Raw genomic sequence first — 72089 nt, forward strand, 5'->3', positions numbered from 1 at the left:
TACACTCCTAGCACACATGATGTTCCCATTCATGGCAATGGACATTATGGTTTGGAGAGGGGACTCTTGCCCTAAGTGAAGACATGCTATGAGTACCCAAGGGAGGAAAACAGGGGGGCAGCATACTCCAGAGTTCCTTGTAAATTATCCTCTGGAAGGGGGCTGGGGGTGAAGTGGCTTGGGAGCAGGGGGAGTGGCTCCTGGCCCTGAAGATTCTTGGGATCTACTGACAAGGGAACCCCCATTCCTGAAAATGGCCCAGCACAGCTCCTCTGGCCCCTTCTCCTATGGCTCACTCCTGTCAGACTCAGACTGCCACTGAGCAGATGGCACTGATGCCAGGGGAGTATAAAGTTTTCTACAAGGGCCAGTCACAGAGCATGAGCTTATGCTGCTGCAAGCAGCATTCACTTAGGCACAGACAGCCATTGCTTAGCAAGGGAAGAGTGCCAGGGGGAGCTGTTTCTTCCACTCCGACCCCAGCCCCATCCCCAAACCCGACAGAGCCAGATCCCCACAGAGATTAAGCAGAGGGGCATCTGCTGGATTGCAAGGAGGTGGAGGTGATGACGCTATAGAAATGCAACCCCTCTTCACCCCATGACCTCGAGGAGATATCCACCCACATGAGAACCTCTGCAATGGCAGAAGTCAAGGGGACAATGCAGGGGAAGGCACTATATTCTCTCCTTGACATAATGTACATGAAGAAGCTACTCTCAGCTAAGTCCAGAGTTTTTCTTTATGGTGCATATGCCTCAGTTCTTATCAAGGTAGCTAAAACCTCCCTGTACAAACACATTTCCTGCGATAAAGGCTGTGGCACATAGAGTGATGGGAAGAGATTAAGCTTTGTGTCATGGGTCAGAGTTCTGTAAGGCAGCGGATAGTGCCTACTGACTCCAGTAGCTATTTTTATACCTCCCATGTTTGTACTTTACACGGTTCTGTCCATTCCTGTTACCCTCTTGATCAGGCAGGCCATAGCGAATTCCTGGTGCCTTGCTTCATTTTATTAGCTTTCTTCTTGATGTAGAGTGGCTCTACCCCACCCATTCTTACTGTCTCTTAACCATCTATTACACACAGCACAGTCCACCTCGCCCCTTTCATTCTCTCTGATTTCTAGATTTCAGTACGGTATACAGTCTCTCCCAGCTCACAGTTATGCTAATAATGTTACAGTTATTCCCAAGGGGTAATATTCAATACTTCTCAGTTACCCAGATTTCCATTGTCTTGCTTCTTGCTCTTGTACTCAGATTAGAAAAGTACTGAGCAACATTCTTATTATTCATGCCTCTTTTCCAATGCTTTTCTGCTTATTTCAATTGCTTCCTGCACACTAATTCTTGGATACACTCCTTCCCTCCATGCCTGCTTGTGAGCCTTGTCCTTGAAGTTCAATTCTCCCACCTCACTGTTCTGTCTGTCCTTCTAGCCCCTACACTGATGCCTTGGTCTTCAGGTGTGAGATATTGCGGTTAGAGCAGGGATCTGCAGTCCTCTCTCCTGCCACCTTCACCATGAGGTACTACCGCTCGCTAGCAGATTCTATCACACTCGCCCCTTCCAGCATCTTACTCTTCCTCTGGCCACAGGGACACCACCTGTGACAGATCAGTTTGAACAGCCCCTAAGGATTGGTCTATGCTTCAAGTTTTACTAATATAAAAGGAGTGATTTTTGCTGATATAGTTATGCCCCTAAAAGCCTGAATGTAGATCCAGTTATACCAGTGTAAAAGTGCCTTAGAGCAGTACAGTTTATTTCAGTTCCTGAACCCAAATAAGCTATATTGCTATAAGTACTTGTAGACCCATATAACTGTAGCTGCTTTGAGGGTAGGGGGTTTGCCACTTCAATGATGCTGCCATAGTGAAAGTGCAAAACTGAAGGGTAGACAAGCCCCCAAGACAGGTTCTGCTTCTGAGAAGGGAACGGAGTCATCTTCCCTAAGCCAGAGCCCAGGTCAGCAGCAATGGAGATGAAGTGCTACTTTGCTGATGTACGTAGCTCAACAATAAGGTCTGGTCTACACATAAAAGTTTTGCAGAGATAGCTATGTTGGTTAGGAGTGGGGAAACCCCCCCTCCCCATCTGCTATAGGTAGGCCAGCAAAATACCCCAGGGTAGTTGCTGTTATGCTGGAATCGCTTATTTTGTGTAGGGAGCTGGTATAAGCTAAATGGCCAAAAGAACTCTTTTGTTGGTATAAGCTGCGTCTCCCTGAGGAAGGTTTGCCAGTACAGCTCTCCTGATACAGCTATAGCAGCAGACCCTTTCTAGTGTAGACAAGGCCTCGCGCTCCCTCTCGTGCCTAGGGTTTGCTCAGTAATACATCGGGGCTGTGCTCCTGGATCCTCTTTTACCAGCTCTCTTGATCCTCCTCAGCTTCTCATAGAACTGTGAATCTCCCTGCTGGTTTCACTGTGAGGGTTTTTTCCCATCCATAACATCAAGGGGAACCCCACTCAGCTATCTGAGGGCAAAATATGGTCTTAAGTGGCCTTATCTTCTTTCTTTTCTCTTTCCTATAGACAGTAATTAAATTCCCCTCTGTTGTCTACAGTTTATTATCCAGGACTTCCTTTCTATTTTCCCGTCACACAGCCATTCTTCTCAAAATGCTGGAAACGCAAACCTTTCGTTCTCTTTCACGCTATGCAACAACTAAGACGCCAGATGAGTAACTTTGCTCAGGAGAAACTGAACCAGCCAGCACAAAGTGCACATTGTGCTGTCCCTGGACGTCGATTCAGGAAGCCCTGAGCTTCCATTGTTTGCAGTTCACAGAGTTCACCTTTGTTTTAGTCTCCTCTTATATTAAAGAAAACAAAGGGAGCAGGGAAAATGAGAAACACGAACATAAAAGAGGCAATAGGTCAGTGAGCCCACACACTCTGTACTCACTCGGTATCAGTTGTGGTCCAATCAATCAGCCTCAACAGCCCACGGGAGACTATGTGCCCTACTTACCCAAATTTATTTTCTTTAATAACAAAAACCTCCTGTGACTCTGCGGTTAGTGCTGGCACAACGAAAGGCCTGAGATCTGGTCTTTTGCTCCCTGAGGTGTGTTGAGCAATGTAACCATCACACTGTTGTTTTCTGCCTACTGTCTGTTTAAATCACTCAGGGACACCACTGTCTGCAGAGGTAGGCAGAATTTGACTCAATGCAGACTGTCAGATGAGCCATACACAGTGTGCTTTCTCCCATGGAGACTCCGACTTCAGTTCTTTCTTGCCTTGCTGTTTTCTGCATTTCGAGAACGTCATAATGACTGGCGTATCTATCTGTTATTTTATTTGAAAACCTATTATAATCCCAGGATTGAGAAAACTGTAGAGGTGACATGATCAGCTCTTAGGAGACGGGATCCGATTGCAGCATAGGAAGAGACCACACCCAAGTCTCTGTAGTTATCCCTTTGGCCAAAGTAGGAGCAGTGGTAATAGCTTAGCATGTTATGACTATCAGGCTACTGCACAGCCCTTAAGGCAAGGCACTGAGACTCAACCGAGGGGAACCTAAACTATGGGCTTTATAAGTCATGTCTCCACTGTAGGAATATTCACCCAACACTGACTAAACTCCCAAAGGCCTCACCCATGTGCTGTGCTCAGTCTAAAATCTGGTCTCTTTTTCGGTTGTGCCTAAGTCACAGAGAGGCATCTGGAGGGTGTGTTACTGGAAGGGAGCTCTACTCACCACTCAAGTGTCAGTGTGATGGGGGTTTTTGAGGGGGAAAGTTGGGGGGATCTCTGTGGAAAACAAAATAAGATATCCTAAGGTTGACAGAAAAGAACACTGCTCTTTAAAAAAAAAAAACTGCCTGAGATTTAAAATCTTATACAGTGAAACTGGATTTTTCCATGGTCACATGGAGCACCCAAAACCTTCAGAAAACTGGAGGAGAGGGCCCAACAGACGTGACAGTCAGCTTTCAGGGTCCACTAGGCCCAGATTTCAAAGCCTACAGAGCCAGTATGCCCCTCTTTAGAGGATGGCAGTTGGCAAATTCTCTCTTCACATTGCTGTGGGCTCAGCAGCTTTGTTAGACCCAGCCAGCTTTGAAGGGATCATGGTCTATCTATCTATGTAGTTATATGGCCCTCCTCACTGGTCCAGAGACATTTATACGGAACACATCACAGGACACCACAGGACACTGTCCATACCACACTGAGTAATTGAGACCGCTGACTAGGGAAAAAATCCACTTCTTTCCCTGACGAACCCAGGGTCGCACCCCACCCATGTACTTATTCACTACACCTATACTGACCTATACTCCTTATACAGTCCATGGGTGGGGTACCCAAGCCCACTTATCCACTGACATTTAAAAACTCTTGCACCCCAATCTGGGTCTATGCTGGTTATGTGATATGTATGTATCTCTTCATCCTTGCAACCGATACCTGTAATGACTCAAGCCTGACCCCGGATGTACAGTACCTTCCCTCTTAACTTGTGTATATTTAATTTTAAACATTAACTTTAATAAAAATTTTAAATCTGAACACCTCCCACTCACTAATGTGTTTGTCCTCACCACATCCCAAGGAGGTAGGGAAGTGCTTTTATCCTTATTTTACAGAGGAGGAACTGAAGCCCAGAAAAACTGTTATTTGCCCCCAGGAAATCTGTGGCAGTTTCAGGACTTGACCACAAATCTCCTGAGCCCTAGACTAGGGCCCTACTCACTAGGCCTGATGGCTTCCTCTTTAAAATGTGCAGGATTACAAAACCATCAGGCAGTAGAGGCGAGCAGGCTTGGGCAATCCAGAGTACAATGAGGGAGCAATGTTGGCTGGTATCAATAAGATTCTCTGTAACCCTATGGAACAAACTTCAGTTACCCAGAAGTTCTGGAGTTTGATAAATCAGGATTGCACTAAATACCAACATCTTCCTCTCAAACCTGGGCCGTAAGGCTGGATGGTGCCAACTGCCTTTTCCCTTCAACAGGAGGAGGACCTGAGCCCCATCATTGCTCGCCTCTCACAAAATGTCCTCTTAGACTCTTTTGACCTTCCCAGTATTAATGTCTCCCCCAGGGGATCAGCCCTTGCACTCTCACTCCACTCCAACATCAGCTGCCTGATTCAGCAGGAGCAGGAAGTGGATACCTGGGCAATGGAAACCAAATGTCCTGGAAGTGGCTCTTTCTCTATAACTTAAAAGCAAGGGGAGGGATAGCTCAGTGGCTTAAGCATTAGTCTGCTAAACCCACAACAGTGAGGGGGCTCAAATCTTGAGGGGGCCATTTAGGGATCAAGGCAAAAATCTGTCTGGGGATTGGTCCTGCTTTGAGCAAGGTGTTGGACTAGATGACTTCTTAAGGTCCCTTCCAACCCCGATATTCTAGCTGCCCCCATTTTTGCTCAGCACAGCATTATTGACAGTTCAGAAAGTGCAAACAGAGGCACTTTACTACAAGTACTAACTGTGAAACAGGGTTGCTTGGTGAGGGTTTTCAGTGTTGCATTTAGCATTCCTGTTCCTGATTCCCAGGATGGCCAACCTGCTGCAAAGGGCATCATTTTCTGTCTCTTCAGGTTCATTTACCACACCCATTTCCCTGGGATCTCACCCCCTTACAAATGCACTGAAGTGAAAAACCTGAAAAAGTACTGCAGTTTGGGAGCCTAGTTTCAAAAACTGTGAGCAAGTTTTGACTCATGATAGGCAAAACCTCAGTTAGTTCAGAGATTCAGATAAAGCATGAAAAACATGGGAGGGAAAATAGCTAGATCAGGGGGGTTGTAAAGAATGGAAGAGAAGCCTTTCACCTCTAGGTCTCTGGTCAGAACAAAACGCCAGTCAATGGTAACTGACTGTTCTAACTATCCAAGGCTGTTCAGTTACCTATGTGAATTGAGATGGCAGCCTCAGTCCAGCTCCCAGTGGGTCAGTATCCACATTGCAGAAACCCCCGTGCCCCACCACAAAGTGCCATTCTTTGTTAGCAGTCTCAGCAGAGGTTAATGAATTGACTGGGAATAGGGACACTGCTGCCATCCCACCTCGCCCTAGCAGTCGTCCCTCTGGTTCAGGGCCAAAGTACATTGTATGGGTAGGGTTAAGTGGCTTGCGCTGCTGCTGCTCACGCAACACCTGCTCTGTGAATAAAGAACTTCCTGGCTCTCTGACTGTTAATTCACCCCACTTTTTAAAACCTTTAAAAATGTGGATGGGTGCTGAGACAAAACTCACCTACAGTCATCAGGATACTTTAAGGTTTGTTTGCTTCAGCTCTGATCCCTGAACACTGTCCTGGCACTGCACCCTTTCCCTCATTCCAGATACCCTCTCATTTTAATCCTGCTCTGTGATTTCCACCAGGTTCCCTGAATCATCCCTCTCTATAGCCTCTCTCTCCCATGTGAGGCAAGCTACCCATCTGAGATTGTAGCCGGCCTTTCAGTGTGTCAACCTGATGGAGGACAATGGAGAGAGACAGAAGGATGGAGGAGGCCTGTTGAAAGTTGAAGGAGGAAATAGGGAAATAAAGGTGGGCAGAGAGGAGGACTTTGGGGCAGAGCTGTGAGAACCCTGCAGTCTGAGGCTTGCTGGTCGTAGCAGGTTAGCTTGGAGGTGTGAATTCTACAAGGCACAAACCTCAAGAAGATGCCCTTTTACCTCCATACACAGACATCACTTCCCCTGCAGATGCCCCCAGATCACAGGGACACCCTCATCACCTCTTTATGTTGTCCATAAGAAGAACTGGTGGCCTGTTGTCCCTCTCATTCCACCATATTGTGGCTGGGTGGCTTCCTCAGCCACCTTCCCAAGGTCTCCAGGTAGCCATTTTCTGCAGTAGGGTCTTTAGGAAGATGCCCAGTATGGGTCATTATTTCCCTCGGTCCATAAAGGGTCTTCAGGATGGTTGGGAGGAAGTCAGAAACAATCACCCCTCATAGGCTGGCAGGGAAAAGGAGCCACTTCCGTTTTCACAAACACCCCATTCACATGTGGGCTCACGGGCAGAGATTCCTGGGGTTTCCTAACCACTCTGCACAAGGAATTATGGGGTATAACAGATAGTTGCTAGAAAACTATATTGTTTACCTTAATATTGGGCTGAGGTTTGTAGTTGTCATCAGGGCCCAAGAATAGGCTTTTCCCTTCTTCCACTGACCTGTGGGGAATAGAATGAGGCAGAATATTCCTGCTACCACCAGAGATCTTTTATTGACTTGAGAAGTTGGTGCCTATAACGGACATTCACATTATATCTGTGGTGTTGTCTAAGGCACCCAGCACTGTGGTATCTAAACACAATTAGATAAAAAGCACTAAAAGCCAAAGAGAAGATGGGGGATGAGGGGTCAGCCACCTGACATCACTGAAAAGCCAGAGGAATTGTCATAGGGAGCAACCAGCCGCAGGAGAATGAAACAAAACAAGGAACAGGCTCTCATCAGTCCCCATAGACAACAAAATGTAAGGAAGAGGGTCCTTCCATTCTGGGGTGAAGTGAGGTCTGTTTGGAATTGGGGAGGAAGCTGAGTGTCGTGGGAAGGACGTAGCAGTGAGAGAAGGGGCTGGAGGCAAGGGGAGCTGTATGAATAGCATCAGAGCAGCTTAGCAAACTTTGGGCCAATCTTTACTAACAGAAGAGAACCCATGCCTAAGCTGATCCTTGCAGGGCCACCCAGAGGATTCAGGGGGCCTGGGGTCTTCCCGCCGCTGAATTGCCGCCAAAGACCTGGCACTTCAGCAGTGGGTCTCAGGGCTGAAGGACCACCCGCCAACGAATTGCCGCCGAAGAGCCAGAGCAGAAGATGCTCTGGGGGCCAAGGCCCCACGAGAGTTTTCTGGGGCCCCCGGAGCGAGTGAAGGACCCCACTCCAGGGGCCCTGAAAAACTCTTGTGGGGGCCACTACGGGGCTCGGGGTCTGGGGCAAATTGCCCCACTTCCTCCCCCCCCCCCGGGGTGGCCCTGGATCCTTAGTGCTTTGAGTTCTGTATGACCTTGCATAACCCTGGTAGTGGATGCAATTGGCTGGAGGGCTCTTCACTTTCTGTCTTAAAACTTTAATAAAAAATAACATAGCCCCACAGCTTTCATCCAAAAGGATCCCCAAGTGCTCATTCCTGGGTGTAAGAATCACTTCATCTGCCTCTATGGTGAGACCGAGTAGGTGTTTCATGACACACAGCAACACTATACAACAGCAATAGTGTTGTGAAGACAGAAAAGTGATCGAATAATAGCGTGCCCTTCTACAACAGTATAGCGAATGTAGGCAGGTAGCATGTAATTACCAACTCCCACAGTCCAGTGCACACTAGCCATGCTGGGCAATTGAGTACTGACTCAGAGAGCTCCCTACCTGATACACAGCATCTCTTCCTGACACACGTGACTAGTCTAGCTGTTGTAATGATAATAGGACCAATTTTTATCCCTAGTGCTCAAAGCTCATTACAAAGGTCTAGTTATCCCCATGGTACAGACATGTAAACTGCGCCACAAACAGGTGCAGTAAGCTGCCCAAAGATGGCCAGCAGCAGAACCGGAAATAGAACAAAGTGTCCCAAGTACCAGTCCAGTGCTCCACCCACTAGGCCATGCTGCCTCCTGTTGCTAGCACAGGGAACTGGGATTTCAGACTCTAGCTGGGGATACATTTCCAAGTCTGACACTTCAGCCATTCACAGCTTAATAAAATGGATATAATATCTACCTACCTCAAAGAGGAGCTGGTCAGTGCATGCTTCCTAACAATAAGTATGACTACTATCAACAGGGGAGAGTTAGGGCCCTGACAACGCTCAGAACTGCGATGCAGAATAGCAGAAGGGCAGTGTCTCCTTTGTAATGTAGATTAGATGTAAAACTTTCTCCCAACTCTTCCCTGTCTGGCAAAGTACATTCATCTAGGTAAAGCTTGAAAAAAACACTTCTATTGTCTCACTCAGTAGAATGAATTTGAATTAAGCAACATCTTATCACAGTAATGCTGCGTATCACTAAAAGAGAATATAGAGGACTCTCATGATGTACCTTTTTGCTGAATTCAGCTTCAAGGTTAGATTGAAGATTAGGCTTCAATATAAACTTCCCTTCAGGAAATGATAGTAATAGGTGAGTGGAAAATACTGGTGCTAAGTGGGCCATTCCTTCGCTATTGTGTCCCATGGGGGCAAGAAGAATTTTTGCCATTGATTTTTGTTATTTGGTGGATACCAGGGAAAGGGTTATATTTTATAGATATGAGAATGGCATAGACTCTAGTCCCAGAGCAGGACTCCACTGTGGTTGCACAGGTGTAATGGCTGGCAAAATTTGGTCCCCAGTAAGAGAGTAAAACAAAAGAGTGGCTCAGGTTAAACACCTGATTGCAATGGGATTTTAAGAAATATTTTATTTGAAAAATAGTCAAAAACAATCAAAAGAAAAGAAACCCCTCACTAATGAAATGTGGAACCCACATTACATGAAAACAACAGTAACTTTGGGAAAGGGCACAGATATGGCAAAACTCAAGAAATGGTCCCAAGCTTCGATGTTTGGATCTGAATCCAAACTCTTCCAAAGTTAAGAGGTGTTTTTAAGACCTAGAGCTTTGGCTGGGGCCCATCCCGACACAATTCACATCTCAAAACAAACAAGTTAAGTAGGAATAGAAGAATGGCGGCAGAGAAGAGGAGTAAAGGAGAGAGGGTTGTGAGAGTGAGTAGGTGCATGATGAGTCTGTAGTGAATGGATTTATATGGCCTCAAGGTTCCCAGGTGAGGCAATATTGTAAGCTTTTTAGGACCTAAGCCTGTCAGGTGGTGAGTCAGCTGGAGCTAAACACCCTCAGTGCTACAGGAGTTGAGGGTCCACCGAATTTAGCAGGACAGGCTGCTAGTTTGTTCTTCTGGAAGGTACATTGCATTTATTCTACAGTTTCTATCTGGTCACAACAGGAAGGTTTTTTTCTTTCCAACAGGAGGAAAAGCTAGAGTGGTTTTCCAAGGAGGTGATGAGTCACCTTTGTCCAATTCCAGAAGGTATAATTTATGAAGAGGGCTTGTTAGTGAATCAGAGTGCTTCACTGATGGTGGCACATAGTGAAGTCTAGAGTGGATGAATCTTTTTGCAGAACCATATGATGTATGTGAGACTAGCACAGGGGTTATTGGCATCTCTAGTACATTTTCTTTGTGGACTCTGGCAGAAGTGCAGTGTGGTGAATGTTCAAATCCCCTGCACACTGACACTTTGAACTAAGAAGCAGACTCATTTACATTAGCTCCTGTCAAGGTTCCTTCCCCACTCTGAACTTTAGGGTACAAATGTGGGGACTTGCATGGACACTTCTAAGCTTAATTATTAGCTTAAATCTGGTAACTCTGCCACCATCCAGAAATTTCAGTGTCTGGAGCACTTCTTGTCCCCCCTAAAACCTTCCCCTCCTTGGGCAGCCTTGAGAGGCTTCACCAATTCCCTGGTGAACACAGATCCAAACCCCTTGGATCTTAAAACAAGGAGAAATTAACCATACCCCCTCCTTCCCCCAACAATCCCTGGTGAGTTCAGATCCAATCCCCTTGGATCTTAAAACAAGGAAAAATCAATCAGGTTCTTAAAAAGAAAGCTTTTAATTCTAGGGTCAGAAGGGACCAATGTGGTCATCTAGTCCGACCCCCTGCACAAAGCAGGCCACAGAACCCTACCCATCCACTTCTATAACAAACCCCTAACCTATGTCTGAGTTATTGAAGTCTTCAAATCGTGGTTTGAAGACCTCAAGCTGCAGAGAATCCACCAGGAAGTGACCCATGCCCCATGCTGCAGGGGAAGGCGAAAAACCTCCAGGGCCTCTGCCAATCTGCCCCGGAGGAAAATTCCTTCCTGACCCCAAATACGGCGATCAGCTAAAGCCTGAGCATGTGGGCAGAAGAAAGGTAAAAATCATCTCCATAAAATCAGGATGGAAAATACTTTACAGGGTAATCAAATTCGTATAGCCCAGAGGGACCCCCTCTAGCCTTAGGTTCAAAGTTACAGCAAACAGAGGTAAAATCCTCTCAGCAAAAAAGGACATTTACAAGTTAAGAAAATAAAAATAAAACTAATCCACCTTGCCTGGCTGTTACTTACAATTTTGAAACATGAGAGACTGATTCAGAAAGATTTGGAGAGCCTGGATGGACGTCTGGTCCCTCTTAGTCCCAAGAGTGAACAACACCCAAAAACAAAGAGCACGAACAAAGACTTCCCTCCACCAAGATTTGAAAGTATCTTGTCCCCTTATTGGTCCTCTGGTCAGGTGTCAGCCAGGTTTGCTGAGCTTCTTAACCCTTTACAGGTAAAAGAGGCATTAACCCTTAACTATCTGTTTAGACTGCTCCAAATTATTTTCAGGACATTTATGACATTTCTCGGTGCAGAAGGTGCAGAATTAAGGAGGAATGGAATAGAGATGTCTATACGCCATCAAAAATGACACTCTCAGGTGGCAGACTGGGAATGCTGTAAGATTCCTTCTGAGTTGATGCAATGGAGTATCTTCCTACAAAGTGGTAATAGAGAAATGGCCTGCAAGCTAAAAAAGTGGTACAGCCTCTCTATAAATGTATTTCTAGCCAGTATTATGTCACTGCCTGCATCTAATTCAGATTATGCGAATCTTCTTTTGGAATGTAATTGACTTTACACTGCCTGTCCCTCAATTTGGAGTTTTACTTTTTTAGGTTTGTCCAGACCCCAAATCATAGGTGAAATTCAGCTGGCACAAAACTGTCCAAACCAATCCTGAGAAAGTTAAATCATAATCTAGTGTGAAACAAGCAAGTTTTCCACATCTTGAGTCTGAACATCAACATGCCAGACAATCAAAATGCAAAAGGCAGGTGAAATATAAATATGTACCAAATACTCTGAATGCTTAGGAGCCAGCAGTATCCAAAGTGACATTGGCCAAAAATGTAAATACAGACCCAGAGTGCTCCACTATAGCGTTATTCATTTATCTGAAATTCTGGAATAGACTGTAACTACTACATGCTTTTCTGATTGTTATCTTAATACTGATAACTTTCCAGAGAATGTCTTGTAAGTCCATCTGTGTGCTAAACATTATTTATTATTAATAGCCATCTGTATAGTAGATCTAATCTTTTGAAAGAAGCTAAAGAGAATAGGGGAAAAGTAGAATTCAGCCAGGACATAGAATATTCCTGTGGTATTATTTTTTACATGCTTAAGGTCTAGTACATACACAATTGTCTAACAGGAGATGGTATGATTTTTCCTTGTTTTCTGAAATCAAAATCATATCATAAACCAGGGGTGAGCAAACTACAGCCCGCAGGCCACCTCTGGCCTGCTGGACTGTCCTGCCTGGACCCCAAGCTCCTGGCCCAGGAAGCTACCCCTAGACCCTCCCCTACTGTCCCCCCACCCCCGCAGCTTCAGCTCACTTGCTCCGCCACTGGCGCAATGTTCTGGTTGTCAGGGCTGTGATCTCCTGGGGCAGCACAGCTGCAGAGCCCGGCCTGACGCGATGCTCTGTGCCTCATGGTGGTGGCAGTGGTGGTGTGGTCCGGCTCCAGTGGTGGTGCAGCTGTAGTGCCACCAGGCCTGTGCTCCAGGCAGTGCAGTAAGGGAGCAGGGAGCAGGGGGGGTTGGATAGAGGGTAGGGGAGTTTGAGGTGGTGGCCAGGGGGTGGGAGTGGGGGTGTGAATAGGGGGCAGGACAGTCAGGGGATGAACAGGGGGTTGAATGGGGGCAGAGGTCCCAGGGGGGCAGTTAAGAAGGAGAGGGGGGGTTGGATTGGGTGACGGGGCAGTCAGGGGCAGAGGTTTCAGGGGAAGTCAGGGGACATGGAGAAGGGGTGGTTGGATGTGGCAGGGGTTCCAGAGGGGAGGTCAGGAAAGAGAGGAGGGGTTGTATGGGGCGGGGGGGTCCAGGGCCGGTCAGGAAACAGGGAGTAGGGGTGTGTGGATGGGGCCGGGGTCCCGGGGGGGCCATCAGGGAATGGAGGGGTGGATGGGGCAGGAGTCCCGGAGAGGCAGATAGGAGGTGGGGGCAGGCCATGACCCCAACCCCTAACTGGCCCGCCATACAATTTACAAAACCCGATAGGGCCCTCAGGCCAAAAAGTTTGCCCACCCCTGCCATAAACTATGTAGGCTTTGTCTACCCTGGAAAGCTTAGCCTATTGCATGGTTTGGATAGAATGGTTTTCAGAAATCAGTCCCTGCCCATTCACATGTTAGGGAAACTATGCTAAACTGCTAGTCACAATGGTGTTTAAAGCACCTATCATCAGGGCTGGCTCTAGCCATTTCACCGCCCCAAGCACGGCGGCACGTAGCGGAGGGCACTCTGCCGCTTGCCGGTCCCGCGGCGCTGGTGGACCTCCCGCAGGCGTGCCTGCGGATGCTCCACCAGAGCCGCGGGACCAGCGGATCCTCCTCAGGGACGCCTGCAGGAGGTCCACCGGAGCCGCCTGCCGCCCTCCAGGCAACCAGCAGAGCACCCCCCATGGCATGCCACCCCAAGCACGCGCTTGGCGCACTGGGGCCTGGAGCCGGCCCTGGCCGTCATATCCCAAGTCACTAGTTCTATTAAAGGATAGTGGCAAAGCAAAAATGGAAACTAAGCTCAGATTCATGTGTAGATGTTCCCATTAACTAAGTTCTGGCAAGCATTCAGAACATAAACACCAACACATTCACATATATACATGCAAACACATGTATAAATGTTAAAATTGTATGTATGTATATCCCTGCTGAAAACCTCTGGGCATTTCCTGGCTCACCAAACATATTCCAACATGTATTATTATGAGGCAGCACTGATATAGTGATTGGCATTAAAAAGTCAGAACTGGCAAACATTTAACACACAGTGATATCTGAGATATCGAATTTTACCCCTATTTTTAGAATAATAAACAACGATCATAGGTACGATGTATAAATGTTGACTTTGTAATGACAACCCCTGTAATACATACTGCAATGAGATCTCTGATAGTTGTGGTATCACATTCTAAGGGTAAATAAATCAAAAAGGTCAGTTCAAATTTGTGTGGGTTGAATGCCTTGCAGCCCCCAAAACACACCGAGCCTTGTCTGTGAGCATAGTCATTAATGAAATCTGGGCTCAATTCTCTTCTCAGTTTTGCTTTGCACTTCCTCTTTAAACAAATGTCCCAGAAGCTTCCCCAGCTTGCTTCACAACAGATTAGATGAAGATAACATTGAGACAATACCTGCCTTCATATAGATTACAAATATGAACTACCCCTGGCAACGTAAAAACTCCACCCTGATAACCGATGGGTGTAGAATATGGAAAGTAGCTGTCAGATATGTAACTATGACCCAGTTATTATTGTTTATTTTTTACTGCACCTTTCAATTTCCAGGCCTTGTTCCTGCAGAGTCAGAGCTGATGAAGAAAGTAACAGAGGAGGGGCACTCTCAATAAGGAGACAGCTTCTTATATTTATTTTTACCTTTGTTCATTTTGCTTTCCCCTTTAGTAAGCCATTCATATTGAAACAACACTATTGCTTTTGGTGTATGGAAAACATAGTAGAAGAGTTAAAGCAAAAAGCAAAGACAGTTCTGCTCATGAGACATTTTGTCTGACCCTTCAAACCAGTTGGATGCTTAATAGATAATGAGCCAAATTCAGTTACAATGGTGTACATCCAGAGTAACTCAATTTACATCAGTGTAACTGACAGCAAATGTTGACCCCAAATTAGCAAAAGCTGTCCCTCTCTAGCACACAATAAAATCAGTATAGAGTATCATTCATTGCCAGGTCACATATACTATTTTAGTGCACTTATGTTAGCCAAGTGATCTGACTCCAGGCCAGAATCCTTGTTTTTCATTGCTGTTCATCGGTTTCTCCTAAACTCATCTAATTGTTTAAATGAGCAACCCCTGCTGTTTGTTTAGAAGAGCAAACAAATGGCAAATGACATCAGGGCCTTTGTAATCCAACTGGCCACTGACAGAAAAATCCCATCTCCAAGCACAATTACTGAATCTCTAACAAACGAGTTTTTACTTAGCTACGAAGGCAACAAGTGGCCAAGAATGACCAAACACCAACTAATCTTTATTAGCTGCAATTAGATGGGGGGGGGGATCAAATTGCACATGCAAACTGTTCTAAGGGAGGGGGGAGAAAAACCAAAACCAAACCAGAGTGAATAAAGTGTTTGGAAGCACATTTATTTGCTAAGACCCATATCCTCTCCTTTCCTTCCTACTACCTTGCACTTATCCCTCTCACACAAGCCTAATACCTTAATCTTGCTAAATATTTGCAAATTGGCAACACATCTGATTTGAGACAATAAAGGTGGAATGAATAAAGTGCTTAAAGCTATGATATACTTCTTATTACAGCGATAGCATTTCACAAGATTAAAGGGGATTTTCTATTGGACAGGAGACAAATCCAGTACTAGCTTTCCTGAGTGAACGTCACAGATGCTGGGCCGTTAACATGTGGTGGAACAAACAAGGGAGATTATCTGCTTTTCTAAATGAGCGCTATCTATGCTGTTATTTTCCACTCACCTTCTGAAGTGTTAGTTTTGAAAGTCAATGCAGATTGACTGCAAAGTCTTGAGTGAGTCAACTGAATATTCTTTGAAGCAGAAATTTCAATCAGATTGCAGCACCCTAGGAAAATGTAGTCCTGTGACCATTTTGGGGAATAAGAACACCAACCAAAAAGAAAAAAAAAAACAACAACCAAACCTCTCTACCAGGGGGATTCTGAGGACCTGCTATCCTGAAAAACTGCTGTCTGGTCCTACCAATGTGACAAAGCGATTTGTAAGCACCAGATTGTGTTATCTTGGCTCCCAGCCTGATTGCTAATAAATCAGAAGCAGAAGTGCCACAGGGAGGAATCAGGAGTACAAAGTGTTGGATAAAAATGAACAGGAACCTAACAATCAGGGGCCAAACCCCACTGTCCTGAGTTGGGGAAAGACTTCCTTAGAAGTCAATGAAGTGAATGGGAGCTTTGATTCAGCAAGGACTGCAGTGTTTAGCCAGCTTTTTTAACTGTATGACATAATTTATCCTATTTATTAGGGTGGGACAGTAACTGTGCATTCATTGGCTTCAGTGGTCATTTTGACTAAGGATTGTGGGCTTTGATCCACTAACAATATGCACAAGTAAAACTATGCTGCCATGAAAGCATATGTCCAATTCCAAGCCTTGTGAACTTTAGAGCTAGTGACTGTACAGTACATTTTTGTATATAGTCATAAGAGAGTTGCTCTTATGCTGTCATTCCCTTTGAACTGTGGCAGATCTGTGGGGTTGTTTTTTGGTAAGGAAAGCCTGGTCTACACTGGAAAGATTTCCTAGCAAAACTCCCCTTCGGGGGGTCCTAATTTTAACTGCTTTATAACATTTAAAAGGGATTTTAGTAACTATTTCAACTAATCTGTACAGTGAAGAACTTTAAAGATGTGGATTTGGTCCAAAGCAATGAGTGTTTGCTTATGTTTGTTTGTACAATTATCAAGGCATTTTTCCATCATCTTAATTGTCAGATGCCTCTTATTTAAGCCATCATATTATTCTGAGGAATCTCAGATCATTTTGATATCACTGCTACCGAAAGCATCATGAGCATAGATTGCCCACTTGGATTCCAACCTGTACAAAATTGGATCTATAATTTTTTTAAATAGTGGGCCAAATTCTGCCTCATGTTATCCCATTGAAATCAATGTATTTTCAAAGGTGTCACTGACAGCAGAATTTGGTCTATTATGGGATGTGATGTAAGAAAATCTGTGCTGAATTTCTGTGCAAATGATGCATTTTGTGCAAAACACACTTTCACCATTTCCAAAGCAGGATTAAAATACCTTTTAAACAATGACTTAGAGGCCATTTTTTAAGGCACTTTTGATAACGTCATAGTACTTCGCATTTCTATAGCATCTTCCACCTGAGAATCCTAAAGCACATTAAAATATTACAGCCAAGTTATTCAGAAGTGCCTAGTGATTGTGGAAACCAAATTGAAGACACCTGGTTTTCAGAAAACCAGACCCCTGTAAGATAGCTCAAGTTGTCTATCCAAAAACTGAGGCACCCAAAATCACTAGTCACTGAAAATCTTGAGGAAAATTTGAAAGATTTAACCTCATAGCACTCCCTGCAATAAGGAATTATCATCATCCCTCTTCTATAAAGGAGGGAACTGAGGGCTTGTCTACATTACAGGAATTAAAGTGGCTTAGCTGTGGTACTGGGCCTATGCCACTGTAACCCTGAAGTGTAGACACATCCTACAGCGAGGGAAGTGGGGTTTCCATTGCTGTAGGAACACCATCTCTCCGAGCAGAGTAGATATGCTTCCATTGTCCTAGTCACATCCACAGCAGAGGGTGAGGCTGGCATAGCGATGAAACTTGGGATTTGAATGTTGCACACCCTTGAATGTCATAGCTTCGTTGACCTAAATTTTTAGCATAGACCAGGCCTAAGACATAGAGCAAATACCTGTCTTGCCTGAAGTCACACATAAAGGTAGTGGCAAAGCTGGGACTAGAACCCAGCTCGCTTCACTTCTAGTCCTGGGCCATCTTGCCTCCTTTCCACAGTTCTCAGTGTTGTTAGATAAATTCACAAATGCAGAATCAGGAAGCTGATGTTATATACAAATGCTAATTAAGCACAAAGAAGTGAGTTCCATATTACTTTACATTTTCTGCATTAATCTCTTGCATCTCTTGTTTTGGGTCATTGACCCACTTGTGGGCCTCAGCTCTGTTTGAGAGAGATGATTACCCAGACTAGATAATCACATGTGCTGCTGTAACCATTTTCAGGAAGACCTACTCCTTCCTCTCTTTGTAATCTGTTATCTTCTAAAGGAGATTGTCAGGAGGTACTTCAAAGTCCTTTGAAAATGGCCAGGGTTCTATCTGAACTGGAGAAGATACAGTACTCCCTCCCCAAGATGTCAACAACTGCTAAATGCATAGGCATTTGGTGCCTTCTTATCACAGCTTTGTGCAACCATAACAAGCCCAGTGACCTCACCCCTCTGCTATCATAAGCCAATTGTTATCATTGCTCAGCAATATACACCCAGATTGGTCTTTTTCTTGTTTTTTAAGCCATTCAGATTGATTATTACGGTTTGACAAAAAGAGACCAGTTTTCTCAGAGATGAGGAGTAGCACAGTGTGCTGAGCTTGGAATTGAAAATACGGAAAGGCCATGTTAAAACTCAAAGGCACAAAAAAGGGATTCAGGGAGCTTCAAAATCCCAAAAGCTGGACAACTGGGGCAAAATGCCATTTCAAATTCAAAATAAATTTAAAAATAACCAGTATCACTGAGGGGAAAAGAGCAGCCTTTGGCAATAAAAGATGACCTGGGAAGATTTAAGTTCATTTGTTTCAGCCACTGTGTAAGAGAGATGCTATCCGAATGCCTTTAGAGCAGAGACAGGCTACCATAAGAATTGCAGTAAAACTGTGAAATTTAGTCATTTTATGTAAATTTAACCTGTTCTGAATTGTCAGAGTGTAGATACCCCTCAGAACCAAAGCTAAACAGAGGCAACCTTGCATATACACCCAGGACTCAATCCATTACTAGCTTTAAACAGACAAGTTCATCTTAAAAATCACTTTTCTGTCTGAAAATGTTTCACCTGCCATTGTTACAAATAGCATCTACAATGACTATTAGTGAAAGAAGAGTAAAAAATTGAAGATAGTATACAGACAATGGTCTGGAGACTTTAGGCAGATATATTGGGTTGTTTGCAATGGGAATGTAAATTTTAAAAATGATTGTGCAGATTTATGCTGAGAAGTGTAGGTTGGACTATGCTCGCTGAGCCTGAGCCTTCCTCAGATAAGCGATGCCAAAGGATTTTGAGATAATATGCATGAATGAGTAGCTACTTAAATCAGCTCCTTTGTTTAAATGAACATTTATTTACAAAATTTGCAAGTTACGATCTGCAAGGGATGTCACGGTGGGGGGGAGGGGTGGTTTGGCTGCAGATCACCCCATAGAGCATAAGAAATTTGAGAAACAGGGCCAGTATGCCTCCCTAGGAATGAGGCTACAGGGGAAAAAGCTGTATTATCCTGTTTTGTATCCACTGTAGGATATTTCCTTAAGATGGGGGGGGGGGGGTCAGAGGGGTTAACCAGGCAACTAAAGGCAACATACACATGCCCACACAGGCTAAACAGGCATCTATGGATCCAGTTGTGATCTCACTTTACACTAGTTTATACAGATAAAACTCCACTGACTACAATGGATTTACTTCTTATTTACCTGAAATAAGAGACAACAGAATCAGGTCCAACGTGTCTGCTATGTTTATTTTGGTTAGAAGTGCCAGGGAACAGGCAACAACTGTTCCTAACTGCATCTGTGTTTAACTGAGCAGGAGTAGGTATATGAAGAAGGGCAGCTTGCTAGCTGAGAGTGAGATTTGTGTTGTCTTTTGCAAGCAGGGAAGGCTGGTGCTCCCACTCCTTGGAAACCATTTCTCTGCTGAATAAAACAACTAAGAAAATCCAAGTGGGGGGTTCGTGCCTTTTTTATACACAACATTGCTTTATTTCTCCCATTAAAATACATTGGAGAAATAAATCATCAGCACTGAAAGTAGCTCCATATCAGATGGTAAAATCCACTCAAATCACTGTTTTTTGCTCAGTTTATGCCAGTGAGGACTGAACTACGTGTGTAATGAACAACTGTAATCCTATTAGGCCTACATTCTTTTCACTGGCTGCTATATCTCAGTTGACCATGTCGGTTTATGAGGAGTTGCTATTAACCTGAAGTCTAGTCAATATTTTTTATTTATTATTATGTGAGTACTTCTAGGCCCACTACATGCATCCGATGAATGGGCTGTAGCCCACGAAAGCTTATGCTCAAATAAATTTGTTAGTCTCTAAGGTGCCACAAGTCCTACTGTTCTTTCTAGCCTACAGTTGCCAAATTTTCCTCACTTTACAATTACATGTTCCTGGTTGTTTAATTCCTCCTTATTTTGCTGTGTGAAAGGCCAGCACAAACAAAAGAAATTGAGTGGTGCCTTGTTCATGCAAACATTTATGTACAAATTGTCCCACTGAGTGCAATAGGAGGACTACTTGCATATGTGAAGTTACATGTAGGCCCAGGCTTCGGGCAGAACTGACTATGCCTGCTTCAAAAGCACACTGAAATCAATGCTAAAGCGCATTGACTCCAATCAGCTTTAAAATAAGCCTAAAGTGCTATCCAATGCTCTAAGTACACACACTAAAAAAATAGGTAAAACTATTTTCTCCAGGCAGATAGGTCACAATTTTTTTTTAAGCACTTGGGTTCAATATAATGAAAAAAAATTCCTCCCCCCCCACCCCGGAACTTCCACCCATCACAAAATGACAGAATTTAGCATTACTGGAAAACCTTATTTACAATGGACTTACTTCAATGTGTTCTTATCAGCCTCAGCTGCCACCTCACCCAATATCTCAGGCAGGGCAGCTGAAGGGCCTTTTGATCATAACAGAATGCACGTGTACAAAGTTACCATTGTGCAAAGTACAGTCAGAGCTACTTAATCCAGGCTTGGTGTTGTCCAGATGTCTGGATATATAAAAACACAGTGTATATAGCTACATGATGTACAAACCATTGGTTTGAAAATCTGAAGTTGTTTTTATCCAATTGATATTTACATGTGCAAAGGAATTTGGAGAAGTAGTTAGATCCTGAGTATTTGGATAAGGCAGGCTTTTTCTGAAAATCAATATGCAAATAGCACAATGGTTTCCTCCACGTTACAACATAGCATCAACCTAGGGCCTGATCTCATTTCAAAGCCTTATATGTTTCTGATTACATGTGCAAACTAAGTGAAACCCATTCCTCAAAGGCATAGACAGTGGCAGATGCGCTTAAGTAGCAGATACTTGCTAGAAATGAATCCTGATGGCAGTTCAGACTACTGTCCTGTATTTTCACGGTGCAGATTGCTAAGGTAAATTCTCCTTCTAGCATTCTTCATTTGCTATCATATTCATAAAAGGAACAGGAAGGAGAGAATATACACATTTTATTTTCAACAGCGGAAACTCTGACTGTGGGGAAAATAGCTTATTGTCTGTCTCTCTGCTTCCCACTGTATGTATAATTAGATGGTTTGCAATAGTTGCATAGACAAAAACCTTCTGAAACTTGTGCTGCTACAGCCATGCTGCTCTAAGGTTTCCATGAGATACTGTTCCAGGAAGGAGGACTGCTGGAAAGAAATGGGGGCCATCTGACCAAGGGGAAAAGCATCTTTGCACACTGACCCACCAACCTAATGAGGAGGGCTTTAAATTAGGTTCAAAGGGGGCAGATGACAAAAACCAACAGGTAAATATAAGAAAAGATTATCTTAACCCAGGTCTAGATGTTGGCGAGACATTAAAAATTGCAGTAAGGTTGTAGGACCAACAAGAGGGAAAACGGTGGGGGAATCTGCTCAACATCTTACTGTCCATACTCAAATGCAAAGAGCATGGGGGATAACAAGGATAAATTGGAAGTTTTAGTATGTAAGCTAAATTATGACTTAATTTGCATCATTGAGACTTAGTGGGATAGATATCATGACTGGAATATTGGTAGAGAGGGGTATGGCTTGTTCAGGAAGTAACCGTGGGGCAGTCATTTTAGACTGAATTCTGACCAACAGGGAGGAACTGGCAGCGAATCTGAAGATTGAAGGCAATTTGGGTGAAAGTGATCAGAGTGAGTGCCTCGGACTAAGGACAACGAACTTAAAAAAAAAAAGACTTCAACAAACTCAGAGAAGTGGTAGGTAAGGTCCCATGAGAAGAAAATCTAAGGGGAAAAGGGTCCCCACAGGAGTCCATCATGAGTCTGGTATTATTCAATATTTTCATTAATGACTTGGATAACAGAGTGGAGAACATGTTCATAAACTTTGCAGATGACACCAATCTTAAGAGGGGTTGCTAGCACTTTAGAGGACAGGATTAGAACTCAAAATGACCCGTAACAAATTGGAGAATTGGTCTGAAAATTAACAAGAAGAAATTCAATAAAGACAAGTACAAAGTATTACACTCACGAAGGAAAAATCAAATGCACAACTACAAAATGGGGAATAACTGGGTAGGCAGTAGCATTGTTGAAAAGGAGCAACAAAAATGCTTAAGAGTTTTTAAAACCTGACCTGTCAGAAAAGGTTTAAAAAACCCCAATCCTCTGGTCTCTTTAATCTTGAGAAAAGAAGACTCAGGAAGGACCTGCTAAATCTTCAAATACATTAAGGTCTGTTTGAAAAAGGACAGTTATCAATTGTTCTCTATGTCCACTGAAGGTAGGACAATCTGCCGCAAGGGAGATTTAGGTTAGATATTAGCAAAAACATTCTGAATAGAAAGGTAGTTAAGCTCTGGAATAGACTTCCAAAGGAGCTATAGAATCTCCATCATTGGAGGTTTTTAAGAACAGGTTAGACAAACACCTGTCAGGGACGGTCTAGTTTTAATTGGTCCTGCCTCAGCACAGAGGGCTGGACTAGATGACCTCTCAAGGTCCCTTCCACGCCTACATTTCTCTGATTCTATAATCAGAGCAATAGATGTAGGAGGCTACATTCAAAGTTTGTAGTTGTCCGACTTATCTCATGCGCCTCCCTTCTGTTTGTTACATGCACCTGGTATCTCTTGCACTAGACAGATCGTAAGCTCTTCAGGGTAAGGAGTGTATTTTCATTATATGTAGGTATGGTACCCAGCACACTGGGACCACGAGCACTCAATCCTTCACTCTGGCCTCTAGACACTATACCAACACAAATATTAAATGGCAAACACAGAGCTTCTACTGACTCCTGTTGCAGCCTTGGCCAAGGAACTTCAACTCTGTTTTCTTGACAGGTGGGGAAACAAAGGGGATAAAATATATATGAGTAGGCACAGGATCCTAAAAGTATCAGTTAATATTGGTGAAAACCTCTGAAGATGAAAAGCATATGAAGGTTAAGTATTGTTAAGAAAAGAGTACTAGTTACCGACTTCCAAAATAGATTACAGCTGATCAGCTGTATACAAACAAGTGAAATGAAGTGAATACAGTCTATAGTCTGTTCTTCTGTATGTGTGGGATTGTTATTGATGGTGGGAGAAGCCTGCTCTGTAGCAAAGGGATCAAAAGTGAAAATATAGATATATTGGGATTCAGTGCTCCAGTCAGGTTCCTCACAGAGATAATCTGAGACCCGTGGCTCACAGCGAACATCCAAAACTTCCAGGGTTTTCAACTGCGTGCAGGAAGAACGGGGAGGTAGGGATCCACTGTTCTTGCTCAGTCCCATCTCTAAATACGGTTAATTTTTAAAATATCTTGCTTATTATTTGTTAAGCACCAGCAATGTACTTGACATTAGTCTATGATATATGTCCCTCAGGATATGAAAGTAGCCTTGTACTGGCTGAATGTTTTGTAAGACATAATGCTATGAAGTGGAGAGGCCTTCAGAATAAAACTGTTGGTAAAACAGGCAGAGAAATACACTGGTCAGAATTTATTTTCAAATACCTCATTTATATCATTCTGTCATGAAACAGCTTTTGCCGTATAGCCTACACTTAGAAAACAGAAGAGAATTTCATAAGGCACATGAGATTATAGACTACATGGAGATATCTCCTCTCACTTGCACTTGTAAAATAATGATTTTAAAAGTAACATTTCTAAATCTAGACCCTGTGTAGCCCCATGTATAGCAGTATCCATGAAATTATTAGACTATTACACATACACCTAGTAAAGGGCTATAACAAGTCTTATATACACATCACATTTTCAGAAACAGTCACAGCTGGCTACATTTAAAGGTTATGCTACTCCAGACGCTATGAAACAGGCTACTTATAAAAATATAACTGTCTGCTTCTGGTATGGTACAATACAGAGCATCAAAATCTTATGGAACAGATTCAGGTATTTTTGCAATGGGTGCTGTTCACTTTCTCCTCCTTTTCTAAAATCCACATTTTAAATCAATTGTGTCCATTTTACAGAGACGCAAAATGCACAAGAAAAATCTAGCTTCATCATCTTCAAATTGTCAGTATGACTCCATATATTTGAAATCATGTCAGAGCATTACATTGAGGAATATCAAGACTCAGCTGTTAATTTCACAACCATTAAATATTATGGACCGCATGCAACTACGTTAAAATACATCCTCCCAACTTTGTGGTATGGAAACTGATTTTCCAGGCTGCTCCAATGCAGAAGCCAACATATTTTTATTGAACAGATCACATGGACTTTAGTAAAAGGTTTTTATTGCATTTTTGAAGTTCAGCTATGTAATGTTATGCATTCATTTTGCTTTAACAGAGGAAAATATTGCTTCCGGCACTTAAGCCAATGTAACCCAGAATGCATTTACATAGTGTCGTTTTCTTTAAGTAGGCCAGGAGGTAAATTGCGGCCAACTTTATCAATTCAAATGGCTTCTTACAATCAGACATCAATTTTGTTATGATGAGAATTAAATTGGAATTCTAACTGTTCACAATTTCTTTGAAGACTCTGAACAAAGGCTCGCATTAAGGCTGCTGCCAAAGGAAAAATAAAGCCAGAACATAACTGAGCTTGGAGTATACAGAAAAAGCAAGCTGGAGCCATAAAAAAAAGTCAGACAATACAAACTAAGGCTTTTCACTCACTGTGTAGACCCCAGAATCGGAGTTAACCACATCTTACACAGTCAAATTAACCCACTGATACCCTAAAACAAAGCAGACTGGAATTCAGCAGGTTTCGTTAGACCAGAAATTATGTCATATTTGATGCATATTTGAATAGACAAACCACTACATGACATTTTAAACACACTTCACTTTAATTTGTTGAAGGTATCTGTGAAAGAATCAGTTAAATTTCATTGATTGTTTCAACACAATTTTGCGACTATAATCTAAGACAAGTTTAAGCCACCAACAACTGCTTCCTTTGGAAACAAATACAAACTTTGTTCAAAACAGCATCAGAAACGGGACACAGCAGTATCACTTTTCTGGTGTTTGGTTATGGCACATAATCTGCCTTTTTTATAGGCCTTTCATTTAACTGGCAGCATGAAAATCTCTCAACGAGGAACATTCCAAAGTTCATATTTGTAGGCTTAAAATGGATACATTTTGTATGGTGCTATATGGACATTTGTTGCATCCCTTTTAAAAAACAGCATTTACATTCTTTCAATTGATCTAAATGAACCGTCATGGTGTCTGCACAAATACAAAGGCACCCATGACTATTCAAAATGTAACAAAGTAGGACTCTGTAATGTTCATTGGGCGTGCACATTACTGCATGTGAAAGAGAGAGAAAGAGGTGGGGAAAGGATTTCCAAGTCAGGAGGCTACAAACAAGAGGTAATTACATCAGTTACTTAACATGTTAGGCAGTCTAACAAGGTGCTGGAGGTATATGCATGACCTTTCAAGCAGCAACAATTGGGGGAAGACTCCATCTCTTGTTCCACATTGTTAAAGTCCCCCCTGAAGTGGTTGAAGGAAGGAGATGGGGGAAAGAGGAAGTACGTTTTTAAAGCTAAAATGTCATTTTGGAGGCACAATGTTAGTTTTTAAAAATTGTCGATCTATATAGAGCTCTATATTTCCATAGTCCTTTGTTTCTTCTAAATAGCCCTATCTGCAAAGGCCTCGGTTTTGTTCCTCCCTCTTTTATATACATTATGATATAGAGAGTCAAACCCTTTGTACAATTTCTAACTTCACAAATGTATTCCTTAACATGAGACTAGTCCGGAAACTCTGACATCAGACAGACGAATGCTGAAATTCCTTAACCTGATTTAACAGGAACTGCCTACCTATGTGTTCTTCCATCTCCCTCCAAAAAGAAAGGGAAATTGAGATTTCTAATAGCAACATATACACATTTGTGGATCTATGCTACACACTTGGAGAATACAGAGTGAGATTTAAGCTAATATAGCTTCTATTTGATTTCACTAGGGCAACACTTAGGTCCTTGCAAATACTATACAAAACAACAGTACTTTTTCCACCAAGATTTGGAGAGGTTTTTCATTTTGTCTGGAGTCCTGCACTTGGATTTCTTTGGTTGGTGCTGGGTATCCGAGTACTGTATGCCAGCGACAATGGCCGCGTCAAAGACCTCTTTGAGATTTTTCTGAGTCAAAGCTGAGCACTCGATGTAAGACGCTGCTTTTATTTCCTCAGCACAGAGCTTCGCGGCCTCTTCTGCAACAGGCTTTTCTTTGCACTTGTCCAGCTCAATGAGAACTTTGACATCCTCTCGGAGGTCCGACTGGGTCCCAACCAGAATAATAGGAGCTTTGGGGCAGTGGCATCGTATTTCAGGAACCCACTTTTCACTCACGTTCTGGAAAGAGGAAGGGCTCACAACACTGAAGCACAGCAAGAAGATGTCTGTGTTGGTGTAGCACAGCGGTCTAAGCTTGTCAAATTCATCCTGTGCAAAGCAAAGCAACATTATAATTTTTAAGGCTATTTTTATTCAGCAATAAAGGGACCATCCTTCCCAGTTCCTAAATACTTCCCATTACAGAGATTTAATCTACTGAATGAATAAAGAAAAGATCAAGTTTAACTGTTCTTCTCACTTAGGCACAAATATAACTTGTGTACAACAGAACATGGTGTTTTCATAGAAGAAGCCATAAATATGCCAAATTTCTGCTTCATCCCGCAACATGGACATCAACTGAAATTTTGCCATCGATTCCAATAGGCACAGGGACAAACAATATTTTCTTAAGGTATTTAAGATTCTCTAACACTACTGATTTCTTTTGAATGCTTTAAAGGATGTTTGTATTTATGCTCTTCTGCCCTATCTCAACAGAAGAGGCAGACAGTAGAGGAGGAGTGCAGGCTAAAGTATACAAGTGAAGAACATGCAGTAAATCGGGGGTGAAAGAGAGGGTGTAAATTCACCTTTAACAGAGATCAATCATGGATCATCTCAGATTTAAAATGCATCCCCTCCCCGCAATGCTGACCACACTATCCATATCAGGTATCTAAAAGGGTGTCATCAGGAGGAGGGAGAAAACTTGTTCACCTTAGCCTCCAATGATAGAACAAGAAGCAATGGGCTTAAACTGCAGCAAGGGAGATTTAGGTTGGACATTAGGAAAAAGTTCCTAACTGTCAGGGTAGTTAAACACTGGAATAGATTGCCTAGGGAAGTTGTGGAATCTCCATCGCTGGAGATATTTAAGAGTAGGTTAGATAAATGTCTATCAGGGATGGTCTAGACAGTATTTGGTCCTGCCATGAGGGCAGGGGACTGGACTCGATGACCTCTAGAGGTCCCTTCCAGTCCTAGAGTCTATGAGTCTATGAGTCTATAAGAGTACTGCAAGTGTTCCCACGCAAAATCATTTTAAATAAATGAAGGTTTAACAGCAATCTACAGGAAATTAAAATAAAAGATGACCTCCCTATTATTTTGTGTTCATATTTCTTGCTACCATCACTCTTAATGAATTACAATATAAAGGCTTAACATGCCAATGGCATAATATAAAGCCTCTCTTTACGTCTCATTCCCTTCTATACCACATCAACCACCTCCAAACCTGCAATGTTAGATTTCCCCCCCGCCCTCTCTTTCTTGCCTTTAAATTAAAGATGGACAATCCAAGACTCTGATTTGTATCTTGAGGAATCAACTAACATAATGCAGATCAGTGGTTTTCAACCTGTGGTCCACGGATCTAGCTCTAAGATTTCCAAAGGGGTCTGCAGCTCCATTCAACATTTTTAAGGGATCCACAAATGAAAAAAGGTTGAAAACCACTGATGCAGATGACACCTGAAAGGCAATAGAAGACTTGGCCCTCATGGCATTCCCCCTTATCGCAGCAGCTCAAAAAACTGCAAGTGAAGAATGCAAAATGAGGCAAGGATTAACTATGCATAGCCTGATTTTATGCTGACAGCAGGATAAAAGCACAGTAACACTAACAGTCTAAACAGGTAGGATTTGGTTCAGCCATGATGACATTTTAATTAAAATTCACCATGCTCTCACAGGGTCTTAAGTTTAGAAGAGCAAAAAGCAAATAAAGTCAACAATGCCTCTCTAGGAACAATATTTTACTGCTGAATTGCAAGTTACATGTTAATTTGTCAGGATTTAAGATTTTACTTGAAAGCTTCTGAAGAGTCCAGGACATGCAGTTGTTTAAAGCCCATTAAAAGCCTCAGAAGTCCCATTCCACTTAAATAAATTTCTTTCAGTGGTAATGCAAAGGTTGACAGGAGGTTATAAAACAAGAGTCAAGAAAACAGGCTTCATCAGTTCTCTTGATTCTCAGATTAAGCCTCTCAGGCAGCAAGACAGCAATGCAGGATTCTCACCATTTGGCTTAAAAGAAACCCTGTCTTTACAAAGTGTTCTGTATTGAGCAGCAACAAAGCCAATTAAAAAAGACATCTCCCCATGTTCTTGCAAGGCATTATGAAATTTTGCAGGATTCAGTGGTTTCAAAAGCCAAAACCGGATCTTTAGGGAGATTTCTGGAGAGAGGATGCATGGTCATTTTTATTACAAGTACAGTCTGCAGACTTTCTTTGTCTCACTGCTAGATCCAGGGACTGCAGAGCTGCACCTTTGGGTTCATGACACCAAACCCTCAATGTTTCTGTACGTTTTTACCTATTTAAATGCTAATTCCATTTTGAAGCTGTCTCACACACACAACCAAGAGTGTATTTGCTTAAGCATCCTATACTCAGAATGATTTTCTTCACTTTACTGGTTTTCACCCAACCTATTCCTTTTAAAGGCAAACACCAGAGAGCGGTTTCACTGGTTATTTCACTAAGGAGTTTTTACACTCCTGAACTAATAGCAGTAACCAAAGCAAAAAGTGACTGGACTTTTCAAATCTTCCAGAAACCAATGCTTTTGCCGTTCCATGGGGCCCCATCATCAAGGATATGGTTACAATTACATCTGGTACACTCTACTTCTGAATTCACATCTCAGCTGAAGCTAACAGCATATTGCCATGCCCCCTTGCCCTCCACCAGGGTACTACACTATGGGACAACCCTACTGGCCTATCTCATATTATTGTTCAAAGGGGGTTGCTCCGTACTCTTTTAACCTGGGTTAGAACTGCAAAAAGTATAGGCAAAATGCAGCGCTGGCACCGCATAGAGTATAAGCTAGTACTGAACCAAGCCCTTTGAGTTCACATCTTTGTTATAATGCCCAGTTACAACACTGCTCATTAGGATAATGGGGTTTGTCTGCTGATGCCACACTGCTTTCGCTAATGCTTGGCTCCCTCAGATGGTATTGCATTATTTGGCTGGATGCATATTCCAGATGCTTATGTTAAGGCATGTGAGTTTTCACACGGGTGTGGAAAACTGGGGGCTTCAGGCGGCTTTAGCCCTCCCCCTAAAAATTTAGGGAGTGTCTTAATACTGGAAGCACTGAGTTAAGAATGAAGCTCGTTTATCTGATCTTAGTAAGAGCTGACAAATGTAATCATGGTACAAAACTACTCCTGAAATGGATCTTCAACAGGTTTTTTTTTTTTTAATTTCCAGACCCCTCAATAAAAATAATTGTCCACACCCTCCACGTCTTCATATCTGTGCTCAAAACACACAGAATCCCCCCTCCACTCCCACAGCAGCAGCACTTTTAAACCTATAGATAATTAAAAAATAAAATTAAGTCAGTGGCAACATGTCTGAGGGAGAACTTGCAGTCCCTGGGAATTCAACCTAACAGTGAAGTTAGCAGGGAAGCAGTCTGAACCAACAAGGTGACACTCCTCAACCAACCTTATACAGTGAGTTAAGAATTACTTACACTGATGGAAATTTAATAAGATGATCAAACAGTGGGTAGCCTTTTAAATCCATAAAGTCTTTATGAGGACTATTTTGTGTGACACTTCTCCCTTCCCCCCATCACTTAAATGAAATAAGAAGCTTCACTGACCTGACCAGCCGTGTCACAGAGCTGAAGTCTCACGGGTCTGCCATCAACAGACACAACAGCTTGGGAGAGAAAAAAGGTGTAATGAGTTCAACTTTATACATTTTTCATTTAAAAATTTAAAAAAAAAAAGAAGAGAAAAGAATCATGCCTTCCCTCAACATTTGTTTTCTCTTCAATTAATTTAATGACTTGAAGAACTGGAACGAAGTCTGTCACTAACATTTAGGCATATACAAACCCTTCAGGGCTTTCCAATTCATTTCACTGCAGCTGATGAAGTAGCAAATCACTGAACTAAAACTCTTTGATGACACAAAAAGAGAGTGAGCCAAACAATTAGGTTACTTCTCTTGTTACATTTGTGTTTTCAAAGGTCTGGCCCAAAAAAACCTTCCCAGTTTTAAATCACTGGGAAGACAATGCAAATATTTCTGTTTTCCCTTGGGAAGCTCCTCCTCTTGCATTATTGGAAATTTTGACTATAGAATTTGCCATTAAAAACAAGCTAGCTTGATATGTGACCATGTGCAAACACTAGCTACGGTGGTATCTTTTATAAGACAGACCAGACTCATTATTTTTTTCTTGCTATTTAAATATAAAATGCTTTTAGCCATAGTGTAAGTTTCATTTATTATTTGGTGACTAGGCTTCACAGTATTGATGTTCAATAACACAGAGAAGTCATGCCATCTAATCAATCTTCCAGCATTTAGAATGATTACATTACCTTTAAAGCTAGAATTCTAGCTACTAATCATACATAAAGTACACCCAGAAAGGGACCGTTTGGATCAGCTCTATAAAAACTAAAAAACCAAGTACTGAAGCTTGACATCCAGATTTGTGCCAGGAAGCTGAACGTCTCCAGCACCTCCGACCTCACAGGATTTAAGCGTAGAGAGACTAGAGAGTCATATATTTAATACCCTCATGTGGCCCTACAGTCTTATTAAAACTTTCAGAGAGTGACAAAGATATATAATTGAAAGAATTCAGAAGGCAGGATGCAGTTTCAAGAGCCCCAGCCATCTTTGCAGCCACCTTCCAACACAGTTCTGAACAAATAGAGGGGAGGACATGAAGGATTTACTCCTTCTGCCCCCCGCCCCCAGAACCCAACTAAAGGAGGCAGGGTGTGACAGTTATATTTCCAACATGATAAAGTACAATCTTTTTTTAAAAACCCAAGCAAAGTCCTATCCAGGCACAGGACTGAACACAGCTGTAAAATATGGGCACTGCACAAGCACAGAGCTAGAAAAGCTACATGCTAACAACATGGGCCAACATGCATTCATCACTGGGAAGAAGGGGCGATGGGTGCTGACGTTTGCCCCGGAGCGTTGGGGGGGGGTGGCCTTTCGCCTGCCCCATGGCGCCTCCCTTCCCCACCTGCGGGGGGGGGGGGAATTCCCCCTTTCACCAGTGCCAGACCATTTCACTTCTCTCTGAAAAGGGAAATCCATGCAGCTCCCTCTAGCCGGGGGGAGGGAGGGGTGGCTGGGGTATTACCCCTTCCCTCTGACAGTTCATCCCCGGGAGGTGGATGGGAGATCCTCAAGCAGGTCGCCAGTGCTGGGGGGTGTTCCCGAGGGAATCCTCCCTTCCACCTGCCCCCACGCTCGTCTCCTCCCGTCCGTCCCCCTGCTGCGGCCCCTTACCGGAGAAGTTGTCGAAGGCGGTGGGGATGTACTCCGTGGGGTACCCATTCGTGGTGTAACTCACCACCAGGCTGGTCTTGCCCACAGCCCCGTCTCCCACCAGGACACACTTGATGCTGCGGCGCGGCTCGGCTCCCGCCCCAGCCCGGCATCTGCTGCCCAGGGCCGCTCCCAGCGCCGCCGCCCGGCTGCTGCGGACCCTGCGCGGGGGCACCGGGGGCACCTCGCAGCCGCCAGCCAGCGGCTTGCTGATGTAGCCCGCCTCCCCCTCCTGCTGCGGCGGCATCCGCCTGGCACCGGCGAAGGAGAGCTCTTCGGAGCGGGGATCACAGACACGGGGCTGGAGTGCGAGGCGCTCAGCGCCCGGCCTGGGTACGGGGGTGTCCTGCTCCTTCAGGGTCGGCCGCCCCTGCCGCCCAGGTCCTCCGGTGGGGAGCCGAGTTCCCCCTCGCCGGTCTCCTGTGGCTCCAGATCCTCCCACCACCAGCCGGTGCTGGGCTCTCGGGGCAGCTCCCGCTCCTCTGAGCCAGTGCGGTGCCGCCTGAGCCGCTTCCCGGCTGCCCGCCGCTCAGCTAGTCCAGGCGAGAGGGTGAAGGGGCGGAACAGCAGCCAGCACCAGCGGCGGGACTGAAGGGGCGCGATCCCGGCCTTCCCGGAGCTCGGGGGCGGCGGCAGCAGCGGGAGCCCTATGCGCGCTGCACTCTCCCCGCCGCACACTGAGGAGCCTCCAGCCCCGGCTCTCAGCCGCCACAGGACACGATGATAGAGGGGCAGCCGGCAGCGGGGGGAGGAGTCCGGCGCTAGGGGCTGCCCGTCAGGCGGCGCTACAGCGCTCCCCACCACCCCTCGCCCGCCCGCCCAGCGCGGCGGCCACTGGAGAAGAAGGAGTCCGGCGGCGGCAAGAACCTCTGCGGAGGCTTGGGGTCCGGGCAGCGGCTGGACCGCTTCTCATTGGCCAGATTGCTTCCCCTTCGAACGCTGAAACAATCCGCGCCGCGACTATTGAGTGGAAGCGGTCACTTAAGTTCTCCGCCTGCTCTGCCCCAGGCTGTTCCGTCCATCCCGGCTCCTTCCTCCCGCTTGACAGTGATCCTGCTCCTTCTCCCTCCTCCAGTGCTTTGCCCTCTGCCCCAGTTCCTGCCTCGCTCTTTGCTCTCCTCCCGCTTCCTTCTCTCTACGCTGGGTGACCTTGTCTCCCAGTCCAGGCCCCTTTCCATAGCCTGTCTTCTGTCTATGCCTTCCCCTGACTCCTACATCCCCCAGCCCCCACCTGACACCTTCTCTCGATCTTCTTCCTCAGCTTCCCTCCCAATGGCTATTTTTTCTCCTCATTCCACGCTGTCCCCTTCCTTCTACCCCCAAGGCTCAGCTGTAATTTCTGTAAAACTGTCTAATCTTGTCAAAGCTCTGCCTTCTTCACAGAGGGAAACAAAGTTTCTGGAGCTAATTTATCAGTATTAATGAGCGTTAATACGAGAAGAGATTTATTTGAGCACAGCTAAAGGCTACATAAAAGGAACAATATTATTTGATTTTTCCATCCGTGTTTCTCTGTCTCTTTGGTTATATTTAGGGCAATGTCAAAAACAATAGAGTTAATACAAGGTTTTTTTTTTTTTTACTGGGGATGTTCTTTTAGTTGTATTTGTACTGTGTGCATATACAATACAACAGCACGGGAGTAATGACTACTTGATATGCCTTCACCTGTGAAAGGAATAAACTAGGATATTTGAGTTTTAACACCTTTAAAACAGTGTCACCAGATCACGGGCTCCCCCTGGGGTTACAACATGATCTTCAATGTGTTAATCCGTATCTACACAAGGTGCTGAGTGACGTTTCAAGTTACTTTAGCTAACTCAAGTTTTAGAAAAGCACCATTTCTTTGTAATCTAGACATACACTTTGCTACTATTTCACGCTAAATTTTGGCAGTATGGAGGAAGAGATCGCAGAACCTGTTTTAGATAGGTTCTTATACCATCCTATCACCACTTCATTTGAGCACTTTCCAATAGTTTGTTAAGCAACATCTGTCATGTGTGGTTAGTTCTTTCTCTCACTCTTTCCCTGCATGGAAAGTTGTGTGCACCATGTGGTGTTCTGTTACAATAGTTTTTTTTGTTTTTAAATGTACATAGTGATATAAGTTTAGGTTAGAGAATTAGGGCTGTTGATTAATTGCAGAACTCACGCAATTAACTCAGAAAAATTGTGATTAAAAAATCACAATTGCTTTTATAACAATTATACAACAATAACAATTTTATAACAATAGCAATTGAAATTTATTAAATATTTTTGGATATTTTTCTACATTTTCAATATTGATTTCAATTACTACGCAAAATATAAAGTGCACAGTGCCAATTTTATATTATTATTATTTATTACAAATAGGTGTACTTTAAAAATGATAAAATAGACAGCATTTTTCAATTCACCTCCTACAAGTACTGAAGTGCAATCTTTTTATTGTGAAAGTTTAACTTACAAATGCAGATTTTTCTTGGTTACATAACTGCACTCAGAAACAAAACAGTGTAAAACTTTAGAGCCTACAAGTCCACTCAGTCCTACTTCTTATTCTGCCAATTGCTATGACAAACCAGTTTGTTTACATTGATGGGAGATACTGCTGACAAAACACAAAGAAGGTACCAATGTGAGATTTCTAAAAATAGCTACAGCATTTGACCCAAGGTTTAAGAATCTGAAGTGCCATCCAAAATCTGAGAGGGATGAGGTGTGGAGTATGCTTTTAGAAGTCTTAAAAGAGCAACACTCTGATGTGGAAACTACAGAACCCAAACCACCAAAAAAGAAAACCAGCCTTCTGCTGGTGACATTTGACTCAGATGACGAAAATGAACATGGGTCAGTCCGCACTGCTTTGGATCGCTATCAAGCAGAACCCATCATCAGCATGGAAGCATGTCCTTGGGAATGGTGGTTGAAGCATGAAGGGACGTATTACTCTTTAGCGCATCTGGCACATAAGTTTCTTGCAATGCCAGCAACAACAATGCCATGCAAACGCCTGTTCTGACTTTCAGGTGACACTGTAAACAAGAAGCATGCAGCATTATCTCCTCCAAATTGTAACCAATCTTGTTTGTCTGAGCGATTGGCTGAACAAGAAGTAGGACTGAGTGGACTTGTAGGCTCTAAAGTTTACATTGCTTTATTTTTTAATGCAGGGTTTTTTTGTACATAACTCTACATTTGTAAGTTCAACTTTCATGATAAAGAGATTGCACTACAGTACTTGTATGAGGTAAATTGAAAAATACATTTTTTTTACAGTGCATATTTGTAATAAAAATAAATATAAAGTGAGCACTGTACACTTTGTATTGTGTTGTAATTGAAATAAATATATTTGAAAATGTAGTAAACATTTAAAAATATTTAAAATAAATGATATTCTATTGTTTAACAGTGCAATTAATCACATGATTAATCACAATTAATTTTTTTAATCGCTTGATAGAGAATACAAGGACAGAGAAATGCATCTTGCATTTAGACTATGAGATTCCTGATAGTTTTTAGCTTCCAGGGGGAGTTCATTACAGAGTCTTAGGCGAGCTGCCCACCTACTCCCCCCAAAAAACCTCTATCTCCTGCACTGTGGAGCTTTTTTTATCCTTTTAATAGAAATGTCCAATGTGCCTGAGGAGAGAGTTGTCAGCCATAGTCTTCCTCTCAGATTTAAAGCTGTTCTCTGCCCTTTCCTCTTATGCTGGGTTTCTGCTTTCAAACATCACAGCATCTCCAAGCATCTCCAACATTAAAAATGTAATGAAACATTCTACCATGGAGAAATAGTGAAACAAACTAAACAGATGAGTGTAGATTCACTCACAAAGAAAGCAAACAGAGAACTAAAATTAGAGTTCAATAATTTGGGTAAAGGTTGTTTTATTACAAAATTGATTTTAATTTTGACAGTGTTCCTTAAAATAAGCCATCCCAGGAGCTGTTTGAAAATGAGCAGGATTTGATACCAAAAAGTGAAATGAGGAAAGCAGCATAGGTTGGTCATCTTGGCCAATGTACCATGAATTGTTATATTCATGACAGCAGATGAATTCCCATCATTTGGGGATGCAAATAGCAATGCACCAGCTGTGGGCAAATGAACACATGCTGAATCTTTAATGCCAGGGTGAGAAACGACTTGGCTGAGGGCACTGGTGACACCTATTAGATGTCTCAAAGTTGTGTCCCATACCAGAGCTATTAAGAGATGTTATCAGCAGTGAGGGTGAACAGTCTAAAGCAGGGAAAAGCTCCTGTATATGGGAAACGAGACACTAGTTGATATGTTCCCAGAGGAAAAACAGATGACAATAGCCATTTTACTTGTACTGAAAATAATTAAAGATTGTTGCAAAAGCACTTAATGAAAATACTGTATACTGCAAGTAAAAATGCCATGGCTACATTTTTAAACCCTCTCAGCAAAGAAATATGGTCTATTTACTGAACGAAAGGATCCAGAGAGACAACCATAATTGCTTGTATTGTTCCTGTGCTTCAGAGCAGGGGCCATGTGAATTCAGAGCTGCATGGCTGCATTATATTGTGATGTACCCTGTTGAATACAGTAGCCTTTTGTTAAAGGGGAAGATCAAGCTGACTGCTGTGCAGTGGGGGAGTACTGGTTAAATAATTGCATCACGTTAGCAAATCAAAGAGGCTGTCAGTTACAGCAGTTACAGTGGGGCTAGAGGGACATTAGTGTGTAGGATTTGTTCAGGAATATGATTCACTAAATTGAAACCTCTGTGCTACAGCAATTGAATTACAAGTACTTCACATGTATTAAAATCTAGTTTTAAAAATATCAATCTGTGCTGTAAGCAGGCTTAAATCCACGTCAGTCAGTGGAGTTGCGCTCCTTTGCTGAATTTGGCCCATTATCAGTTGGTATGAAGAAAAGCATTCACCCTATCTTATGCCCTTGCACTAGTCAAATATTATTCTTTGAGAAAATGACAGAGAGAGGAAATTATTTCATCAAGACATGAAACAGGTCATTGTTATTTCCAAGCTTATCATTTTCCCTGAGCCATCGAAATATGAGCTTGAGGTTGGCCTTGTAGAAAAAAAGATTCTTTCTTTCCCCACAGAAGCTTTAGAGCTGAAAATGAGAAAGACAAGGGAATGATACAGCACTCTGTTGATATGCCATGATACACTGTCACCTGTTTTAATCAAGATTCTGATTTGGGGAGCTTTTTTGGAGAACCCCAACTCCAATACAGCCCAGCTCCTTTAACAAAGGACAGTATCACTGTGGCTGTGCTCAGCTGGATCAGGCCTATGGGGAGGGCTCTAAGTGGGGGAGGGGAAGGAAGGAGCAAGAGATCTGGTGCTGGCTGGGGAAGGAGAGAGAGGAAAGGATGGGGAGTTACCTTGGGGCTGACAGGGGGACAGATATAGAGGGTGCTCCTACAGTCCTTATTTTTCACACTGGTATATTGTGAGGGTTAATTGTATTTGTACAGCACTTTTAGATTCTGCTGGGAAAGATAGTATAGAAGTGCAAAGTGTTATTACTGTTTGTAAGGAGGCGCCCTGGCTCCCCGCCGCGCCTGAGGGGGATGAGCCAGAGCAGGCGCCTCAGTGGGCGGAGTCAGCACGGCCTGTCCCCGCCCCCCGGAAGTCAAAGGGCGGGACAGGAAGTATAAAAGCCCGGCCCCAGCGCTCAGTTGGAAGCAGGCTGCCGGAGAGGACAGATGCTGGTGCCCAGGCTCCCGCCAGGCCTGACCTGCCCCGCGCCCACTACCCGGAGGAGCGCTGGCTGGACTTGCCTCAGACCCGGTACCCAGAGGAACGTCGGCCTGACCTGCCGTGTGCCCGATACCCCAAGGAGTGGCCTGAGCTTCCCCACGACCGGTACCCGGAGGAACCCATGGTCTGGGACCCACCAGACGACGCTGGCAAGGACCAGGTACCCAGAGAGGGGGAGGTTGGAAGTAGCCCGGGGATAGCCGACCCTGGTTTGGCTCCGGAAGAGCCCGAACCCATGTCAGTGTGTTGCGGCCAGGATCCCCACTGACCGCAGCGGGTCTTGACCGCTGCTAGGGCCCTGGGCTGGAACGCAGTGGAGTGGGAGGGCCTGCGTTCCCCCTGCCACCCGTAACTGGGTGGCAGACTCCCCCTCTTCCTGCCTATTGCCACTGCTCTGCCCTGACCCAAAGGGCCAGAGCTAATTAGACTTGTGTTTGGTCCCCGCCCGAACCAAGGGCTGGGCCCCGTTGACGTTGCCACTGCTCTGCCCTGACTCAAAGGGCCAGAGCTAATTAGACTTGTGTTTGGTGCCCCGCCCGGACCAAGGGCTGGGCCCCGTTGACTTTGCCACTGCTCTGCCCTGACCTAAAGGGCCAGAGCTAATTAGACTTGTGTTTGGTGCCCCGCCCGAGCCAAGGGCCTGGTCTGATACTGTGTTTGCTCAGCCCCTGCTAGGGGCCTGAGCCTGAACTATTACTGCCCGCTCTGTCCAAGGGCTGGGGCTTATTTACTTTGAGAGCCCCGACCCCGGCTAGAGGGCCGGGGCTCTACCTTGTTTACAGACCTTATACCCTGCTCAAAACCTGCCGAGGGGCTAAGCCGACCCAGACTGCAGTGCATAAGGAGGCGCCCTGGCTCCCCGCCGCGCCTGAGGGGGACGAGCCCCGACACGACCGGCTTACACTGTTACTATTTATTTGTATTAGAATTTGAAGTATTGAAGAACCTGGAAAAGATATTATAAAAATCCTCTCCACCTGCCAATGCATATATTTCCTAAAGCTTGTTCTATGGTTGGAAAAATATTTCCAGTAATAGATACACATTTTCTATTTAATAATATTCCCAAACAAAACATGATGATAAACTGAGGTTAAGGCGAGAATATATTAGCAGTAATGTAAGGGTAAATAGTTTTACACGCATGTTGTAATTATCCTAAAAATAAGCATTGCAAACCTAGTACCCAAACAACCTTAACTCTACAGTAACTGCATGTGGAAAACCATCATGAAAAAAATAGGGCTGTCAAGCAATTAAAAAAATTAATCACGATCAATCGTGCAATTAAAAAAATTAATCATGATTAATAGTGCAATAAATCGCACTGTTAAATAATAACAGAAAACCATTTATTGAAATATTTTTGGATGTTTTCTACATTTTCAAATATATTGATTTCAATTACAACACAGAATACAAAGTGTACAGAGCTCACTTTATTTTTTATTACAAATATTTGAACTGTAAAAAACAAAAAAAAATATTTTTCAATTCACCTAACACAAGTACTGTAGCGCAATCTCTTTATCATGCAAGTTGAACTTAAAAGTGTAGAATTATGTATTAAAAAAACCTCTGCATTCAAAAATAAAACAATGTAAAACTTTAGAGTCTACAAGTCCACTCAGTCCTACTTCTTCAGCCAATCGCTCAGACAAACAAGGTTGGTTACATTTGCAGAAGATAATGCTGCCTGCTTCTTGTTTACAGTGTCACCTGAAAGCGAGAATAGGCTTTTGCATGGCACTGTTGAAGCCCCATTACAAGGTATTTATATGCCAGATGTACTAAAGATTCATATGTCCCTTCTTGCTTCAACCACCGTTCCAGAGGACATGCATCCATGCTGATGATGGGTTTTGCTCGATAGTGATCCAAAGTAGTGCAGACTGACGCATGTTCATTTTCATCACCTGAGTCAGATGCCACCAGCAAAAGGTTGATTTTCTTTTTTGGTGGTTTGGGTTCTGTATTTTCCGCATCAGTGTTGCTCTTTTAGGACTTCTGAAAGCCTGCTCCACATCTCATCCCTCTCAGATTTTGGAAGGCACTTCAGATTCTTAAATCTTGGGTCGAGTGCTGCAGCTATCTTTAGAAATTTCACATATGTATCTTCTTTGCATTTTGTCAAATTTGCAGTGAAAGTGTTCTTAAAAACATGTGCTGGGTCACCATCTGAGACTGCTATAATATGAAATATATGGCAGAATGTAGGTAAAATAGAGCAGGAGACATACAATTCTCTCCACAAGGAGTTCAGTCACAAATTTAATTAATGTATTTTTTTTAATGAACATCATCAACATGGAAGCATGTTCTCTGGAATGGTGATTGAAGCATGAAGAGGCATATGAATCTTTAGCGAATCTGACATGTAAATATCTTGCGATACCAGCTACAACAGTGCCATGCAAATGCCTGTTCTCACTTTCAAGTGACATTGTAATTAAGAAGTGGGCAGCAGCATCTCCCGTAAATGTAAACAAACTTGTTTTTCTTAGCGATTGGCTGAACAAGAAGTAGGACTCAGTGGACTTGTAGGCTCTAAAGTTTTACCTTGTTTTGTTTTTTGAGTGCAGTTATGTAACAAAAAAACTACATTTGTAAGTCACACTTTCATGATCAAGAGATAGCACTACAATACTTGTATGAGGTGAATTCAAAAATACTATTTCTTTTGTTTATCATTTTTACAGTGCAAATATTTGTAATAAAAAATAAGATAAAGGGAGCACTGTACACTTTGTATTCTTTGTTGTAATTGAAATTGATATATTTGAAAATGTAGAAATCAAAAAAATGTAATAAATTTCAATTGGTATTCTATTGTTTTACAGTGCGATTAATTGCAATTAATTTTTTTGAGTTAACTGTGATTAATCTTTAGTCCCAGGAAAAAACAAATCTCACATTAAAAAAAAAAAATTAGTTTCCTCTAGTCTGGAACCACAAATACTAAAAGAATGCAAGGCTGCCGAGTGTCATGCATCTCATGTGTCATGCATATATTGGCAGCCCTATGTAGTGCCATACCCCACCTGGATAGTCCTGCATCTCTCTGGGCCACAAGATGGGGACCAAAAAGGTCCTCCAGGGTGCAGGCAGGAGCTGCAGTTCCTTCAGCTGGCAGCTAGACGCTGTTATGAAGCCTGGCATCAGGCAGCCAAGTGGCCTCTCCTCTGGCTGCTCCCCATGCTGGATCTCAGCAGGGCAGAATCAGCTGGCATTGGCAGCAACACCAGGTGGCCAACTGGCTGGGTAGGGACAGAAAGTGATGGGCTCAGTACTGACTAGTGTGAACAGATAGCAAATGTGAAAAATCGGGACACTTTTTTCCCCTGGGGTGGGTGGTGTACAGTTTTATATATAGACAAAGCCTCTAATATGAGGACATCTGGTAACTTTAGTACTGACCAACAATAACTTTGTTCGGAACCATACTAATGGCACTGGTTTTACTGAACACCAGAACAAACAGTAATTACAGTAAGTCCCAATAACCTTTTGCTACATAAGTTCTGGCTGCTGCAGGGCACCAGTAATATATTAAACGTCCCTTTTATTTTGTAAATGTTGTTTCATAACGTGCAACTTATCTTAGTATTATATTTCTGTCTGTGGGTTCCTGCAGCCTACATATTTACCAGGAAAATGTGTGAAGAAACCATAAGTGGCAGCGTGAACTCAGAAATAAATCAAACTGAACTGGAGAGGTTTTTTGAGATGAGAAATTATTGGGAAAAATTTGTTTGGTACTGTGCAGCATGTTATTGGAGAAAATGGGAATCACAGATGAGAAGCTCACAGAAGAATGGCATGTTCATTTGGATGCAAATCTCTGAGGAAGCAAGGTTCAGAATAACTAAAGATGAAAACAGGTGTGAGATATGCTACATGTGAGGTGACTCACCACCAGACTCTGCTGATCAACTTATATATGAGCCCCTGCTAGTTTCTGTAACCCTGAAATCCCCCAGGTAACTGGCCCCCTCCTCAATCCTACTAGAACAGCTGTAAAATTCCCAATCCACACTCCCAGCTGTTGCAATCTTTCCAATATAAGAGCCCTCTTTCCACAAGTTGATTGATACAATGGGGTACAGGAAACAACAGAGTCCCTAACCTCCTTCCAGTTCCTTTAAGACTGACATGGGTTTCTCAGCCAAACCATTCCCAGTGCTTGTTGTCTGCTGTAGCACTTCAGTGGTAACCACTCTGGTGCCCAGCTCCCAGTTCACAATGTTCCTGATCGTCTAAGTGCTAAAAGCATCCTTTCTGACCCCCATACAGCTGCCTTAACTATCTTCATGCCCTAGCAGGCTGCACCCTTTGCTCAGCCCACTCTCAACTGATCCCCCAGGAAGGAAGGCAATTGCATTTTATTGCTTCTTCACTTCATGAGAATCTCTGCTGAATTCTCCATAGCAATTGTGCCTCTCCCAGCATAGATCAAACTTAGATTTCAATCCATGTTTTCCCATGAACTCTTTCACCTCATTCTTTATTATCATTATTTGCATTTCTAAAGCACTAGTGACTGTAGTATCTGGACATTCTCAAAGCCAGTGTCTTTACTCTCTAGAAATCTCCGCTAGTCTATGTAAAATTCATTTATATATTTGGCTCCTCGCAATTAGGAGAATAATATGACTTGTTTCCATTTTGATTATCTACATACATACCACATATGTGGTGGTGACATCTCTGTGCTAAATCACAGCCACATGCTAGCTAAAGTTTACCATGCACCTTTAACCACCACACCTGCACTCTGCCCACCTATCCAGCTCCTTTCTGCCATGCCAAACCATGGAGCAGCTTTTTAAAGCAACTTTCCAGAAAAAGGTTTCCGTCTGTGACACTCCAGCACTCCACATTCACCATAGTAATATGATTATGATGTAATTATGTGGCATCTTGTACAAAGTATGCCTTGTAAGGTATCATTCTAAAAGTCTTGATCTGCTGTACATAAATATCCTGTTGGATTGTATGTGTTATCATTGTATGTGAAGTTATAAAGTTTTGTTAGGTATGTATTATTGAAAGATGTAAATTTGAAAATACCCACAGCTAGGTTTTCAGGTACAACAATGCAGAAGTTAGACATTGCTAATGGCCCATCAACAAAGACAATGGACCATGGAAAATATTTGGCCTCGCCTGGGAATGTTTCAGCGGACTATGAGTAATGGCTGCTATGAATCAGCAAGGCATGCAATGGCATGTGACCAGACTACATGACACTGAACTTCATTTTGGTACCTGTATTTTTCCACAAATTGGGCTAGGAACTTAGCTTGAAACTGAGTTCTCACCATATGGAGAGATTATATAAGGTGGGGAGTGGCATCATGCTTGGTCTTCACTCATAGCTCACTGGTTTGAGTATTGGCCTGCTAAACCTAGGGTTGTGCATTCAATCCTTAAGGGGGCCATTTAGGGAACTGGGGTTTAAAAAAACCAAACCCTGGGGACTGTCCTACTTTAAACAGGGGGTTGGACTAGGAGCTTTCCTGAGGTCCCTTCTAACTCTGATATTCTATCTGAAAGAAGCTCTGGAAAATAAAGGACTTGGAATGGAGGAGGGGAACCCAAACTGCAAGGCAGATGCAGCTTGTGCCTTAAGAAATGCAAGTCTGTTTGTATCATTAGTCAGGGTGAGATATAGCTAATTCAAGCCCCATCTATCTAATATATTAGGCTTAGCTTGCATTTTGTTTATCAGATAAGTAATCTGATCTGTTAGCTATCACTTATCATCACTTAAAATCTATCTTTCTGTGGTTAATAAACTTATTTTATGTTTTATCTTAACCAGTATGGGGAAATCTCAGCTTGGTTAATACAGGCTTGTTGCATATCTTCCCAGCATCAAGGGGGGAGCAACCTATATTAATGAGGTTGTGCTGTATAGACTCCTGTACAGTGCAAGATGGTATAATTCTGGGTTTATACTCCAGTAGGGGTGCAAGGCTGGGGAGCTGGGAAATTGGCTGGTGCTCAGTTATGGATCTATGAGTGGCTTAGGTAAAGCTCTCAGGTAATTCAGTTGGGTGTGTGGTGCCACCTGCTGTCAGATTGGGTAATAACAGGGTGTGAAGAGGCCGACTGAATCATCAGCAGAGCAGTGTGAGAAAGACGAACCCAGAAAGGCACAGAGGTTCCAACAACTCCCAGACTGCACCCGAGGGTACAGCCTGTTACACCTTCTTTCCCCCAAATGACAGTCCAGGACTAGGGGCAGATTTCAGGTGCAGTATCTCACAACCCTGATGAGAACTTTCTAGCACTGGGAGAGAGAGAGATTCAATGGGTCACACAGAACTTGCTTCTATATGACCCATTGTCCTGAGAACTTGGATCTAACCAATGTTGAAAGTTTGATTATATAAAGTCATTTTAAAGGTTTTTATAAGCTCTCTCTGAGCCCTGCGCATGGGGCTGGATTTAAGAATAAGGGCCTAATTTGCAAATGAACCATTGGAGTGGGCAATGGTAGGACTTAGCATGAGGTTTGGGAAGGAGTGAGTTGGTAAAACTGGAGTGGCCCCCAGGAACTAGTTGAGTGGAAAAGAGGTTGCCATGGCAGCTGGAGAGGGAGGCAGGCCTGATGCAGCTTAGAAACTTCGGCCCTCTGTCACTCCCTCATGTTTTGTCCCTATGGACTTGCTAACCAGCCCTCCCTCTTGCCCGTCTCTCATCCAATTTTTGCTTTCCACATGCAGAGACAAAACCTGAACTTTGTCCACTTGGCTATTTTTAGATGAAGGAAACAAAAAAAGAACAAATATAAAGTTTGCCACAGAGAGAGAGCGAACAGTGTATGTCACACACACACACACTCTCACACACTCATTTTAGCAGCAGCCACCCTGGACAGTCTCAACACACTGGGCCTATGAACACTTATAAAAATCTTCACTTCCACACACAAAAACTGCTAACTCTGAAATGGTCAAATGCCAGTGTGAATATGAGATTAGTAACATCTGGATTAACTACTAGTGCCTTTCTGCTGCTGCCTTGGATGCCTCGTGGTGGCTTCTCAAGAGTTCCAGCAACCTTTCTTGTTGGGCAATAAGCATGAGCTAGGTGTTCTGTTTGGGCTCCATGTTGCAACAACAGTTTGAAAATGATCAAGTGGACTTAATGGGAATCCCTGTAAATGTAGGACCAAGGGAAGGGAAGGGGAAGAGACCAGTCTCTGCACTTCAAGGACTGCCCCTGCACTCCTTGCGTAGCTTCCCCAGTGCACCATGGAGCCGGTCAGGAGTGCTAGGGACAGCACTGACTCCTTGGTACAGAATGAGTGGGCAACACACCTGGTGCCGAGCCATAATTTCCTCACATAGGACAATCTACACACAGCCCTCCCTTTCCCTCTCCCCCACTTTAACATTGTCACTGAATCTCCCCCTCACAGAATCTTCTTCCTCCTTTTCCCGTATCGTACTACACACCCCACTCACTCGCCTCATACTCCCCGCTGTCCAGTTTGTCTCCAGGCTTCATAGATATTATTCACTTTTTTAAAATGAGTATCTATTTCCTTTTCATTACAACAGTTAACATCTCACACTGTCCTATCCAGGAAGTTTACTTGGTAGATTTGCCTATATATTTTTTAACATTTAAAAAGCCCCCTATGTTCTTGATAGCTAAACCAAACAACAATTGCAAATTAAGGGCCAGATTCACCAGTGCTGTTCTGGTGATTCATAGCAATTGTAAACCAGTTTAACTGGTCACTATGCTCTGACTGTTTTGTGCTGCTCCTATAGTGACAGAAAACAGTTGCAGTATACTAGTGAATATGGTCCTAAAACATTTCATTTTAATGCTTTAAAGTTGATACTACATATCTTACCTCATTAGAAACATCATATAGTTACAAGCCTCTTTGGGTTTCTTGTTTAGTGTCCATGTATGAAATTTTTAATATGTAAATAAAAAAGAAATTCCCAGACAAAAATCTTTGTTAAGATAGAGTTAAAACTGAGAGAACGTATCAGTAATTTATGTTAAAATACGTTACAAGGATGTTGTAATTATCCCCAAAACAAATATAACAAACTTTAGAAATTCAAAGTTAAGGTTAAACTTAAATGAAATTCAAACAAGTTGGAAATGTACAGTTAAGTCAGTCACTGAACCTTAACTCTTGAGAGAATTAAAAAACAAAATTAATATGTTTTAAAAAAATCAGTTTAATTTAAGCTGGGATCACAAATATATTAATCACAATTGTATGGTGTTACTAAAGGGTAGAGTTAAGGCTGTTTGGGTGCCTTAAGTGTGTTAGGTCATTAGGTAGGTGCTGGGAAAGAAAAGAAGGAATAAGAGGGAAGGGGGAGTAATCGGACACATTGGGAGGACTTGCATATCTTACAGAGATGGCTCCATGAATGCCTCCCAGGCTCAAGGTGGGAGAAGCCTTTTTAACAACAGGAAAAGAAGGGAAGAAGGATAAGTGGGAATGGCTGGGTCATGGATACCATAGTATCTAATATTGGGCAACCAAAAACTAAGGCACCTCAAATTAGTATCCTCATCCATAAGAGACTATATTATTCACAGGGGTGGAATTTCATTTCATGTGTATGAACACATTTGAAGATGAAAAGCTCCTGAACTAGAACCAGAATTTTGGAGAAGTTCAGATCCACAGCCTAACTTTGACACTTAGGCCTATCTCTAAAATGAGCTGACAAGAGTTAAAGACTTAGGGTATGTCTACACTGTCCACGTTTTGTCAAGAAAAATACAAAAATTCTCTTTTTGCTCAAAATTAGCTACAATTATTTTTCTGTTTGGCCATTGATCTGAAAAATCAATTATTCACTCAGTTCTAGATGTAAGCTAACAGCACATTATACAGTTACTGCTTTTGTTGTAAATATTGTGCATCTGCCCTTGAGTTCCATATTAGCTATTCTGATGTCCTTACTATCCAATGGGAGCATGGGCGGCACATGAACGCTCCCACTGGGGAGGCTAGACCCCCAGCCCCTATTAAATAGTCCCTTCTACCTCAGCCCTGCCCCTTCCACCCCTCTTTGCTCACCAGAGCCATAAGTCCAAACCCTCACAGCCGGAGGGGCCCCATCCCAGCCAAACCACCCCAACCCCCCGGCAACTTTCTGACCTCTGGCCCACTGACCAACGCCCAAGTGCCAGCCCCAGAGCACCAGCCCAACTCCTGGGCCACCTTCTGGCACCCAGGGCACTGACCCAACCCCAGGGCCACTGGCTAGCCTCCCCGACTCCCAGGCTGCCAGCCAGCCAGCCTCGAGCTACCCCATGACCTGAACCACCTGCTGACCGAGCCCCAACTCCATGCCACCAGCCTCAGCTGAGCCCCCTCTGGCTTCAGGAGAGGGGAAGCCAGGGCAGAGACACGGCCTGGGCTAGAGGAGTCTTATGATACCCCTGGCCTATGATACCTGCCGCTCATGAATGGGAGACAATGTGTCTGTTGGCTAGAGGTTCCCAGACAGTGGTACAAGAGCGTGATGTTTCATCAAGTCACTTCACAACCATTAAGAAAGTGATACATAAACCAATGAAGTCTGGGAAGCACTGAGCTAGAATACAAGTCTGGGAGTGAGGAGATCTTAATTCCCACCTTTGTAGAGTGCTCTGAAGTCCAGGAATGAAAGGTGTAGTGTAAGTGCAAAGTATTGATAATCAATCATTTAATATAGGGACCATCGCGGCTCCAGTCAGCACCGCTGATCGGGCTGCTGAAAGTCCAGTCAGTGGCGTAGTGGCCTCGATTGGGAACTGAGGCCAATGACAGCTGTGGAGGAAGCACCTGTGAGGGTGGGCAGAGCCGCCTGGCCACACCTCCACCTAGGAGCCCGACATGCCTGCCACTTCTGGGAGCCACCTAAGGTAAGAGCTGCACGGAGCCTGCATCTTGAACCCCCTCCCATACCCCAACTCGCTGCCCCATGTCAGAACCCTCTCCTGCACCCTAACTCCCTCCCAGAGTCCACACCCCTCAGGCCCTCCTGCACTCCAATCTCCTGTCCCAGCCCTGGGTGCCCTCCTGCACCCAAACTCCCTCCCAGAGCCCACACTCCCTCCTGCACCCCAACCCCCAGTTCCAGCCCAGAGCCCCCTCCCGCACCCTAACTCCCTTCCAGAGCCCACACCCAACACCCCGTCCTGCATCCCAATCCTCTGTCCCAGCCCTGAGCACTCTCCTGCACCCCAAACCCCTCATCTCCAGCCCCACCCCAAAGCCCGCAACCCCTGCCCAAGCCCGGTGAAAGTGAGTGAAGGTGAGGGAGAGCGAGCGAGGGAGGGAGGTGGGATAGAGTGAACCAGGGTGGTGCCTTGGAAAAGGGGGGGGCCTCAGGGAAGGGGCAGGGCCTTGGGGAAGGGTGGGACAAGGGTGTTCAGTTTTGTATGATTAGAAAGCTGGCAATCCTAATTTAATATTTCTTTCAAATTATTTTCCACCACTCTTCCCTCCCATCAGCTCTTGGTAGCAGAGACAATTGTGGGCAAGAATGTAATGCAAAATGCAGGATAAAAAAAAAATGCAACAGCTACTAAAGAAGTTTTCCCAGGCCAGTCATCTGAAGGTTCCAAAGCCCAGAATCTGTTGAACATAAATATAGATTCATTAAAATGCATTACAGCTGCTTCCCCTACTAAAAGTACAGTCATCAGGAACAGAGGATAAGCAGCTGGCTGTGCTAGAATGATAACTGAGCCAGTATCCAGACACTTTGAGGCATGAGTAAATTGAGTCCTTTGCCAGGACACGTGGCAAATCAGCAGAGAAGCCACATCATGGAAAATTGAGCTAAGTATTAGGGAAAGAAATTTCTTATCACAAGCTCGTGTAAATGGAAGTTTCATTGTGAAAGAGGCAGAGGAGTTTTCATTACAGGGAGGGAGGAAAAGTTTTTTTGTCTTTTTAAAGTGCTGATGTTTTTCATAGAAATGGCTCATTTGAAATGCACTGAGCAAGAGCTTCAAAAGGGGGTTTGTTTGTTTCATTTTACTTAATTGTGCTGTGCTTGCAAGAATACAGCCTAGTTTGTTCCATTCTACTGTCATCAGTAAAGATATGGCCTATTAAAAAAATATGGAACACAGCTGTGTTAATTACACCTTCTAGTCTGATTTGGTATGAAATAGGACTCAGGGGACAGCCAGAACTCAAGATCTAGGGCCTTCTGGAGGCTGATGTTCTCTTTAGTGGTTTCTCCCTAAATTCCTGCTTTTTAAAAAAGCAGCCTGCCTAAATTGCTTCCATGAAAAGCTTTCATTTTGCTTTTGCTTTTACTGTTTTCATTACTGCTAATTAACATAGCTAAAGAGGATGATGCCTAGATTTCTCTCTTCTTTTTAAGTTTGTATAACAGAAGAACAGCAGCTCTCTTATCAGTTTGCACAGGGTAAGAAACAGCCTCAGCAAGGGTAGCAAGGACCAAATTCCACATCCTTGTTAGGATCCAAGTTTGCAGCTCAAGCCTCTTTTTCTAATGGGCCAGATCTGTCCATGAGACATGCATGCCATGAACTCCAGGAAGGTTCAGACTGTATCCCAACACTCCCACCATTGCTAGTGCCACATGGTAGCAACAGCAGGAAAATGTAGGAGAAAAAAGGCCAGTGTAAGCCTACGGCCCACAGATTGGATCCATGTGGGTTTATCCCGTGTTCACTTAGAGCCCCATTGATGTCTGTGGGGCTCTGTACAGACCCAGAGATCCACCTGAGCAGAGTTCATTGCAGGGTCAGGGCCTAAATCACCACTCCCTGGACTTAAAAGAGGCATCTAGGAATTTTACTTGGAAAAGACAAAGCAATTCTGTAAGAGATTAAATCAAGTTTCTCGGATACCTGAAGTGTGATATTCTTTATAAAAAACACTCCAAATACAAATGCATAACTTAATTTTTTAAAAAACTTGCAATACAATCAAAATTAAAACTGCAGACTTATTGTATATAATGTCATGGACACCACGTGATAAGAATAGTATAAAAGCCTAGAGGGATTGACTTGCAACTTGAACGCTGATCAGCCAGTTACCTTAGACACAGAAGACATGAACATGGATGATGGAATGTTTATGATGCTGAACTGCTGTCTATTACCTCAGCAGAAAAACCTAAAGCAACACACAGTCCCAGGCACTGAGTGCCTTCAGTTCCCAATGACTCTGGGTAGTCGCCTGTGTACAAGTTGTACATAAATACCTGAATTTTGGATTGTTATGGGCACTGAAGTCCAAAGGAAATATGGTCCAATGGTTAGGGCACTAGTTTAGGCCTTCAGAGACCCAGTTCATTTCTCTGCTCTGCTATGGACTTCCTGTATGACCTTGGACAAGTCACTTAGCCTCTCTTTGTCTCATTTTCCAACCTGTAGAAGGGGGATAATAGTATTTTCTTACCTCACATTAAAGACTGTGATGTGATCAGATACTATGTAATAAAGGCCATATAAGCACCTAAAGACAGAAGTCCAAAGCATTTCAGCTAGTCCAATAGGAAACGATGCTTCTGTATCTGTGGCAATGGCTACACTACGAGGCTTTTAGCAACACAACTGTGCTGCTACAGCCATGCCGCTAAAAGGCACACAGTGTAGCTTGTGTTTGTCGGCAGGAGAGAGCTCTCCTGCTGACAAAAAACTTCCACCCCCCACGAGTGGCGGTGGCTTTGTCGGCAGGAGAGCACTCCTGCCCGACAAATCGCTGTTCACACCAGCGCTTTTCCTTGATAAAACTTCTTTGGGAGCAGGGGTTAACACCCCACCCTGAACAACAACAGTTTTGCCGAAGAAGTGCTGGTGTAGACAAAGCCTAAGACCAATTCCAGTTAGAATCTCTCTGCCTTTGCCGTGGCTGCATTAGCTCTGCAGCGCTAATAATAGTTAAAACATTTTTGCCAGGAAATTAGCAGACATAACTTGAATGCAGCTAGGCAAATCAGGTGATACAATTTCTCTATGCAGTAAGGAGCCAGTTCTGCAAACACTTAAGGCCAGGCTTCACTGTAGGCACACATGTTTGCAGGATCCAGGCCTAACTTCTCTGAGTACAACTACACTTTAAACAAAATACACGACTAAGAGTCTGGTGGCACCTTAAAGACTAACAGATTTATTTGGGTATGAGCTTTCAAATAAATCTTTTAGTCTTTAAGGTGCCACCAGACTCCTCGTTGTTTTTGTGGATACAGACTAACACGGCTACCCCTCTGTTACTAAATACATGTCTGTACTTCTTGTGCCTCAGAAGCTAGATGACAATAATAAATGGAGCTGTCTGAGCAAGATTTAGTCATACTTTTTCCTCTGCACTACACTAAGACAAATAGGAGTAACATGGAAGGTGCTTAAAGATCAAAAGACCCGCTAAAGCTTATTCCATGCACCAAAGTCCAATCATTGTTTTGGGGGGGGAGGGAGTGTGGGTTGTGGATTTGTTGCAATGGAGCCAACAGTGTGACTGGCTGAAATATCAGTCATCAACTGCATGGGAGCCCATACAGAAAAGTAACAACTACCAGAATGCGAAAATATTCCTTTGACTACAGCCATTGAACAGTCAGTGACTTTTTTTTGTTAAGTTTTAATCATTCTTAGCTTCATGCTTGGCTAGCAAACCACAAACTGATCATTAATTACATGTAATGAATGACTGATTTCTATAGGATTTCTGTTTAATGCTATATATTTCCAAAGAGCTTTATATCTATGTACCACCATTACACATACACCTATTGAATCCCATTTAAGAATTAGAACCCAAACAGGGACACATTTGTAGGTTATCTGCCCATAAACATGCTGCTCAGAGGAGTTAGAGCTGATAAACTGTCTGTAGCTGTATCCTGCATTCTGATTTAATTTCTCACAATTTAACTACTAATGAACTGGAGTAACATCACTCCTGATCATAGAGGGTCGAAGCTTGCAGTCCTTAATCAAAATTCCCAATTCAGTCAATGGGCGTTTGCCTGCATAAAACCTGACTCAGGATCTCCTGATTTCTCACATATTCCCCAGGAGCATATTTTGATAGTTGTACCCCCCCACACCTCTTTTTTTACAGTAACTAATTAATAACAACCCCAGAGTTCAATGTTACTGCAGCTACAATATCAAATGTTAGATACATTTTCTTCAGCAGTTTAAAAATGCCTGCAGCTGGAATATGCCAGTGCGGATTCACTTGGCCTCTTTATAGACATCAGCTAATAAAAGAAAGGAATAGATTTCAAAAAATAAAGTCTCCTGACTCTCGGTGCTGTGCTTAGTCACAAGAGCATCTTTCCCCTCTGGCTTAAGACCCACAAGATGTAAAGAGTGGACACTGACTCAAAGGAGTGTGGAGATGGAACTATATTTACAGGGTATAAGTATTTCCTAGGTGCCCTGCTACCTTGCTAATGTGATTAGAAGCATGAATTGTAGAAAATACCCAATATTCTTCTAGCATCTGATTCTTTCATGGAAGACACTTTCATGGAAGAGTTTGACGGCTAACTTCCATGGAAGCAAGCCTAGACACATACTCTGCAAATGGCAGCTATACTGATAAGCACAAATATAAGAGAATATACCGTACATACTTGATCATAAACCAGTTCGTTTATAAGCTGACCCCTGCCTCCCCAAGATAAGTAAAAATGGAAAAATTTTATGACCCATTCATAAGCCCCCCGTTCAAGGCTCAGCAAACTTTGGCTCCTCGGCCATGAGGATAAGCCGCTGGTGGGCCGAGATGATTTGTTTACCTCAAGCATAAACAAAGTGTCCTGGCGTGCCAGCTGCTTACCCTGACGGGCCGGGACAGCAACTGCTGGGGAAATTTTTATGGGGGAGAAGCGGGGGTTCAGGGGAGTAACCCCTGTGACCACCCCTCACATGACCCCACCCCTATCTCAGGACCCCTACACTCCCCCTATCCCATCCCTTCCCACCGTAACTGGGGAGGCCGGGGAGGATGTCTCTGGCCTGGTTGGAGCTGGTCTGTCAGCTGGGCAGTGTGGCCGCAGCACGTTCCAGCAGGCTGGGCTGGGCGGCACAGCCACAGCCTGCTCTGGGAGGTGGGGCCGAACTGCATGGCTGCAGCCTGCCAGTGCCTGAGCGGCAGCTGCTTCAGAGGCTGGGGGGGAGCAAGGTGGCCAGAAGCAAAGAGACTCTGGCCCAACCTCTTCCCTTCTGGCTCTGCTGGCTGTGCTGCCTCTCCTTGTTCCCTCTGTTGGGGGGAGGGGTTGTGTCCCACCTCTCCCTCTCTATACCCGTTCACAAGCCGACCCCCTTCTCTGGTGCTTCCCTTTTCTACTAAAAAAAAAATTCGGCTTATGAACGAGTATATACGGTATATGTATTTACACAGCCTGGGCTCTTTTGAAATTGCCTTTTGAATGGGGACAAACTAAAAGCTGTGGATTCAAACCTCACAAGACATTTCAAGCATGCAGAGAACTAGGCTGTCCTAGTTAGGAAATTTTTCAGGAAATTGTTATGAGCTGGGTGAAACCTTTTTATGGGTTGAGCTAAAACCTCCTTCAAATTAATGTATAAACACACCCTTCACTTAAGATGAAACAAGGTCTAATAGGTATGTCCACACAGCAACTAGACACCTGCGGTTGGCCTGTGCCATTCAGCTCAGGCTCGCAGGGCTCTGGCTGCGGGGCTGTTTCATTGCTATGTAGATGTCTGGGCTTGGGCTGAAGACCAGGTTCTAGGACCCTGGGAGGGAGGACGGTCTCAGAGTTCTGGCTCCAGCCTGAGCCGGAAAGTCCACACACAGTAATGAAACAGCTGAAGGAGCCTGAGTCAGCTGGGATGGGCCAGCCACAGGTTTTAATTTGCTGTGTAGACATACTCTTAGAATCTACCCAGACACTTGCACCCCATGGACAGGAGGGGTTCCACTGGTTTTGTGAGCAGGTGTGTAGAAGATGGGTGTGTAAAAAAGACAAGCTGGAAACAGTGAGAGTGAGAGGAGAAAGACAGCTAAGCAACAGCCTGTAAGGACAGCATGACCCTGGGAAAAGCTAGAGAGAGAGCTTTGGGATATTATGTTTACTAAGGAAGTTTGAGAAAGTAAGGTAAGAAAGTGGTCCTTTTGTTCTGGGTTCCTCCTACCTTTGGAGAAGCAGGGCTCAGGCAGAGATTTAAAGGGCCTGGTGCTCTGGCCGCTGCGGGGAGCCCCGGGCCCTTTAAATCCCCGCTGGAGCTCCAGCAGCCAGGCTTGGGCAGGGATTTAAAGGGCCCTGGGCTCCCCGTGGTGGCTGGGAGCCCTGGGCCCTTTAATTTGCCCCTGAGTCCCAGGGCTCCCAGCTGCCTCTACAGCTGGTAGCTCCTGGGTGATTTAAAGGCCCTGGGGCTCCCAGCCTTTACATCTTGAAAGGCCCTGCCTCTTCCGGTTGAGGTCCTGCTCAGGACTCCGGCGTACCGGTATGTCCTTAAAGTTACTTTTGCCCCTGGGTAACATGGCTTTCCCATAAAAAATGTCAATGAATCAAAAGCATTATGGGAAAGGATTGATTTTGGAAGGATTTCTCAACTCAAAAAAAGTTTTAAATTGGTGAAGCCAGAATTTTTTGAGATTTCCCAGTTCAAAATAACTTTTTGCTTTTAAATTTGAACTAACTATATAGCAAAAAAGAAAAGGGAAGGGAGGTGATTAATAGCCAAATAAAAAAAATTGATTTACCTGAACCAACTTTTTTTTGGTTTGTCAGTTTGCAACAATTTGAGATTTTGATTTTTGTCCCATTTTGAGACAAGAAGTTTTTTTGAAATTGGAATATTTTCTCACTACAGGAAAAATGTTTGCCACCCAGCTCTACTTCTAGCCTGCCTTTTGGAGGGGAGTTATTTTATCTGATGAAGTGTAATTGGTGACAGCCTGCCTGTTTCCTGAGCAGGATTATTTTACAGGGGCAAGCTACACCATACACCCAGGTTTAAATGCATGTAACACTGTCCACACACAAAGCTGCACCAGGTTACTAAATCTGATTAATATCACACTTTTAGCTAAACTGGTGCAACTTCTAAATTTAGACAAGAGCTAAATCAATATGACCCCAATCCTGAGGCCATTGAAGTCAATAGCAAAACTCTCGTAGACTTCAGTAAGAGCAGGATCAGGCCCTAGCTAAGAAAAGTGCCAAGGACACACAACCTCAAAAAACAAACAAACAAAAAAAACCCACAACCACCACCACCTAGGATGACCAGACAGCAAATGTGAAAAATTGAGACGGGGGTGGGGGTAATAGGAGCCTATATAAGAAAAGGACCCAAAAATCAAGACTGTCCCTATAAAATTGAGACATCTGGTCACCCTACCATCACCACCAAACGGTAAGCAGATGTTAGCTGACTGAATAAGAAAGGATGGAAGAATTAGAATGAAGCCACGGTATACAGAGTCCAGATGTGAACATTAAATTAATTCCCATTAAGCAGGGCACCTGTTTCATACTTGTATGTGTATAGCAGAGGTTGCCTTATTAGTCAAGGAGAAAATGAGTGCATCAGCAAAATCTAATATGTCATTGTGTGTGCATAGCTTTCTTGTAGAGGTAGTTTGGTAAACTTTCACAGAATGCTAAAAAAAAAAAAATAAAAAAAATTAGATACTGGAAAAAAAGAAATAGTAATTCTTGTTCAAGTCCTAATTTAATTTCATAGTAAGTAGAAAGAATATCCCACTATACTGAAAGCATCAAGTTACTAGTATCCGTTTCCAGTTATAAAACACTGAAGAAAATCTGTTAATATAATCAGGGAAGGACTGTGCTCTACTCAGACACACTGGCAGCTTAGAATCAGATCGCAACATTGCAGTCAGTAAATCTACGGATATACTTGTACTTATACTGGCCAAGGTTACAATACTTACCTTTTACTGTGTACTTAAGTGTGATCAGTAAAGCCCTGTTAACTTGAGATTTTTCATACCACATAGTGAGAGACTGTTTTCTCAGGCTGGGGCTAGGCATACATTGGAAAAGGTTGGCCCCCAATAAGGCCATACTGACAAAACCTCCTTAGGTAGATACAGCTTATACTAGCAAAAGAGTGTGTTTTCTAGTAGAGCGTATATCAGTTTCCAGAGCAAAATAAGCTACACTGGTCAAAGCACTTTTATGCCAGCATAATTGCATCTATACCATGGCTTCTGATAGAATTCAAAAAAAAATTAAAAAAAATAGCGACATTACAGTACCAGCAAAAGCTTCTAGCATAGACCTAGCCTGGAAAGTAATCATTATGTATAATGTGCTTGCTGATGATTTCAGATAGACAAGGCTGCCCTCTGCTGCATGGACTAGACAAGTGCACACCACTTGATCCATTGTCTACAGCTAAGCGCAGGCCTTGGCTACACTGGCGCTTTACAGGGCTGCAACTTTCTGGCTCAAGGGTGTGAAAAAAACACACTCCTGAGAGCTGCAAGATACAGCACTGTAAAGCGCCAGTGTAAACAGTGCCGCAGCGCTGGGAGTGCGGCTCCCAGCGCTGCAAGCTAAACCCCATGAGGATGTGGATTACGTGCAGCGCTGGGAGAGCTCTCTCCCAGCGCTGGCGCTGCGACCACACACACACTTCAAAGCGCTGCCAAGTTTCAAGTGTAGCCATACCCTCAGTTTATGATACAATCACATTTGCTCCAACCCTTCAGACAGAGACAAACGCCTACAAGATCTCTATCAAGCGTTCTTACAATTACAATACCCACCTGCTGAAGTGAAGAAACAGATTGACAGAGACAGAAGAGTACCCAGAAGTCTCCTACTCCAGGACAGGCCCAACAAAGAAAGTAACAGAATGCCACTAGCTGTCACCTTCAGCCCCCAACTAAAACCTCTCCAGTGCATCATCAAGGATCTACAACCTATCCTGAAGGATGATCCATCACACTCACAGATCTTGGGAGACAGGCCAGTCCTTGCTTACAGACAGTCCCCAAACCTGAAGCAAATACTCACCAGCAACCACACACCACACAACAAAAACACTAACCCAGAAACCTATCCTTGCAACAAAGCCTATTGCCAACTCTGTCTACATATCTATTCAAGGGACACCATTATAGGACCTAATCACATCAGCCACCCTATCAGAGGCTCATTCACCTGCACATCTACCAGTGCGATATATGCCATCATGCGCCAGCAATGCCCCTCTGCCACGTACATTGGCCAAACCAGACAGTCTCTACGTAAAAGAATAAATGGACACAAATCAGATGTCAAGAATTATAACATTCAAAAACCAGTTGGAGAACACTTCAACCTCCCTGGTCACTCGATTACAGACTTAAAAGTCGCACTATTACAACAAAAAAACTTCAAAAACAGACTCCAACGAGAGACTGCTGAATTGGGATTAATTTGCAAATTGGACACCATGAAATAAGGATTGAATAAAGACTGGGAGTGGATGGGTCATTACACAAAGTAAAACTATTTCCCCGTGTTTATTTCCCCCCCCCCCCCCCACACACACACTACTTGAGCAAGCAATTATCTTCATTAGCAGGAGATATATCTTATACATACACAACTATTTCAGCAGATCTGACATTCCTTCCAAAAGGGGGCAGCAGTACACATTGGCAAGTATACTGTATGCTTTCCAGCAGGGTGTGGATGGATTATAGTTTTTATTCCATTACTTATTCAAAGAATAATAGAGTTTAAGGCCAGAAGGGATTATTATGATCATCTGGTCTGACCTCTTGCATAACACAGGGCATAGAATTCCACCCAGCGGTTTTTCCATCAAACCTCTTCCTGCTGGTTGAGTTAACAAAGAACCTAACACATCCCTAGGAAATTCCATTGGTTAATTACCCTCCCTGTAAAAAAAATGTCCTTTATTTCCTGCCTGAAATTGTCTAGCTTCAGCTTTCACCGATTCAATCCTGTTATATCTTTATTTGCTAGATTAAAGAGCCCTATAACAGGTTGTGCTACTCACTGGTCAGACACCTCCTTGGGGCTTACGTGGGGATTAGTGCTCAGCCAGTTGGACACCTCTTCCTTCAGTTGCTCACCCCATGCTCTCTCTCTGGACTCTGGTTACTCCATGTTTCTGGCTTGGCCTTCTGGCCAGGTCACTATAGTTTTCCCCTTTTAGGGTATCAAAGTCCCTCTGGACAAACCATCTCAGGCAGTCTTCAAATCCACTGCCCTGATTGTGCTACTTCTCCAATGACTGGTAGGGGAACTTGGGCCCATTCAGTAGTACAGGTTTCAGCCAGGGGTCCCTACAATTAGCAGCCAACATCTGCACAACCTCCAACCCTGCTGCACTTTCCCTGGGCTGCTTCCTACTCTTCCTCCCACAGGTTTTCTTCTTCAGCCTTCTGGGCAACTCTCCCCTCAAGGCCTAAATCCCAGGGTGTCTCTCTTTCAAGGGGTTTCCTCCTTTTCCCTCTTTAAGACCAGAGAGTGACTGCCAACTTCCACATTGCATCCACCTCTTGCTCTCTGCTTCTTGGATTAATACTTGCTCAGCCTGCCTCTGCCCAGATGGGTTTCAGCATCCATTACAGTTTATCAGCTGTGGTTCACCTTCAGGTGCAGCCTGCCACATGGTTAGTTGGCCCTTTTTTCCTACTCAGGCCTGATGTGGGGTAAACACCCCATTAAAAGCCCTCTACTATAAGAAATCTCCCCATGTAAGTACTGCTAGGCCATGATCCAGTCACCTTGTAATCTTCTCTTGGATAAACAAAATAGAATGAGCATCTTCAGTCTCTCACTGTAAAGCAAGTTCTCCAGCCCTCACATCATTACATCATTTCTGAACCCCTTTCCAGTTTGTCCACATCTTTTTAAAAGCAGGACACCAGAACTAAACATAGTATTTCAGTAATGGTTTCACTCAGGTTGTATACAAAGGTAATACCACTTTCTCACTCCTCCTTGATATTCCCTGGCTTATACAGCTACTGCATCACACTTAAAAGGCATTCAAGATAATAATCTTTTTCTTCATATATTATCATTTCTTAATTTTGGATGAACCAGACACACTCTTCCCACTCTATCCCACTGCTTTAGGACTGAAAGATGAAATTCATTTGCATGCAGAGAGCTACCACATGTCTATGCATCAGTAACGTCCCATTTAAGCCTTCAGGCCTGGCCCTGGCTCTCTTCACAGGGGTGAATTTCACCAGGAATGAGGAAAGAATTCCTTTAAAAACATCCTTCCATTCTGGCTATCATGATCCAGATCAATTTAACAACTCTGTCTCCACTGCATTAGGTAATGATTATGAAGCAAAACTAACTGATCTTCAATATCAGATGCTTTTGACAGAATGGTGAAGATCATTACTGTGTCTAAATCCCTGTCTTTTACACAATGAATATTATAATGCCAAAATTGTAGAGAGGGCAGGAAAGAGACAGAGTAGAAATTAGGAGCCCTTTTTTTATTTATAATTTGTTTAACATTCTTGCTGGTTTTTCCAACATTGTCAGACGTATTGGAATTAATGAAACTGGCCTGAAGTAAAATATCTGATAAGCATCTTCTCCTCTGTAGGGTAAATGCATGTCATTTTCCAATTAACTCTTCCTCTAAGCCATTATGTTGATCAAATAAGTGAAAGGAATGTAAATTCTAGAGACAGCTAATTTAATTCATCCAGAGGTTATGGTTCTACTTCGATAAACACTTACAGTAGGCTAATGTGTTATTTAAAATGACAGTGTGACAAATAACTACATCTAGAATAATCAAATGAGGAGTTGTGTGTAGAGAGAAAAATTTCTTAGGACCTGACTTTCAGATAGTAAATTATAGTAATAGAGGTCTAGTTAGTGAGTTTGTATTTTACAGGCGAGTATGTAGGACAGCATAGATGTGTGGCCTAGCTTGGGAAGTGAGACAGGGAAATGGTGTTTTGGGTCAGTTTTGAGGACAGTTACCTTAGAAAGTATTTCTGGACATTTGTGGAAGCACAGCATTCTAACAGCCCAACTTTCATATGTTTGATTTTAACTCTAACTGTGGGCTTGATTATCCCTAGCCCTTACAAGACCACAGAGGTGGGGAGTAAGGAGCCTTTCCACCTTACATGACCAAAGTAATGGATGTTTAGAATTGTGGTCCCTGAGCTCAAAGGAGTACATGGGATGCAAAGAAACTGCTCTTTGCTTGGGAGCAATTCTCCCAAAAGGGGATGGGGACTAGACCTATGGATCTGTCTCATATGCACTGGCTAGCAGAGCTAGCAGGCCTCATGCAGGAGGGAGTGTGCAGCACCCTTTAAATCCCAATGAGGCCACTGTGATCATCTAGTTTGACCTCATATATTCCACAGGCCACAGAACTTCCCCAAAATGATTCCTGGAGGAGCTCTGTTAGAAAAACAGCCCATCTTGATTCAAAAATTATCAGTGAAGTAGAATTCACTATGACTCTTGATGAATTGCTCCAATCGTTAATTACTCTCACTGGTAAAAATTAACCCTTATTTCCAGTCTGAATTTATCTGGCTTCAACTTCCAGCCATTGGATCATGCTAAACTTTCCCTGCCAGACCAAAGAGCCTATTATTAAATATTTGTTCCTTTGGTAGGTGCTGATAGACTGTAATCAAGTCACTCCTTAACCTTCTCTTTGTTAAGATAAGTAGATTAAGCTCCTTATGTTTATCACTATAACTCTTGTTTTTTAATCCTTTAATCATTCTCCTGGCTCTTCTCTGTACCCTCTGCAATTTCTCAACAGCCTTCTTGAATAGTGGACACCAGAACTGGATATAGGATTCCAGCAGTGGTTGCACTAGTGTCAAATACAGGGGTAAAATAACCTCTCTACCCCTATTTGAGATTCCCTTTTATGCATCCAAGGTTCACATTGGCAGCTCGTGTTTAGCTGATTATCCATCACACCCCACAAATCTTTTTCAGAGTCACTGCTTTCCAGAGTCCCCCATCATGTAAGTATGGCCTATGTTCTTCATTCCTAGGTGTATATATTTACATTTAGCCCTATTAAAACACATATGATTTGCTTGCGCCCAGCTTACCAAATGATCCAGTTGGTGCATCAGATGGAGTACTAATAATGTCATTTTAAACTAATAATCTATTTCAGTGGGAGTTATTCACCTACATGCTTTTGAAAATCCCACCAAGTGTCCATCTGTATCTTTAGATGCCTAAATATCTTTAAAAATCTGCCCCTCAGTACCTTAGCTCTGTTGTAAAGATTTTCTCTGGGAGTTTGCTTTAAAAGTAAAAAAATAAAATAGGAAAAGTATACAGGATATTCTCGACTGACTGTAATTTGCTTATCTGGAATTCCCCATGACAGTCTGAGTTACTATCCAGGAGAAACTATCTATTAGAGATACATGGTAACAAATGTAGGGGCAGGTCACAAGCCCTTTACTCACAATAGTGAGCACTTACTCACATGGGTAGCACCGTTGACTGCAAGGTGAATCCACTCATGAGTGTAGCTGCTCACCAGTGTTAGAGGTTTGCAATCTAGCCTTTAAATCTGGATAACATAAAAACACTCTCAGTTGACACTGGTGTAAATCTGGAGTTACTTCATTATAGTCAGGATGTTGCTCCAGATTTACGCCAGTGTAACTGAAGGCCACACGAGGCCCAATAACTTTATGATTGTATCTAAGTCTCTCTCTACATGAGAATATGGAACATGAACTAAATCTATATAAAGCACTCTGAAATCAAAGTAAGCATGTCTGCACAAAGTGGTTTCATTGATTTAATTAATTTAGGGCTAGATTCACAAAGGGGATCTAGGCTCAGTTTAGGCACCCAGTGGTATCCTTAGCCCTACGTTAGGCTCCAGTCCACCCCATCCAGTGCACTAGGAGAGTTAGAGATTTAAGAATGGGATTCACCAATGTCATCAAGCTGTGTGGGAAGCCACCTAAACTAGCCATCAGGAAATGCTGAGGAGAGAGATGGGGTCTGTGTTGCATCCCCTCAAGTTATTTAGGCACCTGTCTTGCTTGGGATTCACAGTCATGAACTCTCCCCTGGAGTTAGGCACCTAAGTCAGCTCAGTCCTTTCTTACAATGGCCTACTGGTTACTGCACTCACCCAGGCTGCGGGAAACCCAGGTTCAAATCTGCCTGATTTGGCATTGGGACTTGTAGGTCTTCCTCCTCCTGGATGAAAGCCCCAACTCCTGGGATATAGGGTGTTCTGTATATGTCAGTCTTATGCAGACATATAAGGCAGTCTCTCCTGTTGAAGCAATTCCAGGTTGTATAAAATACTTAGATATTCATTGGGCCAGAAATGACTCTACAGCCTAATGGTTAGCACACTCCACTTAGAAGATAGCAGGCCTAGGCTCAAGTATCTGCTCCAAATCAGGCAGCTTGGGGTCTTAAACTTGAGTTGCCCACATCCTATGGAAGTGCGCTAACCACTAGCCTTCTGGACACAAGGCAGTGCCTCTCTGTTTTGTGCAGGGCCCAGTCCCTTAGGCATGCTCGCAGGGGGCCTCTGAGAACACCTATTGGATCAGTCCCCACAGATAGGTGACAGAACATCTTGAGGATCCCATCAGGGTTTAGATGCTGAAAAACTTGGAGACATCAGGACTTAGGAGGCTTTACCTAAGCTATCTGGCAGCAATTTAGGTTCCTAAAGGGTTAGGTGGCAGCTGAGCTGGGGTTTGGAGGATCTAAATTTTGAACTTAGGCATCTAACTCCCTTTGTAGATCTCTTTCTTAGTTTCTAAATTAGTTTAGTTAAATTAATACAATTTTCTCACATAGACAAGACCTTAGAATTAAAGTTTGTCTCAGGCTGTGTAACAACACAGCCAGGGAAACATAGGGATATTCTGGGGTGAGGGATATTCTGGGGTGAATGGTTATTTAAATGGTAACAGACTTCAAGCAAAAAGGAGTAGTTGTTTACAGCCACAGCAGGAGTGGCCGTTGGGTGAGAATATACTAGACAGCACCTAGGTGCTGATTGTCTATTCACTTCCACCATTTATTATGAGCAAATAAACTACAGCAAACTAAGGCCACTTTACTTCTAAATGAGAGTGTCCAGACAGAGGCTTAATGCACTTTAATTAATGCACTTTTACTTCACAACTTTAGTTATTTCATCTCGACCTTCCTGAGCAGCCCCATGTAGTCACACCCTGAGTATTGTCTACAGCCTCTACTAGTGGAGAAATAACAAGGAGTCTGGTGGCACTTTAAAGACTAACAGATTTATTTGGGCATAAATGTTAGTCTTTAAGATGCCATCGGACTCCTTGTTGTTTTTGTGGATACAGACTAACATGGCTACCCCGATAGTGAAGAAATGTAAACATATCCCATCTACTTTTTTGGACGGGAGCTTATGACCTTATTTATACTCTGAATAGTGAAGATCAGGTGACACATCCTCATTATCATTTAGACACATCAGTCTTCTAACCAAATACTTTATTCAATTGGCACAGCTGAAATAGATTTCTTTCCATTAGCAGTTGTTGAATCACAATCCACCTTTACTTCTAACTGAGACCATCCACATAGGGATTTAATGCACTTTGTCTAATGACTTTCATTTCTTTTTCACTTTTCTGAATGTCTCCTCTCAGACAAGCCGTCGGACATTTTGCCCACGATGTTGTCTAGCCCCTTTCAGAGATGGGTTATACAAATGCCTGAATCCTGTTCACCCTCCAAACACCAGTTATTGTTACTTCCTGTGAAGTTGCACTGATGATGAATTATGGGTCCTAGTTTTCCTACCATAGATGAAACCTAGAGGAAAGATTTTGCTGACACGGGTGAGGTCTGGTCTACACTTAAAATTTAGGTCAATATAGCTGTGCCACTCAGTACATGAACAATCCACACTTCTGAGCACTGTGGCTATGCCATCCTGATCCTCAGTGTAGATGCAGCTAGGTCAACGGAAGAATGCTTCTGTTAGCCTCGCTACTGTCACTCAGAGAGGCAGTGGTAGTCAAACCCACAGAGAAACCCTGTCCCCTTCCACTGGCACAGGCTGCGGTGATACTATGGGCAGGTCTACACTACGGGACTAAGTCGATCTAAGTTACACAACTCCAGCTAAGTGAATAACGTACCTTAGGTTGACTTATAGTGGTGCCTACACCGTGCTGGGTCGACGAGAGAAACTCTCCTGGTGACTTGCCTTATGCTTCTCATTCTGGTGGAGTACCGGAGTCAACGGGAGAGCGATCAGTGGTCAATTTAGCGGGTCTAAGACCCGCTAAATCGATCCCTGGTGGATCGATTACCACACATCGATCTCCCGATAAGTGAAGACAAGCCCTATGTGACTACGCCAGCATAGCAGTATAGTGTAGACATATCCTGTGTTACACTAAACTAGAGGTGCCAAACAAAGGTACTCTTAAGTTGCTCATGGAGTTGCTGCAGTTTTGCACACAAATCAGGTATTTGCAAAGAATTCATCTAAAAAAGGCAGAAAAGCAGTGATTCTGGAAGTGCCTCTGCATCATTTCTTCTCAGTGAGTTTTGCTGAATGCAACTGAAATTTACTAACTAAACCCCCAGTCCAACCAAGCACTTCAACACAATTAACTCTGAGCTCACAAGTAGTCCTATAGACTTCAGTGGGATTATTTATGTGCTTAAATTTAAGCACACACTTAAGTGCTTTGCTGGATGGAGGCCTGAAAGATTAATTATTACAAAATAGGCTGTCTTCTATCTTTGATTCTTATGCAAACTCCTACAAAGAGCAGAAAGAAGCAGCGATTTGAAGGGGGAAGTGCTGCTTCTTTCCGGCCACTGGCTGCGCGGCTGCCCCTGCTCCTTCTGAGTCCTCTGGCCCGGGCTCGCAGGGCTGCATTCCGAAAGGGTCTTTAGAGCTGCAGGCCAGGACCCCGCAGCCTCCTTAGCCCAGGGCCCTGCAGCCCCTAGTCCAGGTAGCCCTGCCCAGCGGGGGGTGGGGCAGCTCTCAGAATCGCGGCCATGGGGGCAGTGCCATGCTGCGCAGAGCCACGTGCACACTCCCTGCACCAAACAGGAGCTCTGCACCTCCTGCCTGCCCCAGCCCTGAACCTCTTCCCACACCCCCACCCTGAGCGCCCTCCCAGACCCTAACTCCCTCCCAGACCCCACATCGCACCCTGAGTGCTCTCCTGCACCCTAACTCCCTCCCAGACCATGCATCCCTAGCATCCCCAGCCCCAAGCCCCTGATGTAAGCCAGGGGCACCTCACCACCACAGTACAGTACAGAACAGCATATAATGCCTTTTGTCTGCCCCCAAAACATATCCTTGGAACCTAACCCCCCGCATTTACATTAAAACTTATGGGAAAATTGGATTTGTTTAACATCGTTTCACTTAAAGTTGCATTTTTCAGGAACTACAGCGTTAAGTGAGGAGTTACTGTACTGCCCTAAACAGTGCAACCGTACTGTTCACCACCTGGCCCAACCACTTCATTCTTAAGTTCCTTCAGAACTCTTGATTGTATACCATGGTAGCACCGGTGACTTGTTGCTCTTTTTTTACCAGATCGTTCCTCTCCTCTTCTGACAATTCATCTAAAGCATAGCACAGGGGTAGTAGCATCTCTCCAATATCTTCTGTAGTGAAGACTGATACAAACAAACTATTTAGTTTCTCGGTAAAGATTTTATCTTCCTTAATGGCTCTCTCCACCCTAGTAGTCCCATGGATTCACCAATTTTCTGGCAGAGTTCCTGCTTCTGACATACATTAAAAATGTGTCTTTTTGGTCTTCATTTGTTTGCTCTTTGCCTTCCTCATTTTCAGGTTACCCTCTATTGTTTATGCTTTCTATTGGCTTCACCGGGGTTGGATTACCATTTTCTGAAAAGTGCCTATTCAAATAACCTCTTGAAACTTATAACTTAATCATACTGGCTTTTATTTCCCCGCTTCCTTTTTGGTTTAAGGGTTGTGTTTGCATTCTATGACTCTGTTATGGAATGGTTAAGAATAACAATTTTACATTCCTTAATATTGAGTTTAGACCCCATGAGAGCAGCTTCCATATGTTTTTAAAATCTCCCTTTCCAACATTTAGTGTCACAGTCCTACATTTTTTTCCCACAGGATGTTAAACGTAATTACTTTGTGGTCACTATTATTTAGTGACACAACTACAGTTACTTCCTGAATCCATGCTTGTGTGCAACTTAGAACTATGTTGAGAACAGCCTCTACTCAATTCTAGAACAAGCTTTTCCAAGAAACAATCATTTAAGATGTTGAGAAATTGTTTCACCAAACTGTATCCTGTTATGTCAATTGCCTAGTCTGTATGCAAGTAACTGAACTGATACATTATTCAGTTGCCTCTTTCATCTACCTCAAAAGTGTGTTCTAAAGCCCGCTGAAATCACTGGTAGTCTTGCTATTGACATCAATAAGCACTGAATCAGGTCCTCAGTAGCTTTTTCCTGATCAGGAGGCTGGTTCAACACTTCTATTCCCCTACTACAATACTTCTATTCATATGACTAGGAATTTGTATCCATACAAAGTCTACTGTATAGTCCTCTCCACTCAGAAATGTTACAACATTAAAGTATCTGAAACACATCAACTCCCATGAGTAAAAATGTCTTGACTATATGCAGACATTCACAATTTTATCAAAGCAGCTAAAGGAATTATTGAATTTTACACACAATGCCCTCTCAAAATGAAAAAATTCTAATAACAGAAATATGAATAGTTAATCCAAATACTAAACTAAAATCTGAACAATACTCTCCCTACCTGCATTTTGTTTTAGGAAAAGAAAAGTGCTACCTAACAATAATGTAAGCAAATCTGAAATTTTATTTATTAAAAAGGGACTTTCAAAATGTTTATTTTAATCATAGCTATTTCAATTAGCGTACAAAGTGTGTGTTCAATTTAATTTATACTTCACTTTTCTCAGCCATAATTTATTTTGCCCTCATAAATTCTCAGTTGTGACAAACAGAATCACAAGGTACAAAATATCAATGATACCTAAAGTGATTTAGACAGCCCAAACTCCATATGCAAAAATTAGTGTGAATTTGTAGCAGCCAAGCAAATACAAGATTTGGTCAACAAAATCGAATGAAAGCCTGGACTTTCTGGTCTGCTAAAGCCACTGGGCAGATTCTGCCTCTTATATTGGGTGCTTCCCAACCTCTGGCATAAAGAGGGAGCATATCGGGAAAGACTGGGGTCACATCAGGGGCAGGAGAGGATATAGCAGAGCTGAGGTACACTACACTCAACCCTCTGCTGGCAGTAAAGAATGTTACTTCGGCAGCAACAACAGCAACAATTAGAAGAGGACACCCCTCCTACTCTATCTTATTGGGAAGCTCTGAATCATGGTGCTCCAACCCAGCTCCTTACAGCAAGCCCTCAGATACAGTGAAGAATCAGAGTCTTAATATTTAGTCTGTTGAACGGCAACAAATTCAAATGAGCTTTAAGTCAATTATTCAGCACTCCTAAATGAAAGTGTTATCTTCAGGAGTGGGGTGGAAAAAAGATACAGAATATATACCATTAAAAATAATAACCATAAAGGATGCTTTTTTGTTCTCTTTTATAACCAATATGAAAACGTTTCCCAAACTCATTAAGGCTGATGCATTTACCGTGCACTGGTGTGCATTCCAAAGAACGTATCAGCTATAAAAAACTCGACCAAACTGCCCTGGACTGTTGGATTCTGCTTTTCAGGGTAATGCAATGACACTTTCATGATACTTCAGTGTTGTCCAAGAGTTACCAGTGTGAGAACGAGCCATTAAATAAAGAGATGGAAATGTGGAAAAAAGGCTGGCTCTATAAAATCAGCTATTCACTTGCTTTTACTAGTTGAATGTTTGGCTACTATATGCTTTTATAAGATGCCTATCACCACAAGTTACTAAAGTTTCATTTAAAAGAGACAAGTTTAAAAGAGCACAAGTATGATTCTCATTTATGCCCATTAAGAGCCTATTAAGATTAATAATACAAAATTATTTGTAACAATATTGTTTTCTCATGATTAAGAAGATGTAAGATTACAAGAAGAGGAAGCTGAGAAAAATCAGAAGACTGGGCAGTGGTTTGAGTCTATAGTAAATTGCAAATTATTTTCAGAGACCTACACAGAACGAGATAGTAGTCACTGTTCAGATCTAAGTGAAGGGGCATCTACATAAAATACCCATGAAACTGGCACTCTAGTTGGCAGTCTCAGTAGTGAAACCAAGTAGATCAAAAAATCTTATTTCTGGCTGTGGTCCCTTCTACAATAGGGATTAAGGATATTGGCAGGATAGTGTATCTGTGGGGTGGATAAAGGATTTCAAATTTTCAATGTAATCAAGCACATATACTATGGTTGGTGTTTGAAGAGGGGGGAGGTTGTAAAAAGACTGAAACAGGTAATTTTTATAATGAATTACTGTACTGTAGGAAGCAACACTAATGAATTTGCAGTAACAGCCAGGTGGTAAATGTTTTGAAGAAGAACTACATAAGCGTCACTCTCTTTATGAAAAAGGTTTCTTCCTGTCTCTGCTATCCATGCCCTGGCACAAGTGAAGCTGAAATATAGTCTCCTAAACATGAAGTAGTACTTTAATGATGACCTTCTTCCAACCCACACAACTCAGTCTCACTTATGTTTTGAAACAAGCAGCCTTCTTTGCTATGGTTTCTATAGGTAGATAGGGGATAGCAATGTAGTTATACCCACATCTCAATAAACTACTGTGTGTGTGTGTGTGTGTGTGTGTGTGTGTGTGTGTGTGTGTGTGTGTGTGTGTGTGTGTGTGTGTGTGTGTGTGTGTGTAAGGGACCCACTCCTGCCCCCACGGAAGTCAACAGAAAAACAAAGTAAATACATAACATTACAAAATCTCAGTTATAACCATCTTAGGTGTTCTTTCTAACAGCAGGTAGAGCATTTCTTCAGGGAGGTAGGATTTTTAAGTTGACAACGTCCTTTTGCTAAACTAGGTAAGGAAATGTTTTCTTTTTTAATAACATCTTTAATCTGAGACTCTTTTTTTGAAGTGACTATGCGCTCTCTGTAGTGCTGATTGACTCTTGTTGTCAAGTAAATCTCTGCTTAAAGACTACCAGAGGGTGAATTCTGCAAATCCATAGAATTTACTCATGTTTGAAAGGTGGATGAGCTTCATAATGAACCACACTCATGGAATGCTTCAAATAAACTTAGCAATTAAACTCCTTTGGGAATATGCTACTTTTTTTAAATCACACAATTCAAAATGTGATTAGAGATTATATTTTACTTCTATATGTAGTACAAGTATGTAGATATTTCACTAACATTTTATTTGGCCCAAAGCAGAATGTAAAACATCACAACAGAGGCCATTAATGGGGAAAAGAAACATGCAATATAAGATTATCTGACCTCAATGCTTTTTTCCCTTAATTATTTAATTTTTCTTTCCCTTCCTTGTCTTCAGATTTGGTTCATGAGTTTTTAGCTAAAACAATGTTGCAGGTGGAATTCTGCAGCTTTCAGGAATTTGGAAAAGATTTACAAAATATATCTTCATAGACAACATTATTGATTGACTTTTGAAGAGAACACACAGGTTTCATTTATACGACAGAAGTTGTACTTTCAGGATTTACACGCATCAGTCTTGAAGCATTTCTCAGCTCCTGTAGTTGCTTAGCTGGCTTTCCAACCCCTTCCTCAAACCTTTTCTCCACAACAGGAAGGACAGTTTCATAAAGAAAAGATGCATTCTGCCTGATGAATGCTTTCTTTTCAGGGTCCTGTTCACACCGTAAACTGTAATCGACATGCTGGACAGCCACAAGGATGATCTCCACTAGGCCTTCCAGGAGAACCATGTGCAGCTCTGGGAAATACAGCTTGAGTGCTTCCTCCAAGAAGGCCATAGTCTGCTTGGTAAAAGCCACCACAGTGTAGCTAAGGTTCACCCAGCAGTCATCACCAGTGTATTGGTCAAAACTGCTCATCCCACAGCTCCTCATCTCCTCTCTGAGTTTCCCCAGAGCCTCTGGGGTCATCAGGTTCATCCTTCTCCACATCTCTTCAGAGTTGCGATGCTTGGTGGCCTCAATGATGATATCCTTGTAGCTCTGCAAAGCTCCTTTGATATCCTTCACCAACAAGGCATGAATGATGAAAGTGAGGTCCAGCCCTATCTCGCTGAGCTGCTTGCAGTGCTCCTTCGCTACCTTTAATAATAAAATTAATTAATATTTATCTGGATATCTTATATCCTCAATGTTTTACAGACTAATTTAGTTAATCACCATGTTACCCTTAAAAGTATCAGCCCTATTTTATAGATATGAAAAATAAGGCAGAGATTAAATGTGTCGTAACAAAAAAAGAGACTGATTTTATACATTTATAGTAGAAATGCAGATCTTTTCTGCCACAGAACACTACGGACAACTAGAGCAGTAATAGGATCATGTCATAAGAGCCTGAAAGCTAGGCAATTAAGTAATAATGGATTTTTAGTATTTTTTTTAATTGTTAATCCATATTCAAATCCAATCCAATCTCTTTGGAGAAAGGCATATTCAAATTTTAATAAATAAATCTTATCCCTTTAATTAAGATGTGAAAGAGCTGACAAACTTTGCAATCTCCAGTCAGTCTTTGGGCAAACATAGGAAAACCAAACTTGGCATTGCAGATATTCACAGGATAAAAGACAAGCAGAAAAAAAACCCCACAACAAAAAAGCCTTTCACACATCATAAAGAAGCAGTACACCTTTCAGACCAAAGCCACAGAGGTAATCAGTAAGCGAACAAGGATTATAAATCAGAAGTTACTGGTTTCTTCCAGGAATGGGGTCAACTCACCAGACCATACTGCCTTCCTTACATACTTACCTTCACACACTCAGCAGCCGTGGACAAGCTCTCTTTACTGTCGAATACTTGCTTGCTAAAGGCATCTACAAACATCCTCATAGCCGAGCGGGCCCACACAATGAAGGCAGAGTAGCAGCCACTGTTACCAGCAAAGTCTGTCTCAAACTCCCTGGCAGTTTCTAGCAGGCTGGTAAAAAAGACATGGCAAAGCTTGTGGATGTAGAGCAGAGTGGCACCCTCAATGCGCAGTTGTCGGATTGCTGTGTGCACCGCAGCTGCCCTGTTCTTCAAGAAAAGCTCACATGCCTTGGTGGACTGGCCCAAGCGAATGAGCTGGGACACAGCCCGGCGAGTGGCCCTAGGACCACCTCGTAATGACCGATCTGGAGATAGCTCAAACACCAGCACATCGGTGAGCTGCCTGACTCGCTCATCTACCTTGGCTCGAAGCTCCCTCACTGGCTGACTCAAGGCCTTGTATCCCAAATACTCATTCAGCTTATCCAACAGGTCCACTGCCCCCTCAAAATCTCTCTGGGCAATGCAGACATCTAGGTCTTCAGGCAACTCCTGGATCCACTCCAGGGACAAATCTACTGTCTCTTCCTCAGGTGGGGGTTCCTTTTCATCTTCTTGGTCAAAGGGATTGGTGGTCTCAGGAGGTGGGAGAGCAGCCCGTGGCAGGGCCTCCTGCTCCAGCCTCAGCTTCTCACTGAGGGCACGGTTCCGCTTGGTCTCCTCCAGCACCTCCAGCCACTCCTTCTTGATCTTGGCATTCTCGGCCTGGAAGATGCGGCTCTCAGGAAACATGAGCAGCTTGAACATGTCCTTCATGGGTGGATTGTCCTTGACATTGATCACAGCCAACCCTTCCAGGGGGTAGAGGGCGTCGTAGCGGTAGGCGCCACGCCGGTTGGGCAGCCAGGTGGCCACCAGCAGACAATCGTTCATGAGGAAGGCATGCACCCGCTGGATCTGCGCCATGTGGTCCGCGTCGTACTCCACCAGATCCCCGTTGTAGACGAGATACTTGCCGGGGCTCTCGGGGAGCAGGTCCCGGCAGCCCTCCACCTTCTCCAGCAGGGTAGTGAGCGTGCGCTGCCGCCCCTCCTCGCTGGCGGCGGCCTCCTTGGCCGAGAGGGGAAGGAAGGGGTTGCTGTGGGGGTCGGAGGCGGCGCGGCGGGCGCCCAGGGCGGGGTCGTCGCGGTCGGCCTGCAGCAGCAGGGCCTGGGTGACGGCCTCCATGATGCCCTTCTGCTCGGTGAGGATGTGGCTGAGCTGGTACATCTCGCTCTCCAGGTAGCTGATCTCGCGCGCCGTCTCGATGAACTGGCGGTAGTTCTGGTAGACGTTGCGCTTGAGGCTCTGCGCCGTCTCCTCGCTCAGCGCCTGGATGCGCTGCCGGTGCTCCTGCAGGTCCCGGTCCCCGTCCGACTGCTGCGACAGCTGCTTCACGTACTCGCCCGCCGCGAAGCCTCCCGACTCCAGCTGGCGCCGCAGCCGGCTCCCGCCCACGCCGTCACCCAGCGGCAGCGCCATCGGTAGTGCCGGCAAGGAGGCCTCTAGCCCCGACACACCGAGAGCGGAAGACGGGTGACAGCAGATACAAGACTGGTGCTACTGCGTTTGCGCCAGGATTGCACACCAGCTACTGCAGCA

At 43.5% G+C, this 72089-nt stretch overlaps 3 protein-coding genes and 1 long non-coding RNA gene across 4 annotated transcripts in view; 2 read left to right on the forward strand and 2 right to left on the reverse strand.

The window, feature by feature from the left end:
• Positions 1-12574: 12574 nt before the first annotated feature.
• LOC115648774 lies at positions 12575-31765 on the forward strand. The gene is made up of 3 exons (XR_003999665.1): positions 12575-12655; positions 23051-23055; positions 31754-31765. It is a non-coding gene; the product is annotated as an uncharacterized LOC115648774 (long non-coding RNA).
• RHOU (ras homolog family member U) lies at positions 23595-32555 on the reverse strand. The gene is made up of 3 exons (XM_030556882.1): positions 31737-32555; positions 30073-30131; positions 23595-26553 (listed from the first exon to the last, which is right to left on the reverse strand). Exons 1-3 carry the CDS (start codon positions 32020-32022, stop codon positions 26098-26100), a joined length of 801 nt encoding a protein of 266 aa, XP_030412742.1. The 5' UTR covers positions 32023-32555; the 3' UTR covers positions 23595-26097.
• A 36131-nt stretch (positions 32556-68686) lies between these two features.
• On the reverse strand, positions 68687-72061 carry EXOC8 (exocyst complex component 8). Its single transcript, XM_030556883.1, has 2 exons — positions 70449-72061; positions 68687-69776 (listed from the first exon to the last, which is right to left on the reverse strand). The coding sequence occupies exons 1-2, from the start codon at positions 71967-71969 to the stop codon at positions 69168-69170; spliced, it is 2130 nt and encodes a 709-aa protein (XP_030412743.1). The 5' UTR covers positions 71970-72061; the 3' UTR covers positions 68687-69167.
• A 2-nt stretch (positions 72062-72063) lies between these two features.
• Positions 72064-72089, forward strand: part of SPRTN (SprT-like N-terminal domain) — a 9447-nt gene continuing 9421 nt past the window's right edge. Inside the window, exon 1 of the mRNA XM_030556885.1 lies at positions 72064-72089. This exon is cut by the window's right edge and continues 561 nt beyond it. The gene's annotated coding sequence lies outside the window, so the exon portion shown is untranslated.

This window comes from Gopherus evgoodei, chromosome 3, assembly GCF_007399415.2.
Source record: "Gopherus evgoodei ecotype Sinaloan lineage chromosome 3, rGopEvg1_v1.p, whole genome shotgun sequence".
In the NCBI taxonomy this organism is placed as follows: Eukaryota; Metazoa; Chordata; order Testudines; family Testudinidae; genus Gopherus; species Gopherus evgoodei.

What these genes read in the sequence shown, in the direction of transcription:
- RHOU (XM_030556882.1), bottom strand. Translation starts at nt 32,022, where the DNA reads ATGCCGCCGCAGCAGGAGGGGGAGGCGGGCTACATCAGCAAGCCGCTG. An exon ending in CGCCTTCGACAACTTCTCCG is followed by an intron (nt 30,132 to 31,736) that starts GTAAGGGGCCGC and finishes TTCTCTCCCAAG; the next exon opens with CTGTTGTGTCTGTTGATGGC. An exon ending in TCTGTGACACGGCTGGTCAG is followed by an intron (nt 26,554 to 30,072) that starts GTCAGTGAAGCT and finishes TGCTTTGCACAG; the next exon opens with GATGAATTTGACAAGCTTAG.
- EXOC8 (XM_030556883.1), bottom strand. Translation starts at nt 71,969, where the DNA reads ATGGCGCTGCCGCTGGGTGACGGCGTGGGCGGGAGCCGGCTGCGGCGC. An exon ending in CGGCTGCTGAGTGTGTGAAG is followed by an intron (nt 69,777 to 70,448) that starts GTAAGTATGTAA and finishes TTATTATTAAAG; the next exon opens with GTAGCGAAGGAGCACTGCAA.